The following is a 72,089-nucleotide window of genomic DNA, read 5'->3' as shown; positions in this document are numbered from 1 at the left end:
ACTTCTTTAATTGGAGGTCTTTCTCCCTTCCTATTAGATTCTGAGTCAGCGTACAGACTTATATTTTCTGTTTGTAGAGTTCCTAATACAATATGGCCCATTTTCACTTGCCCCTTTGCCACTGTAGTGGTAATCATGAAAAAATAAACAAATGTCAATTTTAGGCTAATTTTAGACTAACTTTCTTTTCTGTTCTTCCTCTTAAAATGTACAGAAAGACCCTAGATTTCCGCTAGTCATCTGGAAAGAAACTTTAGAGAGAGTACAGTTGCTACCAAAGCACTATCGTTTTGTGAGATTCAATTCATAAGGAAATGTGGGAATGTGCAATCCCTTCCTGGTAATTTAAATGGATGCTTTGATAGGATTATGTAAGTGTATTTATGTTTGCATGTGCATGTGGTTGCGTGCATATATGCCATAATTTGTCAAAAGAGACCACTCCATAAAAATGAATTTAAACTTAATTTTACATTCTTGGTAAAAGTTCAGAGGCTAAGTTCAGTTTAACCTTGGCTGAGCAGAGCTTTTTCTTCTGATTTTTTTCAGTCTGATATGAAAATTGCTTGTGAAATGAAGACAAACATAGGTTCGCCTGAGAAGGCATTAATAATCCGATCCTTACATGTTTGTATAGAAGACAGGTACAATCCAGTGTTGATTGCTTCTTAGCTTCTCTTTGCTTTCACAGAAAATCCTGGGAGATAATATCAGGTCATCATAACCGTACACTGGAGCATTGTGCACCCACAAACAAACACTGGCAACTCTGAAAGGCGTAGCGAGCAATGGTCTGTATGTGTGGGACTGATCTGGCATTTTACAATCCCCATATGACCATTTTCCCAAACAAATTATTTAAAGTGTTTATTACACTGCATTTTTTGAATTTCATTTTAAATATAAGACCTATTACAGGATACTTAAAAGATCATTTTATGAGATTAACTTTGTGGTGAGTTTTCCAGTCTAAGTAAATAAGAATCCCATGGGAACTAAGAATTTGGGATACATTCAAACAAACACTGTAAAGTTTTGAGAAATGCCAAGTTCTTTGGAGATCAGTGTGTGTGTACAATGTGTTTGTATAGTCAACAATCTCAGAGCAATATGGTATGTCAGTTATTAATTCTGCTCATTGCAGATGGCTTCATTATGTGTATTTAATTTCAGTACTTAAGCAAACATACAATAGAAGGGCTTACAAACTGCTTTAGGATACGATGGTTATGTACAGTCAAATGAAAGGGAAACGAAACGGAAACAACTGATACTGCTTGGGCTGGAGGTAAATCTATATTGATGGGATTAAGTCATTCAGAAGTATCCTTCGACATGAATAGCCCTAAAACCACCAATTACTTTGTTTGCTATGCGGAGAAGGTACTGATCACTAGAGCCTTAATTTGCCACAGCAGTTAAGTGCTCCAATTCCTCAGCGCAATAATTGCCACATGTTGAGTGTGCAGATGTCTAAACACGTGGGAGCACTTCCCTTTCCTAAAGACAAATGAAGATTTTCATTTTGTTTTGTAAACGTGTCAGGATTTATCACTTAGTCATGTGTCATGCATTAGGGTGTTTATACAATACGGCTTTCCACACCCTGGTTCTGGACTTCTATGATTTCAACAACAAGGCTGTGGAGGAACAGGGGTTTGCCAAACCTTCCCCTTTTAACCCAAACCTTTGGCTGGACTAAAGAGAAGTGCGAGCTGAGAGTTTATAGTAAATGGTAAATGAGGTTACTCCCAAGAGTAAGACAAGTGGGATTCGCCCGTATCCTCAAAGACTGCTTGATAGAAGAGACATCATCTGCAAGACAGGCAGACATTAAAATAAAGAATTTAAAAGTAAAATTCAAATAATGATGTCCACCAGCAGTAATTATGTGCATCTGTCTGTATTACACTGGCACTGTGATGAATTGCATCTGTAGCCTTTCCTCAGCCTCCATGTCCCATCCAAGAACTAAATACCTGACTTTTCAAGCTTTCCTTTCTGTAGCAATGGCTGCATTTTAAAACAATTTGTTTTGAAGTTTGACTATGCAACATCTTATCAGAAATAGGCTCACTGACTGTAATAATATTTCTGAAATAACTGTTCCATAGTGAAAACAGGAAAGGTCAAACGTTGGGAAGTTTGGAGGTGACTTGGGCACTGAGCCCAAATATAATTCACTTCAATTTGGTTTTTCAGACTGACGTTGATGCTGCAGGTAGGGAGCTGTTCTCATTAAGATTGAGGTCCAGCTATTTAACATTCACATGTAGCAATGAACATACAGATTGGGGTCCCAGTAAATGACCAGTCTCTCAGAAAGACTTTACAAACACAGCCAGAATTAGCCACTGAAATATCAGAATAGCTAACTGGTGTTTCTAATGAGCTCTTGTCTTTTTTTTTTCTGATCTGAAAATAAAGATGATAAAAAGTGTCCAAGAAGGAAAGTATCCTCCTCTGTACTCTGTTACCCTTTGTGGGGCTGATACTCCTTTTTCATTTGCAGAAGGAGGGGCAAAAAACACCAAACCAATAGTTATTTATCTGTTACCAGACAAAGACTGTAAAGAAATCCAAGAAGAGCATTGCAGCACAAAAGCCTGAACTTTCTGACCTCTCCGGCCTCAGGCATGGACAATTGGCCAGGCTGGGCTTTTTCCTGAGAACTGCCCGAGGGCAAAGGCTGAGAAAAGATGCACATTGTTCAACTGCACCATCCATTAAATATGAGGGCTGAAAGGCAAAAGGATTTTACCAGGTTATAGCAATTCTGAGAATGCAGTTTGACACTCATTTTGAAGGTAATGTAATAAAGGAAAAAGTGAGTTGTAGAGATCTTAATTCTTTAAAATTTAAAAGCTAATTTTGTGTCTTTTAGTCAATTTCCTATGCAGGAAGGAAGAATTTATTAACTGACTTCTGATGTTAAATGGAGTGCTAATGGGCAAGTACAACAATTCAACAGGTGCCAAGTAGAGATATAGAGGCATTATATCAATATTAATCTTAGAGCCTTGCAAAAGCTTGGTAAAAAACCCCTTGGTAGGGGTTTTATCAGGCAGGTTTTGATGGGAACACCCCTGCCATCCACAAAATGAAGGAGGACATTTTGAACTCCTGTTAAAATTTTGAATGCTTACATTGCACGGTATTTTCTTGCAAGGTTATGAATTTTGTGCCATTGGAAATTGCAGTTTCTTGACAGAGGTTGTTCTGGGATGGAAACCCCTCCTGGATGAGTTTTTGAGTGTATTTGAGTATCTATGCTCAAAGCCAGGTCAGGGAAGGCTTCGATGCTGGGAAGCAAAAGTATTTTCAGCATTGGACACTCAGCTGGAAACCTGAAGACCCATTATTAGTCTGGATAGAAGTCAAAAGAATAGTTGAACCTGCTAAAAATCTGCACAACCGCTATTTTACAGACTGATCTTCTGCCAGTAAACAAGTGATGACTCTAATGTACTTCTGATTTTGACCCCTAGGTTGAAAATTTTCTGTATAAACAGCAGCTGATGAACATGTCACTTTGTTTTCAAGACAAGACTCTCAGAGTCGCACCCCACACAGCAGGTCCCTGATCCAGATAAAGGACTTCAAAATGTCCAGCAATAATTTTCACTAAGCAATTTTTTCATTGTTCTAAGCCGTCAAATTATTAGTGGAAAGGGATTAGTGGGAAATGGAAAGTGTTTTTGTGTAAACACCTTATTCAGGTGAAAAAAAAATAATCCATTTTGATGTTCTCAGGTAGCAAAGTTCCATATTTTACAGCCAAGAAACCTTGAAAATGTCAAGACATAAGTTAAGTGTAATTTTAAAAATGATTAAGCAAAATTGAAAGAAAGTATTTTGAAGATTTACAGTGCAGGTATTTTGGATTTTTTTTATTCAGCTGCATGTATTTTCTGGTTGAAAGTGTGTTTTTTGAAGACTGACAACTTTTTCATTCCATACCAAAACCAAATAAAAAGGAAGACACAGAAGAATTGAAGAACTATTTCTCTGTGGCTTTGCTTGTCTTCGCTAATTCATCCAAAATAACAAATAATGGGGATATCTGGCAGCACCGAGATAAAAATAATAATTTCTGTGGAAAAAGAGGGTTTCATTTTATTGGAAACCTTCTTCTCAGACTTTTTGCTGTTGTGAGATTTACCACCAACCATCTTATCTGCCTAGCTCTATTTTTTAATATTGCTTTTTAAGTAGCAGAAATGACCCTTGGCAAAAGTGCCGCACAAATTGCATACAGGTAACAAATTCTGCCATCCCTGATATGGCATAAATAGGCAATATGATGCTGCAGCATCAACAACCCTTTTTCTAAGGTATGTTTTTCTGTGTGACAGCTGCTGGGAACTTCTGAGCCTGCTGCTCAGTGTGGCGAGAGAAGAAACTTCCTTGCTCCCAGCCTTTCATACTAGACTTAGTTGAAGCCACTGGGGAGATTTCACCTTCTGAAAGTTCAGAGCCTCCCTGGCCCTGCCTCAGTGCTGTGCTGTGCCAAGCTTTGTGCAGGAAAGTGGTCTGAGCATACCAGCTGGTGAGTCCATCCCTTTCCAGAGAAGCAGTAGCAATCCCAGCACTCTGCTCAGGCCCTTCAGAGAGGATGTTGCACGATGCGGCTGCACCATATTCTTACTCTCTAATGTCCCTTTGTGAGCTGTGTCACAAACAGCATCTTATTCATTTCAGTGTCATGCTGCAGAGAAGAAATATCACACAGTAATCTTGCATAGCTAGGGCCAGAGAAGGAAATAAAAACTGTGCAATGTGAATGACACAGACCCTGGGGCTGCTTGACACTGGGCTTTTTTTTGTGTGTGTGAAAATGGTAACAGGCTTTATCTCACGTGAAGAATTAGTTTCCTGTTCTAATAATAGTAATAGTACTCATAACAATAATCATAATGAAAATCCCCCCAAATCAAATTGATATTTTTTTGGGTTCCAGCATCATCTAAGCAGTCCCCTTCCCCTTAACTCTATAAATCAAAAGCAGCCCCAAACAATTCAACCCGGTTTTATATATGTGAAAATATACTAAATGGGACTGGCAGTGAGATGTGATTTGAAAGACACCAAGACAATTAACCCCCCCAAATCAGGGAATACCAGTACTAGGGAGTAAGGTAGTAACAGGGAGGAGATTTAAACATGTGGTAGTATTGTTTAGCAAAATTTTATGTAAGAAAAATAATGATGTTTAGTTCTGTAGCAGCTAGATGTATTCAATAATTTTTTATTCAAATACAAATATTTATGATACTTAAAAGCTGCTTTCTCTACTCCCTTAAAATTTCCAAACTGTACAACCAGTTCCCATAAATGACTAATCTCATTTTAAATGAACTAATTTTTGGCTAGGTCTTGAGAAGAAAAAAATATTGGATCTGCAACAAAATCCATATTTTCCCCCCACACAGTATCTTAAAAATGCATCCAGACTAACAGCTTGTTTCCAGATGATATTGGATGCTCCTTTTAATTTCCAACATAGAGTTTTTCAGTGTGATTGTGTGACATGGAGATCAGATACAGGTTCCAGAGTTTTACCCCCTCCACTTACAGGCGAGGGGTACCTGCACAAGTTGCTAAGGGGAAAAAAAAAGAAAGGAAATAAAGAGAGTTTGTAAAATCTGGACCTGAGATTTTAAGTGGAAGAGTGCAGTCCTTCCCCCCTATGGCGGGTGGATTTATTGGGTGTCACGATGACACAATGTGTCTATTCGAAGCCAAAGAAAGCCCCCTACTTAACCTTCATCTTTTTGTGTGTGCACGTACCAGAAGGCACCACACTGTTGCTGGAAAGCAAATAATTAGTGACATGTTCTGTAACACCATTGCTATTTAAAGCTAAATCAGTGGGTTAATGCTTCTCGAAATGTGACATCCATGAGGGATTCTTGCTCCAGTACTGTTAGTCACTTGGTGGTCTCTGGAGCGACAGGATCAATGGCGTGAGTTTTAAAAGTCTTGGTCACAAGAGGAAAAAAGTGATTATTGGAGAAATTTGGAGGGGCAGGTTTGGAGGGGGGCATCCTGCAGGGGCTGACTCTTTCTCCCTAAATTGCCCCATGGGGGATGCCAGCCCTCAGGCCTTCACCTCAGCACACGGCTTGATGCGGTCCCTCTCCTTGCAGGCTGGTGGGGTAACAAGTAAACGTGAGATTGACTTCTGAATTGTAAAATCCCTGAAGGCAGAACTCGGGGCTCCCCAGGCATCTGCACAGCACTAAACACTCTGACGGGCTTGAAAGAATGAATCCCAAGAGTTTATAATTACACGCCAAAGATAGAGAGAGAGACTCTGGTGTTGGTTTTGCTCAAAGAACTGAAGCAAAGCCATTTTTCATTAGGGCAAATGGCCTGAACAAAACTCTTTGCACGGGTGAGAATAAAATCCAAAAGCATCGAAGAAAGGAAAGAAAAAAGAAAAAGGAAGAAATAAAAGAGTCAAATCGCATTTTACTTCTTACCCAGGAGATTGACACAGTAGCTTTTTTTTCTCCTTCCCATTTTCCATTAAGCTGGTTCTTTAAAACACATCTGAACTTTTCCCATCCTGACGATTCCCACGGACAATTGGCAGAGAATCTAGGACAACTTGCAATACTGGGATTTTTTCCAGGCATGAGTAACTTGTTAAAAAGCCACTATTTCCCTAATACTAACAGTAAACAGAGTTCACATCCACATGAAATCCTCTGTGACCCATCGGGGAAAGTTTTTTGTATATTTATATAGAGAGATATATGAAATAATTTAATTCCTTTATCCATCAAGCACTTGGAACTCAGCATGTCCGTTTATATTTCACTTATAAAAATAAATATACACATACATGCCAGGCTAGATTTAAAGGTATCCTTTTCCCCCAGCTGACAGCTCCATGCCTGTAGTTTTATAAGGGGAAGCTTTAGAAAGAGTGATATTTAAAAGAAAGTCATTGAGCCATGTTTTATGTCACGTTGATGAAACATAACTCCATCACACCTGCTGCTCCTACCACTTTGGGTGCTGGACAACTCTGTTGAGGTGTTACTTCTCAAATTTTTGATCATTTAGGAACTTGTGCTGTTGGTCAAGTAAAAATGTCAGACATCTGCTATTTAGCTGTATTAAATGTGCAATGATTTCAGAACATCCCCAAGTGATCATTACTTTTTGGACCTATTGATGTTGGTAGATATCTATCTAAATTAAATCATTTTTTGGATTATGAAGGACAAACTGTGTTAAACATTTGAAGTCCTGCCAATACTGCATCCCACAGTAACACCCTCCCCACCTCCAATGGGTTCTGCCTAGGTGGCTCAAAAAAGTTGAAAATAATTAAAAATATATATAGTGTATTTCAGACTATTTAGTAGTCTAAAAATATCAGGAAGCCCTTGTAAAGGGCAAGAAAAATGGCATGAGGGAGGGCTGGCAAACTCAGGTTTGCCTGCAGATGAAGTGTGGGTGCCATATGGGATAGGGAGAATAGATGCTATCAGCCTGGGCACAACTGCCTGGTGGATCTGATTCCCTTTTCAAGTGTGGCTATCAAAAGCAGTGTAGATGTTTCCAGTAGGACTGTGCTCACTGTAGTAACACGCCCTGTATTTTGAGGGTTGGACAGAAATTAGAAGCCCTGTGCTCTATTCACAATCCTGCAACCTCCCTGCTCAAATCTGTTCTGTGGGCTCAATTACTCTACAGAACCATACCCAATGAGCAGAATATTTTGTAAAACTCTGAAATTTGTTTTAACCTAATCATAATCATGTAATCCTAAATTATGTGGCTAGAGTTTGTTGGTGTGCAGACTTATCCATTTTTCTGGCTTTTTCCTATCCAAAAAGAGGATGAAAAGACAAAGCTGCAATTTCTTTCCAGAAGGGATTTCCAGAACACATTGGTTTTTGGAAGAATCAAAAGAAAACACCATGGTTTGGGACTGCTTCCCTCTTGGACGGCTTTGTCAACCTCACACTCCCTGCAAGTGAAATTAAGAACACTTGTCAGTATTTTACATGCGGAGCTGATCTCAGCTTTTGACTCTGTCCGAAAAATGCCATTCTCATTAACAAGAGCCATTAACAGGCCTCTTCCATTAGGCTAGATCTCCCCAGTGTGTAGTGATTTTTGTTTGTTGGCAAAGTGGACACTTCCTTTGGGAAAATACCTCTTAAAAAGGGGGAACTATTTGGTCAGAAGAGCATTTTGACTTAAACGTTCCCAATCATACTTAGTATTTAGTATTGATTTAGGATGAGAAGGACATTGACAAGGCCACAGGCTAGAACAATTCCCAAACAGCTGAAGTCCTCCAGCTTTCTTAGCCACCTCTGAAACCATGGGCTACAAAGCACAAGGTGAAAGTATAGCATTCACAGAGATTGAACAAAAGGGCACATTCTTAAAACCATCTAGGGCCTGAAGATTTCTACCTCCACTCCCAGCAGAGGGAAATCAGGGACTGTGTATTTATTCCACGTGTTCTGTCTTTGCATCTCTAGGCAGCAAAGCATTTTCCCCTGTTTTGCAGAAGAGAAACTCTTTTGGATTTGTTTTCTTTTATTTATTTATTTATTTATTTATTTATTTATTTATTTATCTGTTGGAGTCCTTAATTTAGACTCATAGGATATTCTGGAAAACTTTGAGGGTCTCATAACACGTTTCAGCCAAGTACTTCTGTGGTTTTCTTCAGTGTCTATATGGCAAAGTAAATGTATGATAGTTCAATCTTCACTTCTCTATTTCATGGACACATTTTGGAAACGATTCCAGAAACAAATCAGCAAAAATCCATGTAGGAATGTACCCCCTGAATTATTCCTACTATGTATCTGTTTAGAAGCAGCAAGCTCACCATTACCTTTGCGTCTGAAAAGTACCGCTAAATTCATAGACAGGCTTCTAGAGAGAAGGATTCATAGGGCTCCTTTCGGCATTGTGTGCCTTCTTACTGTCTGGTGAGAACCTTGTAAAACAAGCCAGTTCCTTCCTTGGAGTTACAGTATATGAAATCTCCCATTAGGATGGTGATCTGGCAATAGAACAAACCAAAACCAAACAGAATTGTTTCCATCTTTGAAGGCTTAGTGTGATACATTTGCTAGAGTTTTATTAGTTCTGGCATAAGGAGAAGTATTCTGCATCTAAATAAAATAGGAATATGGTAGTTACAGCAACAGGCTGTTCTTGCTGTTTGGATGAAATATTTCAGCCTTGCTGGGAATAAGCAGATCACTTTACCCAGCTCTTCAGGAAGCCAGTGCCAATCTTCTGAACTCTTTTAGATCTTCTCAAAGTACAGCTGAGGCCAGAATCAGTATTTTCCTATGCCGTCACATTGTTAGCTTTCCTCATCTAATGGATATTCCTTTGACTCAGGCACAGAGAGTAAAAAACATTTTACCTGACACCCTCCTTCTACTCCTCCACCCTGCTTTTGTGACTAAGTTGGTAGAGTAGATTTGAACCCTTCCTTGCAGCATTAATAATGTCCTCAACCTTCCATTAGGTCACGTCTGAGGACTTCTATGAGAAGGAATGGGGAGCTGGTCTGTGGGACCTTCTTGTATTTCATTCTCAGGGAGCTCAAGCAATTTTAAAGGATGAGAAAGTTAGTGTAATGTTTTTCTCTTTATTTGTGGTGTCTCAAATTATTTTTTATGAAGTTATTTGTACACATTGCGGCACTTCCTGTTTGGGAGCAGACGTGGAGGCTGAAATACCATGAGAAAAACTTCTTATCCTGATGGCAATTTAGATCTGGCTAAAAGCAGGATGCATTTAAAATTCTCACAGACCTCCTGGGTTTTGTCCAAGTTCTCCCCTGATTTACAGACAGAAGATGCGTTCTGACTGGTGGACCAGATATTTTCTGATTTTCAGGTCATACAAATATTGAAAGTTTGGTTCCTAACTGGACTTTGAGGTTTGGGGTTTCACTAGATAGTATCTAGCAACTGGAATGTCAGCATGAGATTGACTTCTATATCAGGCAGATTTTAGGCTGGTCTAATCTGAAGGTAAATCTTGCTTCAGTAAAATCTTACTTTTGTAAAAGATGTCCCACCAATTTCTTTATGGTTTGTATTCTATATGCTGCAGATGCAGTCAAAAAAGTTTTTTCTTTCAACAGTTTTTTATGTCACAGACCAGAACCAGGTATTTTTTTTTTTGGTTTTGGCTCGGGGCAAATGAAAGTAGGAAGCATTGCCATCAACAGATGCACCACCAAACAACCCAGTTCTGTCTGACTTAGTTCTTGGCATCTGTGTGCTATTTCTGTCAAACTCAATCAAACTGAGTGTTAATTTTTGAAGAAAAACCCCTATGATCATTTCACTTGTGATGTAAGCCAGATCTAACCTCAAGACTGTCAAAGGCCAGAAGTCAATGACCCAATTTTGCATGCCACGCAGACCCCTATTAGTAGCCAAAGCTTTTCCCATTCCTCATTCCTTTATGCAGATTATTTATTCTTTGTGAAATTTCTTATAGTTGCAACGTATATAAAATACAGCCCAGTCACAGCTTTAAGAAGCTTTGCCAATAGCACAGCGTGACAAAAATCCCGGTGTATTTCATGGAAATGTAAAACCTCATTCAGACAGGAATCTAACTTTCCAAAGGGAAATACTTCCACTAAGCCACAATGCAACTGCAACTGAGTACTGAGAGGTCCAATAAAAAGTTTTAGTGAGAAATTTGCACTTGATTAATGCAATTATGGAACCTGTCTAATTGTTTACTTACTTGGAATATAAAATGGAGTAATCTGATGTTTTTAGGACCTTTCTACTATGATTATACTGTTGAGCTGGGACAAGATTTTGACCTAGATTTCTTCATTCACCTGAGCTGAACTTGGGTTATGATGGTTTGCCAGTGTTGGTCTTTGATTTCTTTTCATTTTTTTCTTTTTTCTTACTTTTCTTTTTTTTCTCCTGAGGCAAAGAATGCAAAATCCTACCAGTACAAATCAGGCACATTGTGTTTTGCAAAAATAGTACATAATGACCCAAGTCAATTAGAGAAATTTGACAGACTGGAAAAGAGCCGTGCTAAATAAAAAAAAAGGGGAGGGGAAAGGACAGAGTGGTTTCATACATTGATAATATCTTTCTACCTTTCTTTTGATCAGCAGGGGCACTGTGTAATGAGGCAGGGGAATCTCTTCTCTCTGGGAATGCATTTATTCAGAGTTGGTGACAGCATGAAACCTCTGCATATTTGGTCTCCTGATCCCACAACATCTTCTGCTTTTGCAGACTTCATCTTCCCCCATGCATAAACTGACTTGGGGAAACCTTCCTTTTTAGGACACCATGAGGTTCATAGCCATCTGTGAACCTTATCTTCAGTGGAAAAATGTAGAGAAGATGCAGTGAAGCAGCAAAAATAATAGACTTAGTTACATACAGAATTATGATAAATAACTGCAGAGAGCTAAAAAAGTATTAACTGAACTGTGAAACAGTCACAGGCTGAATTCAATTCAAGTTGGTTAAAGAACAGCAAATTAACAGAATTTCATACTGAAATTTCTTCTCCGTGCAGGCCCCATTGGAAGTACTGAAAGAACTCAAGTACTTTATTAAAGCATAAAGTATTTAGTAAATCTGGGTGGAAAAAGAAGACTAAGAAATAACTAATTTGTCCATGTTTTGGTTCCTTGCCCAGTCTTATTTTCTGACAAAAATTATTTTAGCAGCGTATTTTTGACAGATTTAACTGCAGTAATGATCCAGACATTGTCTGTCCCCTGCATATTTCCTTTTTGCTATTATTGTGCATCCCAAATCCATGTAAATAGAGGTTGTTTCCTTCAGCTGGCTTGCACATAGAGGTTACAGCTTGTGAAAAGTTAAAAGCAGTCGGGCTGTGACGGTATCGGTGGCTGCTGGTCTCTGGATGCAATTTTAAATGCACAAACCTATTTTTAGAATACTACATTCATAGTTTTCCTTTTTAAACCACAACCTTCATGAAAAGGCTGTGACATAGACTTCAGTGACATAGCAAAGAAAAAGAATAATATCACATTAGCAGTGAAACAATAATGCTACTGCCAAATATACAAATATTCAATAGTAACTGCCATGGTTCTGCATGCCCGGAGGAGTGCTTCATTTTATTCTGCTGGCCTGTTTTTTGTCAGAGGGCTTCCCTAAAATCCATCCTCTACTCAGCTGTTCACGGCTTTTTGATTCATACCATCCCACTTTGCTGGAGCAAGTAGCTCATGCTAGTACAGTGTTGCCCAGAGTCCAACAGACGAGGGGATGCTGCACCACAGGGTGCTCTGGGCTTTGTGCTGCTGCTGGTCTTAGTTGCAGGAGGTCAAGTGGGGTGTCAGGAAGTGAAATGAAAGAAATACAGGCTCCCACATTTGCTTTTCCTGGGGTGGTGCTAGTTATGTTTGCTTGTTATAGTCAAATAAACACTATTTATTTGTGGCTCAGGTGTAAATGCAAATATATGGTGTTCCCCAGGTGAACCTGGCTGTGGCAGGAGACCACCGTAAACCATGCTGCCTAGACCTAAAGGGAACATCTATGAAATTAATTGGTGCTTTCAAATAAAAGGAATTTAATGTAAAACTGATAAATCCATTAAATGCATATTACGACTGCCGTTGCTTTATTCAGGCAAAAGATTTGTTCATGGAACAGTTTCCTATTGCCTGTGCAGTTATCAGTGAATAATGATCTGGAGGTTTCATGCCTGAATTCCAGGTAGATAATAAAACCAAAACAAAAGAATTAATGCATTTTATCTATTTCTCGTCCATTTCCATGTGCACATGACCCCCCCTTGCAAAGCTGTGCAGGCACACAAATAAGAGCAGAGAAATTGTTTTGATACTGCAACTCCTGCGTGGCTGTGTATGCAATGTGCCGATGTTTGTAAAGCTATGTTTGTTTTATCCCTGGGAGCGCTGAGAAACTGTGTGAACACATGAAGTCCACCAGTATGAGCTCAAAGCACACTTTTGCCAAGGTGCAGTCTTCCAAAAGTTGCCCAGGAGCCCTAAAATCAAGCCTCCAATTGAAACTATGCTGTGTGCCCCACAGCTCCCTACAATACTTTCCTTTGCCTTTTGGTTCTGCAGTATTCATCTCCATACAAAACATGTACTATCCATGTGGATAAACCTTCGACACATGCTCTTATTTTATCGACAAGTCAAGGGAGCAGCTGGGAGACATTGTGGTTTTCTTTTTTTTTTTTCACCTTTTTTTTTTCTTTGTTTGCTGCCCCGTCTCTGACTTGGAGGGTCAAATCCATGGCGAGTTCATTTCTGGGCCAACTCTGCCAAATTATATGATGTGAATTAATGTCTACTAGAGCTTAGAACAGCAAACTCTGATTTAAGCTCTTAGGTTGAACTTGTCTACAATTGTTGAGGTGAAAGGCCAGTTCATACCCATTAATTAACCTAATCCATCTCAATCTACTTTATTTTATACCTTTTAGGGTTTGTGACTCTAAGAAATATATTTAGATAAAGCAATGCTGTTAAAATCCAGGAACATTGCTAAAGACACTCACCACCCACCATTGGTTTATTGTAGAGATCACTACAAGCATTTTTTAAATGCTGGGAAATAATTTAATCATGTATTTGTTAGTTAGTCCCAACCAGCTGAGCAGTTTTCTGTCCAATTGATTCAAATAAGCATTCCATTTACGTCAGGGTTATTTTTGATTCTGACTTTTATTCCATTTGTAGTAATTTCATTAATAGGCAAGCATTATTGTCAGACTCCCCCCTGCTTTTTCATTCCACATACTCTTGTTGTGGTTGTAGTGTTAAAATGCATGAAAATGAGGGACTGCAATTACCTTGTGAAATCTGAACCTAAACACGACCCCTAAGTACGGCTTTTAGGGTCTGTTGTGCATGTAGTAGCCGGCAGAGAATATTCAGAAAGATTAGCAAGGTTCAGGCTTTATCTAAAAGCATATGGGAATTTCTTAAGAGGATCTAATCTAAAAATAGGATTAAGACATATTACCAGATGTCTATCCCCTAAATATTCATTTTTAAACTGAAGATATTTAATGACTGAGTAATATTTAATAAGTTATTAGTTGACCGTAGAGGCTTCCGAAATTGAAATTCCTTGGAAATGTCTATCACAATAATAATTAATAAAGATTTTAAAACAGCATCTGCATTGGAATGGCTTCTGCAATATTTTAGAAACCCATTTTTTAAAAGTATGGGCTATTTTAGATTTTTGAGCTTTTAAAATAATATATGAAGAACAGCAAATAATGTATGCTATAACATTGAAATACCTAAAGCCAAGTTTAAATTAGTAGAAATCAGTCATGAATGCTTTGAGATTTTATTTGTAAGAAGGAACATCTACTTATTTATCCATTTTAATCTGAATGTTTTTATGCTGGAAAACAGTCCGGAATAACAGAGCAGCAAAGGATACTTAGGCAAGATGCAGTGAGTGCGTTTTGTGTGACTGTGCCTCATATGTGGCCCCTACGTTATGGGATAGAGTCAGACATTTCATTTAAGGTACAGCAGATCTTATTTATCTCGGCATCTACAAAAACCTGGAGCACATCTGAAAGAAAGCATGCCTCAAAGACTTAAGTTTTTTACAGTCAGATAAATGAAGAGAAGCTGCCATGATGCTAATGCAGGATTTTCAGTACAGTCAGAAATATGAGAGCATGCAGATAAGCCCTGCACCATTTTTACATTTGGATTTCTATCTCAAATTTTCTAATATATATCCACACTTGAACCTTGGGTTGTGTTTTCTTTTTCTGCTAAAAATTGTGGCAAATCTGAGGGCTGGGCCCATATAGAGGTTACCTACTCAAAGTCACAAGGTAAGCTGAAGTCGGAGTTCTCCTGAGATAACTCGTCTTTAAATCTGCTAGAGGTACAATGTCTTAAGCTAAGTCAAGAATATCATCCAGGTGTATTTTTTGTGATATTTGAACATGATGCATGGAAGAGAAGAATATCTGAAGTGTATAATAACAGAGATTTTTTCATTGGATTTTCTCCCCTTTTTTCTGTTGAAATTTTTAAACTGTCCCAGATATAATAATAATGATGATGATAATAATAATAATAACAACAAATTTTAACCACTTTTGTAATTCTTAGTCTTTCTCCTGAAGCTGAAGGCTATATGTACCTTCAGAAATTTTGGTTGCACCAGTTCCCTCACCTGGAGAGTAAAGCAGAGAACATAGAGCTTCCTGAAAGGGTACAGAGACAAAAATGTTGGATTTGTGGAAAACATGAAACTCCTAATCATTTCCAGGGTTCCATCCATTGTTGTAGCTAAGGAGAAGCTCTAGAAGAATGGTGATGTGAAGCTAGAGAAGCTGTAGCAGCCTTGTAGTAACACTTGGAAATAGTGCTCCTCTCCTCCTCCTCTTCAGACCTACTGGAAGCTGGCACATAAAACCTGAAACACAGACTATGTCGGGGGGGAAATTTAGCCGATGTGTTTTACAGTTGTTTTGAGTCACTGATAAAGCCAAACACTAGGGAACACTTTGTTTGAAATGTGTGCGTGCTCCATTCTGTGCAGGATAGGAATTATCAGTTTGTATTCCAATCAGATAATCATGATGGAGAATATCTGGCAAGTGTGATGTTGATATTTTGGCCATTTCTTCTTCCTCTTCATGTACCTAAAATTTTGGCTCCTAACAAACCCGAGAATCCAATACACATTCAGGTTTTTATTGTGTTTTATTTTATTTTTTTTTGCCCAGCCAGAATAATTAGTTATAGGAAAGAAAATACAGTGCAAGCAAACATTCCTGAAGAGATCTTTCCCTTTTTTTTTTTTTTTACCTTCATCAATTGCCAGCTTCAGGCTCTGCATTTGGCTTCTCAAGTAGGAAGAGAAAATAAAAGGCAGAGGGACAAAAAAAAGCTTTCCATGGGAAAGATGCAGCACCTCATGCTTGAAATATTTTTACTTTATTTGATGAGAGGTAGAAGACATCAGCCTACGTCTGGAGTGAATGTGAACACTGCATGAATTCTGGATCTCAGTGCCCTTATATTCAGATTAACTAATAACTAATGTGCTAGACTGAAGTTGAGAAATGTGACTTCAAATCCTTATTCTTGTTCTCATCTTGTTTGTGTATTGCACCATAAAGTCAGCTGTTTGAGAGCAGATGCACAAAGATACTTATGAACCCAAATTTACATTTAGGAAATTACAAATAGGCATTGTTTTAGGGCTGGAACATGTGTGCCTGGTTTTCAGTGTGGACTTAGCCTCTTGGTACTTGTCTGAGTGCAAATATCCCTTTTCCGTACCAAAGCAGTGCTTTAAAGAAAAATAAATTAAAGATTACACAAGTATTACAGAAAAAGAGACACAAGTTCAGCATTTCTGAGTGCCAGGTCACATGTTAGAAAGACTTATTCTCCCACGACACAAAAACTCATACCTATGTATATTTATGCAATATGTAGCAGATTATTTTTCTAGGCTACCCTGGTTCACGGTGAAGGATCTGTAATGTGGCCATTTATATAGCCTTTCAACTAGTCAACTGGAGAGGCAGAGAAGTTTTGCAATGCGTGTAATGCATGCTATGTGACAGAATGTCAGCGGTGATGACTATAATGATACCACACACATGCTGAAAAAGTTTGGTAACGGAGAAATGTGATAAAATTCTCCCATTCACTGGAAACCTAGAATAAGTGAATTTTATGTGGGGGATCTTTCTCAGATAGAAAATGGCTCTTAGAGTTCACAGCAAATCTTCAAACATAGATTCTTGAGCATATGCAGACTTCTTGTGAAGTATGGGGACAACGTAGTAGTAGATATCTATGCCTGTTAGGTGCTTATCAGCTGACTTCTTTCTACCATTTGCAAAGTTTCCTTCATTGTTCTTCGTGAAGCCACTCTACCATCCATTGACCACAGCTCTGTGACAGAGATGGCTTTGCTTGCAATCCTACTGCTTTTGATTTCTGATGAATTAGACTCTTTGCTAGACACAAAACTCAAATGGCATGAAGTGGGAAAGAGCAGTGGCTCATGACTGGGTTATTACTTTATAAAACAATCCCCTCCTCCAGGGCTAGCAGGTCTGTGTGTGTGCATGTGTGTACCCTTGGAGGGTGATTCTGATCAAAGCTACCACTTCTTAGCCTGTATCTTCATGCTGATGCAATTTTGTCACGGTTAGGATGGTGTTATGGTATGGGAAATAAAAGCATAGAATAAAAAGGCTTTATTTTCTCTCCAGATTCCTTGCAATTTTGCCTTACACATTCTTTACTCTGGCCCTCTTTTTTCCATCAGTTGCCAAACTAAAGTTTTGTACCGTGCCATTAAAGAAAAAGTGAAAACAAAACTTTTATTGACATGAACACATTTTTTTTTCTCTCTCTCTGCCACTGGGGCCTCAGCTAAAGTGACCTGAGGCTAAATGGGCTCTCAAAGAAAGCTTTCTTGCCAAAGAAATGTCATTGCTGTTAAACAGTACTAATGAATGCATAGATTTAGAACCTTATTTACATTGAAATTTGTTTAGTAAGCCAAGTTAGGTCTGAAAATTGGGACAAACTGTTTCCTCAATAATTTAATAACTCCAAAGACCTCGACCATTTGGAAAAGGCAGAGCCTCACCATCCACTTACAAATGCAAAGTCACATTTCCCAAAATTGAATAAAATGCTAATAATACAGCAGATCCACAGATCAGCATGTAAAGTGGCTTTTAGCTCTGAGTTCATCTGGAGACAGAGTGAATAACAACAGTCAGCTTACTATGTCCTAAGAAAAATGATTTTATTCCATCAATTGCCTGTGTTTCAAGTGTTTTGAAGGGTTCACATTTATTTTCGTAACCTCGCTGAATTTGGCGCCCTTGCCAGTAGTGTTGGAACTTTGAAATTGGGAGCTTTTCATTGAAACAGGCCAATTAACTCACTCGGGTCACATTCCCTATATGAACTGCTTTTAATGGTGAACCATACCACCCATTTTGTGACAAACAAAAATCCATAAAGAAAAACAAATGGAATCCTTTCAGTGAGTGCTTCCCAGGGGAAAGTATATATCAGCTGGGCAACCAAATATGGGACACGTGGACAAATAAATAACATGTCCCTCCACCACAGACTTCCCCGAAAGTTCTTGTGCCTGATTCGGGAAAACTGTAACAATTATTCCTACATCTTATGGATCAATATTTCTGCAAAATCTGGTTTAGTCTTCTGAGTCAGGTAGCCTTGGTGCAAAGGCTCAAATTTGATCTGCATAGAAGCTCCTCTACAACGTGTGAAGTGTGGAAACTCATTTATAGCCCTGGTCTGGGCAGAATTACAGAGTAGTTTTCTGCTCTGTCCCCTAGAGACAGAACAGAATTCTCTAGAAAAAGACAAGGGTTGCCATCTAAGGCATAGGTTGGAGGAAGCATTGATTCTGGAATTTATTCACGGATGAAAATTGAATACTCCATGTATTATTAAACGTGCAGGGCCCTGTGGCACATAAAGGTACTTATGCACACACTATATTCCATTGTCATAGAGCAGGTTTAAGAAAACCCTACCACAGAGGCAGATAGAATCACAGAACAGAATCACACAATGGTTTTGGTTGGGAAGGACCTTAAAAATCATCTGTTTCCAAAACCCCTGCCAAAGGCAGGGATACTTCCCTCTAGATCAGGTTCCTTAAGGCTCCATCCAACCTGGCCTTCAACAAGTCCAGGGAGGAGGATGCCACAGTGGTTGGACTTTGATGTAAAAGCTTAGACAGTCACCCATCATTTTAGAGCTTGTGCTTTTTCCACTAAACTACAGTTATTATGCTGAATTTCAGTCCCCAAATTTATTCATAGTCTCCCACTACTACAATTTAAAATAGTATTTTAAATGGAAATAAACAAATGCAATCAGACCATCATAACTCTTATCCTGAAACCAGGGCAGCAAAGAAACAAGAGAGACACAAGCAACATCTAAATATTTGAAATGTTTGAAAAATGATATGGTGCTCCCATTCAGTGAACATTTTGTGGAACATGGCAAGGCTCAGTCAAACTAAGACCCCCAAACAAATCTACCCTTCTTCACTACAAACTGTTAGGAAATACATTTTTGAATTTAAGCCTCTATCAGAATATGATATTACATGACACTCTAACCTTTTTCCCTCCAGAAAACCACCCTTTATGAATAAAACATAGGTGACCTTTAAAAACTTAGCAGTTGTACTAGGTGATTGCATATTAACAAGCTTTTTGAGGAACTAGGACAGGCACCGTACGTTTCAGTTAAGGACAGATAATAGAACTATTCAAATAATTTATTATTTTATACAATATAGGGAAATGTAAGAAAGCTACCTCAACAAGAGTCTGCTTAAATTTTTGTAAGTATAATTTTATGTGGCTCCCCCCATTCATCTGAATTATATAGTCACTGCTAAATGAAAGACTTCCTTTTGAAGGACAACTCTTGCTCTCCTTTGCTTGAAGTTTACGAACATCTTTGGTTTGAGACCACTTGATCAGACAATTTGCAGTGACTACTAGGCATTTTTCATACACGGTCAAAGCTGTATAAGGTTTACTGTCCTTCCTTTGTCAAGATAAAGGGTTTGGAGACAAGCCCTGAGCTGATTTGAATCAGTAGAAATGCTGGGACCTCAAGACATGTACTGCAATATATATGGGTAAAGAAGACTCAATCCTTTGTCCAACTTTCTCTCTCTAAGAAAGGTTCTTGACTTTATTTGATCATGTCTGTTGAAGCCAAGTGAGATAAAAAGAGAGTGCATTCGTACCAAAGAGAACATTTCTACCAAAGAGATCACTTTGGAAATTTGTAACACTTATGTATTTGAAAAAATTCACTAAATCTCATCATCTTCCATGTGACTTCATTCCATCTGTTCTCACTGGTTGTAAAGCCTTGTTATCTATGGTAGAAATTTAGGGTGCTATTCTGATGTCCTCAGGTCTTGATTTGTCTTTCATATTGGCATCACTCCTTAATTATGCATTCAGTATATGGAGATCTGATGTGAGAAAAATAAATTGCTCAGCAATTTTTCTCAATGTATTTTTGATACCCGAAGAACAATTCTGTTGCATGTTAGTAGGATTCCTTCTTCTGCTGAAGGACATGATGCTCATAAATCTCAATACTATGCAAACAGTCAGTTCGCAGCTTGACATAATAGTAGGTATGAAGCAGATTGTCCATTACAGAAATCTAAATTATTATTTTAAAACCCAATACCCATTGTGTCTCTCCCTCTGAATTTATTTGCTGGAATCCAGGAAGGCAAAATTCAAATGAAAAGAAAACAATAAGCCATGCCCCATTGTTTATTTTCTTTGCACCATTTCAGGTGACTAGATGTTACTTCAACCTTTTGCTACATAAGCTACTTCCTCTGTGTATTAGAACTATATACAAGTACAGAAGAGGAAAAATCACTGACATTCATCATTTTAGTGTTCAGGCTTCTTAGGTTGGCTGAAAAGTTTCCAAGAGGGACTTTTAGGGGTGTTGAGTGTGTGCAAGTTTCCCTAGTGTAGGCAGAACACACAGTGGTTTATCCTTTGAGCTGGTGGAAGGCAGGAAAGGGAAAAATATTCCACCAGGCCAACCTGATAGGTTTTCTCCAATGTGTCATTATGGTGTTTCAGAGCATCTGTGTTGCTGCCTTATGAACCAGATAGGAACACAAAGTAATCAATTTCAGTTGAGAGCACTAATTTATCACCTTGCCATCTTTTATTGCAAGGTAGAGAATCTCTCTCTGTGTTTCTCTTCTACCTTCTAAATGCAAAATCAGGACAATAAAGAGATACCCCCCCCCCTACTCCCTTCCTTCATCTCTTCCCTCTCTTGGTCTTTGTATAAGCCCTTGTAATTAAAATTAATGTTCTGATAGGCAGAAATGTACATGATCAACCTCCATCATTGCCTGTTAAAGGGCAAGAGCCATGCTGGTTCTCATTGGAAAATATACAGGAAAAGTTCAGATTTTAGGCACTTCTGCATTACTAAGAATCACTTCTTAGTACAAAATTAGCTATTCACCAAACCATGGCAGACAGAGAACACAGGTACCCTTTAATTCTTTCCTCTGAAAATGGAAAAAAGCCTGTCTTGTTGTTGTTGGCATAAATATGCTCTATCAATTCTAGAAAAAATAAATAATTGTATGATGGATCCAGGCTTTAGTGTCAGAAGCAGCCTGTACTCTGCAGTCTCATAATCAAGAAAGAACCTGAAAGAGGGCACGAAAGAAGTTCAGAACATCCCTTAATGGTATGTATGCATAGTTTTTGCAGGCCCATGTGAGCTGTATGACTCCGTATGACCAGGAGTTGCTGAACTGCAGTTTGTTATGTTTAATCTATGGGTTGAGCAAGCCCGTACGTGCATGGAAGAGTCTTCATAGTTCTGTTTTAGGCTTTGTCTTATATATTCTTCCTGATGCCCGTAAGTACAAGAAGAAAGAATTCAAATTCCATGGGTTTACAGGTTTGGTTTTCATTTAATATATCTCTCAAACCTAAACTTCCCAAATCACCACCTATTTTTAATATTGCTTTCAAATCATATTTGCAACCGAATAGTCTTTCTAACCTTCCATGAAGTGAGGCTATCTAGATAAAGCCAGGTTTGGGTGCACACATGTACATGCAGATAGATGTTCTTTCAGGACACTTAGACGTATAGCTACAAACTGCAGATGCTAGAGGCAACTAGAATGTAGTGAAACACCTAATAGTCTTGCCTTTACTTGGTTTTCACATTGTCATTAAATACTATTTATCTGAAACACTATTAGCTAACAAGTTCTATTTGCATTCACACATTTTTTACTGTATTTGCTATTCTTATGGTCTTAGAACCTTTACTGTAGATGCTGAAGTCTTTCATCATAATTTTCCTTTGAAAAAACACCCTAGTTTGTGTACACGCATGGATATGGATATATATTCTTGGAAACTGACAATTTTCTGCTGTTCCCAATGTATCGTTCTAGTCCCTGATTTCCTAACCAAAAGCACGTTACAGATCTGATGTTTTCCACAGCTTAGTAGCACATCAATAAACTAAAGATTATTGTGCTTTGTCAGGTTTTATTTTGTAACATTATGGGAAATTCTCTGCTGCTTTGGATGAGTGCATAAACTCTTATTGCTTGACAATTAAAAGAGCTAGTAATAGAAAATGCAATGTAATTTACCTTAGTACAAGGGATTTTGGTTAACAAAAATTAAACTATTGAACTCTCCTCTCATAGGAGAAGGACATTGTCTCATTATGTGTGCAATTTTTTCGGCGGTTAAATAAATAAAAATCCCCATACACAACAGCAAGTGGTTGCTGGGCCTTGGGTGTATTTATTATGAAGGCTATGTGGAATTCTTCTAATGTGCTTGCTTTGGAACTGGACAAAATGAACCCTTTGCAAAATAAGCATGCCATAGCTTTTTCTGTGATACAGAGAGAGTTCACCCAAATAAATAATGTTGAAGGGGGTGTTCCTTTATGCGCTATGTAATTTCACTGTGCTGGAGATGACTTCTTACATCTGTCACTGAATTAGGAAGGTCAGAATTTAATTCTCTCCCTCAGCAGCTACATACTACAGATGATGAGGGGCCACCACATTACTCTGAGGACCAGTCAATCTTTTGAGGTTGACCCCTAAAGAGGTGACTTGTGTACTTTTGATCTCCCTGGCCTAGCAAGGTCATGTGTTTTTCCTTCTCCCTCTCCCTCTCCCCCTCCCCAAAGCACATCTTAGTTTCCATGTTTCGTAGTGAGAAATTGAACAAATACATGAAGAACTCACTTTGGGAATTCCTATTTGGGGTTAGGGTTGTGTTCACTGTGTTTTCCTGAGCATACCTAAAGCAGAACATCAGGAAGAAAATACACCTCAGCACTGCAAGTTTTATCTCTGTCTCTTGACTAGAAGTTAATTTTTATATTTCAGAAGGCATACCTAGACCATTGCTAATTTCAGACCAAAGAAATGATCTAATAGAATTTAAGGCCATAATAATTAATTCTTTGTGACCTCCTCATTTTGCATAGTTTCTTTATAGTGGGACTAATATCAGTCTTAAATAATGAGGGGAAAGGTTAGTGTTGTCTGTGCCTGCCTGTCCGCCTATCCATCCTTTAATGTTCTCATGTAAATGGTGGATCATGGTGCTTATGATCAATTTTCCTTCATTGGCACCAAATCTAAGTCTTATTTGAATACAAGATAAGGTTTAGTCTTTAAAAAATTGGAGAGGGTTACTTACTTAGTATATTACATGTCTATTTTCTATCACATTTCAGTGGAGTATATGTTCTTGGTCTTGGAGGCAATTTAGATAATTCCACCCTAAGGTAAGCGTATTGGTGTTTCCTGCAACCATAAGTGTGCACATGGGTGAACAAGTCAGAAAGGTTTCAACAATGGAACAGCCAAGTTGAACATGGTCTTTTCTGGGGAATTGGATGTATTTGATCAGTGGGCTCTGTTAGCAGGGCAATAATAGCCTCATATAGACAGATGATGATGGATGTTATGGAATTGTGAATTGGGGTTTAAAATTGTGCCCTCCTGCCCTCAAACCTCCTTGCACTTACAAACAAAACAAAGCAAAGTTTGAGATGGAAGCATGAAACTGGACTGGCTGAAAAGCTTTCCTCTTACTGGAGGGAGTATGCCTGTATCAGATAGCATTGAAATCACCTACTTGACCCTTGTCTAACCTTCAATCCAGAATGTACAAAGTAGGGCAGAGCTTATCCCAGCAAGTAGGTTTGAGCAAACAGACTAACAATTTAGTGCTCCTTAGAGAATGTTGCTTTCTGAAGTTTCTGCTCACAGATTATTTTGGAAACAAGTGGGCATTTAAAGCAGAGAAGCGTTACAGGGAGAATATGGAGCTCGACTTCAAATCCAGTGAAAGTTCCTGACGCTTAACCAGCACTGGAGAAGACATTTACAGGTATGCATGGTGGAAAGCACATGATGTATGACTTCCAGAGTATAATATAATGATTCTGCACTAGATTTTCCTAATCTAATAATCTACTTGAAAGACATCAGGTCTCCCATCAAGCCATTTATCATGAGGTATAGCATTCTCCGAAGCACAAATAAAAGCAATTACATAAATGTGTGGACTTATTGATATTTATGAAGATCTTCTTCTTATACAACTGCATATGGAGGAGTTGTTCTAGGCTGCAAACCTTTAGACTTCTCCTATGTCACCTTGGAGCACAGAGGAAGACTGGGAAAAATGAAATTTGACAATTCTCCAAACTTAGTCTGCCAGTTGGAAGAGTTTGTTTGTTTCCTCAAGGCCAGACTGTTCTGATACTAGCTAGGTTGATCTTTCCCTCAGTTTCCAGTTAGTTCTGACAACTTGCATGGCCTTATGATATGTGAAAGGTACAATGCAAATCAAGTAGGAAAGTACTATTCAAATTGAGAAAAAAAATGGGGGATCACATTCATTATGGCATGGACTCTGACTCTCAAATACATCACACAGGGTCAAATTATGATTACTTTTTTTTTTTTAATTTCAGTGGAACAATTTGTGATATTATCTTTTCTTATTTCTGCACAGAAAGTTTGTGTGGTCCTGAATCTATACTGTAACCTTGTAGCTGAGGTCAACACCTTAGCTTTGTGGCTGCCAACACCAAATTTGTCTCAACTTTTAGCAGAGTTTGGATCTGATTCCATGACAGGACGTTGCGGTTTAGATTAATTTTTTACGTTTCTTATATCCAACAGGACATTGTGATGGCAGAGATTATGTACAATGTGGATTAACAATGACATGGAGAAATTATGATGTTGGGGCTGTTTGAGAGGGTTTTATATATTAATTACCTATATTATTTATCTATGTGAGGCAAATATCACATTCCTTGTATTTTTTCCTTGAGTTTCCTGATTATAAATTTGCCCTTCAAAAATGAACAAGAACTTTGTTAGAAGGTTCATCAAGGCCAGAAAAAAATCTGGCTAAATAATAAACTATATTCAAAGGCAAAGGAAGTGCAAAACTAGCAGATGTAACCATAAATTACTGGCAGAACCCAAACTGTAGTTATGCATTTCTTCATTAGCCTTTTTAAAATAATTTGTTCCAGCATGAGAGTCTCTTTTTAAAGGGAGAGCTCATGTAAAACCACCAGCCTGAAGCAGGAATGAGAAGAATGAATGTTTCCCACTGAAATATACAGTGAGCTCATTAAAAATACAGTCAATTTTTTTAATAGTAAAATCATTTTAAGTTTGCTTATATGGTGCACATAAATCTGAAAGCCTGAATTATTGAGTGTTATTAAGCCTAATGCCTTGAAATCTGCACTATTGTTCCCTCTGCACTTTCAAAGGCAATATTCAGCTGCCCACATTCCCCAGAAAGATACTTTCCCTTTTAAATGTTTGCTATAGCCACCGAGACCCTTCCTGAATCCCTCAGCCTTTACTCAGTCCTTTCCTGAGCTTTCCTGGGTAATGGAGCCAAAAACGCAGTATTTGGATGTGAGGTCGGATTATGAAGACAATCTGAGAGAAAAGCAAGGGAACAAAATCAAACTTGTAAAGAAATGAAGGAAGTGTGGAAAGCCTGAGAGTCTTATTTGACTTTTTCTCCCACTCTACTTCATGCTGAATCTGCTGTCTTATCTGTTTCTCGTTTTTGATATGTGATTTTGTTGGCACTAACAGGATTTTTTTTCTCCTCTCGTTCTGGAAGACATGCCAAAGAGCGCACAGAAAGCTCGTATGACAATCTTTTAATGGTATATGTGAAAGAATGAGGAATTTAAAAGGAAGAAGGAACATACTTGCAATTGAAATCACATGCTACATCCTGTAAATAGACTTTCACTGAAAGACTCATATCTCAGGCACATACTGCAACAGTTCCTGCACATGTCTCTAACTATCATGAAACTACTTGCTGGTAAAATATTTGCCCTTCCTCAAGTTACGTACAGAGGGCACCTTCTTGTGTAGCAGTAGCAGCAGAGAGAACTCGGTGGACACTAATTCCTTTCTATCATTTAGACTCTTTGTAGTAAATGAAAGCCAGACCGCTCCTAACATTTTTTTTTTCAGTTGCCAGATTAGTTTAGTAGCACCATGTTTCTGAATTTGTGATGCAGTCCTTCACACTCACACTTGCCCAGAGATCTGCCCACATGAATGGTTTCACCCTCTGTTTCTTTTCCCAGTCCTGCTGATTCTGGATCAAATCTGTAGCTGAGGACTGGACCTAGCATACAGAGTGTGCTTTTGCAGCACAGCTATTTTTAGCTGAAGTGATAAGTGTAAGGCATCACAATCAGGTAGGGAGAAGCAACACCAGTTCCGTGGCCTTGTATGGATCAGAATATTCCACTCCTTACATCTTCTCCAGGAATGATGAAACCTCATCCAACTGGTTTTCATTGGTTTCCAGTTGATAATTTATTTCCTTAAGAACGTGGGTTCCTCCTTCATGTAGCACTGGCAGACATTTGTTACTCCTCCAGACAGCACAGTAACCATGAGTGTGTTCCTGCAAGGTTGGCTGAACAATGTGGGCTTGCATGTCTACGACTTCCCTTAGTGAATGAAGAGCTTTGCCACATAGGGTTTATTTTACTCGTATCTTCACTGAGTTTTCCTGGCACAAAGACTTCTCCTAGACCTAATGCTGAAGATATCATGATTTTTGTTTGTAAAATTAAGCAATCATATGTAACTTTGCCGTAACTGGGTTGAGTTTGTAAAGACATGGTTTTTAAGTGGTCACCAATATCTGTTATCAAACCACAGAATGATCTGGCTCATGTTTGCCCCAGAATGTGAACTGTTTTAAAGCTTTACATTGTCCATATAAAAGATGGTTAAAATAATATATATAAGTAATGAATAAGTTAATCTCACATGTTGCAGAGAACATCAGAAATAACACATCATACATCTTCCTTCACAATTACTTTTTACCTCCTGTGTCTTAGACATGCTTATTCCAAATTTTCAGGTCTCTGTCCTTCACTGAGGTCTTTATAAATTGCAAAAGTACACCATTCCTGAAGCTTTAATGTTAAGCACATTTCCACAAGGAAGTATTGCTTTAACAAGGGTGGAAAATGCTCTCCTTAGAAGAGCAATTATCATTAAAGATTCATTATCAAAAGAATAGTTACCTAAAGTAGGAAAGTATGAACAGTCCCACTGATTCATTCTCCTGACAAAGTGTGACAGTAATCCCAAGATGAATATATTTCAAAGACTAGTACAAATATGGTCTGTCTGTCTATGCATATAATATGCCTATTACTATATTACCAGATGGAGCACATCTTTAACTGATGCTCACAGGCTGATACTTTTAACGATGATATACTGTTTTATACCACATGGGGACCTGTTTGTATATTTTGAAGCAGAGGCTCTTTGGCTTTTTATTCCAGGTCATCTTCTCATAAAGGTTAACTTCTTCACCAGCATTTTAGAGCTCATAGTGAAACTTCAACTTCATGCCATAGGCTCATGTACATTCAGACCTTTTGAGATTCAATCACTGTAGGCACATGCGGCACTAACTGTGATTTGCTTATGTCTTTATCATGAATCATTTATGTTTCCTTTCACCATATATAGCATACAAGCAAGAGATGACCCATGTTCACTTTGTGTATGATAAGCTTTTATTCACTTGCTGTCTGAGACCTTGGAAAAGGAATTATTCATAATGGATTTACTGCAAAGCAGATCTTGGAGGAACTACACATGAAGATTTATAGGCTTCTTTAATATTTTTAATTGAAGAAAAAAATAGAGATGTTGAGCCTTTAGAGTATATATCTGTATAGACATTAAAATCTAATTATACAGACATAAGTGTATCACCTTTAAATGATAGATTTGGCAGATTTTAGTAGAAATTGAGCATAGTAGATTGAGTATTTATTAATATTATTGTATTAAGTCTAATGTACCTTTAATGTAAGAATAATAACAAAAAGAAATTCCACTTTCCTAAGAAAAACAACATAACAACAGCAACCAACTGTGTTGGCTTTATCTCATGTCAGAGTTGGGCAGGAATGCCAGGCCAAATTATAAAGTTCTTCACCATGCACAAAACTCTCAACAAAATCAATAGGAATTTGTTTAAATAAATATCGTTTTGATTAAATCCACAGAATCTGGCCAGTTATTTGTAACTTTGGTCGGGATGAGAATCTGAAGGAGGCGGTTGAAAGTTTCCCATTTCTACCATTACATAGATGTTTTTTTTGCTAGGATATCTTCCTTCACCCCCACTCTCCAAGCAGTTCAGAGACAATAAAACACCAGGAATCCCTGAAGAGTGGTAAAATGCTGACATGATTTAAGGAGGAAGACTCTGATAAGAAGATAAAAATCTAATAAACAGAGTCTAGAGGACCTTGGCAAGTCTCAGCTGCTTGCCAGTGTAAGCAAAGCCCCTCCCAAGGAAAACAAAGGGAACCTTAATCTCAAGGACATTCCACTCACAAACCATCCGAAGGAGAAAGTCAAGGCCATGACCTCTGCAGTCTGAAGTTATGAGCATACTGACAAGAAAATATTTGACTTGGTTCAAGAAGCAAAATCAGTCACTAGATTTTTTAATATCTTTTTTCTTCAATAAGAGACAAAATAATGCAGTACTGTGTTATGTGTAAATGTATATATGTACCCACCTCTTCTCACTATTAAATGGGAGAGTTATTCACATGGCACAAGTGTATTATAATTATTATGCAAGCGATATATATTGAATCAAATATCAATGCCGCAAGACTTCCCCAACATAAATAAACTGATTGTACATGACTGCTGTATTTTTGACCAGACAAGACACAATGTCAACAAATTAAAATATTGCCTTTGTGTCTTACTGTATGTAACTTCAGGCCACTTAAAAGCTTCTGAAAGTTAGACTGTAATTAGTTAACAGGAGTCCAAATTTGTTCTGATAATTCAAATGGAAACACAATCCAATGTCTAACAGCTAAAGTTTTCTTAGGCTGCAAAGACTCATTGTCTCTTTTGGTCACTATGAACATAACCTTAACACTCACCCTCCTGCCCTTCCACGGACACTTCACTCATTTTTAGAATCGGAAATTAAGATATCAGCAACACTTGGAAAGTGTGGTCCTCAGACTGCCCCACAGCACTTTTCTGAAATTTCTGTTCTGATTTGAAAGGTTGGTAGGGTCCAGGTACTAAAAGTACGCATAAAGATACAGGAACTTCTTAGCTTTCTGGAAGGTGTGGACTGTGTTCTTGGAATTCACCACTTCTTGTCATTTAAGTTCAAATTTAGGAAATACAGGTGATCTCCAAATCAGCACAACACCATAAACCTCTTTCCTTTTCTACTTATTCCAATTTTTTCCTAGGAGTATCCGTAAATAGTCCTTATCTTTGAGGAAATTCTCCCCTGGTGCAGAGGATTAGAACTTGGCCTGCCACATTCCACTAGCTATAAGAAGATCTCCAGCTAAATATTTCATACAGATTTTTAATGCTCCATTTGTTTCCAGATGCTGGTACCTTTATTAAGGTTAATTGTACTGCCCTCAAACATGGCTATGAAGCACATTATTCACACACACTGCTGCAGTTAACTAACCCTTTGTGTTCCCTTACCAATACCTAACATTTTGGCTTCACCACTGGACGCTGTAATCTTCTCAGGCCTCTATTGTCAGTGGGGAACAGCAGAAGTGTCTTGAGGTGCCAAATCATTGAGACATAATGTCAGATAGAAGTAATCCTCTGTGTATCCAGAAAGTGTCCAGACTGACCCCGTCTCTTCTTAGGAAAAAAAAAAAAAAAAGCATTCGCTGGATAAAAATAATCATTGATTTTGCCAGTGCTCCATCAGAAGCTGTGAATTTGAATTTTGAGCTGTGAGGGAGTAAGTTGTACAACATAAAGAGAAGCAAGGATGATCTGCTAGAGAGATAAGCCTGACAAGCAGAATTTGGTTTCAGTCTGGAAGTAGGCTAGCATCCGTCAGAAGTCTGAACTAATCTGAACTGAACCCTGCCCCTCCAATAACCTGCCTTGTTGTTGTGGCACCTGGTGACATTTTCTGCTGTGTTGTGTAATGACTTAAGGGCTGTAATGGGTTGCATGCTGTTAAATGTCATCAAATGCCATGAATCATAAACAATCCTGGCTTCTAAACCAGAGATTAGGGATATTTATGAAGTTTAGTCTCAGTTTGGGCTATCCAGACTCTTGAAGTTCAGAGAGTTCCTTTAATTCTTCTTCTTCTTTTTTTTATTGCACAGACTGTTTCCTGCTGCTGTGATTGACCCTGCTGCTAATAAACTGAAACTGCAGAGCTTGATGTTAATCCAAAGGAGTTGAATGTCTGAACTGATTACCTGCTGACAGCCAATGTAAAACTCAAAAGCATGACTGCAGATACTGAGATTAGATATTGGAAGACAAAAAAAAAAAAAGGAAAAAAAAAAAGGATGCAACTGTTTCTTCTCTGTGGAAGTATCAGGAAATCCCTATTACTCCACTCCTCAAGTGAAATTTCTGGTTTCCAAAACTTTGCTATGTTACAAACCTTTTATTGATCCTATAAGAGTGAAAGCAGATACAACGAAGAAGCCATAAAAAATAAAGATAAAAGAGGAATAAAAGGGACAAAGCACTTACTGTTGTTTGTTATAGTCTTAAAAGGAATTAACTTAAAAAAAAAGAGGAATAAAAAAAAATAAGCACCATAAAATGTAATTAGGGCATGCAAAATCCAGCTCAGGCTATAAATGGCTGTATGTACGCTGAGTCATATTGTCATGCTTGTATAGGAAGATGCTCCATGGGACAGTTCTTTAGATCCTCAATTTTGGTTTACTTTATATGAGTTTCCTGGAGAAAGGACTGAAGATTATATTCAGTGCTATATTTCTGTTCATCTGTGGCTTCACTGAAAGAGATGAGGGAATTACGCAGAGGCACAAATGTTCTCCAGTGTCATTGAGTTACTCTTCTGGTCATGCTGTGTTACAGTGTTCGATACTTGTGCACATACCTTATTGATTGTATTTAGATTTGTTCTTTCTAAACATTATCTGTCCATAAGTGACAAAGATCTCATGTTGTCTGTCAGATCTGATGATGTTCAAGGTAAATGCTTATAAATCTCATTAGAAAGTTCTTCAAAGCCAAATGGAAGCACTTTGGTAAAACCCCTAAGAAAAGAATCTGACTAAACTGGTCTGTAAAAGGTCTGATTCTGACCAAGTCTGTTTTTTCAGTTGGGGAACTAACCTCTTTATACCTCCTTATTATGACAAGCAGCACTGAGACTGAACAAGTCTAAATATTCATTAATAACAAAAAATCATTCTGGATGCTACACACAAGCAATAAAGGAAAGGGCTCCTGCATAAATAAACAAGCAGATGTTTCTGAAGGTTTAAGACATTATTCTGGTATTTCCAAAGCAACTTAATGATGTAGATGTTCCAATCTCAAGTCCTCTGAATTCATTTGGAAATCCTGTATTTGCGCGTTACCAGCACCTGAAAGCATCTGCTTCAAATCTCAGGTTAAAAGCAAACAGTTTGTGTTTATATGCTATTCTACCATTGAGCTGAGCTCACAGAAATGTAGACAACCATCCATCCCTCTTCAACTCTCCCTCCCCAGCACTCCCTAAACTTGTATTAGGAGTTGAGGAAGAAGTCAGAGGTGGTTATTGTGCACAAATCATCTGCTGGCTGAAGTTTTTGGTGGCAGCCAAGAGAGAAGAAGGAAAAAAAATTAGAAAAATTTCAATTTCAGGACCATTATTATTTTCATTAATCATAAGAGGCGCTGTCACCCCTGTCCTTATTCTTTAGAGGGAGATCTATTATACGGTCCATTTAGTCCAAGCCATATTACCTCATATGTTTTCCTGGCTGACCAAATAAGACTTAAGAGATAAAACAATTTACTGTTCATTATGATCCGTGTCACTGGAATCAATCTATTAACCTACATTAACTGGATATGTGACGATAGCTCACATACACGCTTCTCCGATTTAAAAAAAAGAAAGAGAGGATAAGGGAGGGGCTGAAAGGAGGGGGCTGGAAAGGGAGAGGGAGAGAGAGGGGAAAGGAAATCAAGGCCCATAAAGTGCAGCAGACGTATAATTTGCCAAGCGAATACAACTTCATTTTCCAGCGGCCACTGCTGCGCCCTCCACATCTTCACGCAGCCCCTGACCTGTGAAGAATTCTAACAAATTGGCTTCTATTGTGAAGCCAAAAGGTGCCATCAATGAAGGGACGGTTCGCTGGTCCTAAAGTATGATGGGAAATCACGGGCTGGAATAAAGAGCTGCAGTTTTATGAAGTTAACCCGTTGAGGTTAAATCCAAGCGGGGAGGCTCGAGGAGGCTCTTGCCACTTCCAGTGACTTAATAGGGAGAAAAGGATTTATTCAGATGTGTCACCCAAGTGCAGGGAAATGTCCTTTGCTGAGCAAGGGAGAAAGAAGAGTTCCTCCCTGGCATGCAGACGAAGCAACTTCTGCTGTGCCACAGTCTGGATTCATTCTCTTTCTTTTGCTCTCTCTTTTGCTCTCCATGCTTGATAGATTGTAAGTGTCTAGAGGGAAGAAAGCAAATCAATAGGTGGTCTTCCTGATGCTCGTTTGCACAGCAAAATAACTTTTGAGTAAACAGCCAATGAGTTAAGGCAGTGCCACTTCTATACAGCTCCATTAGTCTATTTACTCCGGATTTTCACTTGCTTGTTAAGAGCTCATCTGGGTGCAGGTCCTTTTTTTTGTTATAAAACATAACATACTGGGGTATTAAAACATAAGCATACTGGGGTCCCGCTGGCAGATGATAACTAGGAGATTTTTCCTTTGTGCTGGCTTCCCCAGTGCTTTCTGACCCAGCTATTCTTGCACAGAGAAGACTGTTGAGTGCCCAGGACCTGGCAGGGACTCTACCCTGCTCCTAGTCTATTTTTTTTGTGCTCAGGCTCCAGAATCACATACTGACTGTACTGGAAAGGGTGCAATGGTGTTGGCACCACTTTCAAAGGCATTTTATTCTGCTTTTTGTAAGTATTAGTGTGGTAAGCACTAAACTTTGTATTGTTACTACAACCGCTTTAATTATGTACTGGAAGTACATTGCTTGGAAACCAGCAAGTTTGAACCGGCGCTCCTTTCTTGGACTGCAGATGCCTCATTCTTGTGCAGTTATTAACTTTGAGTTACACCACTTTCTCCTCAACATACAGGTCTCATGGCCATGACACTGTGTTTATCTGGAAGTGATGGAGCTGCATCTGTTCTCTGCTGTTCTTGCTGGTTCTGTCCTTGTGTATGCCAGGAAAGCATGGGCAACCATGAGTATGTAGATTCTCCAAAGACCTGGCCCATCTCCACTGGTTCTTGCAGCAGTTGTATCAAATTGGACTAATTTTCCCCCTCTAGAGATAAGGTGGGCTTTAATAGCAGCAACTAGTGGGGCAACACCCACATCCCAGTAACATCTGCCTTAGCTATTCCTTCTAGTCCAGCAAATTACAAATACATGGCCAAAAACCCTGTGCATAGTCCAGGACTTGTTTTCTCATTCTTCTGTAGAAACAATAATGAAAGGCTGCAAGGGTGCGTATGGTGATTGTAAGGAATAGTAGAATAAAAATAATATTATGGTTGTGCCTCATAGTTTTTGTTCTGTGCAGTGAACTGTGATGATAGGAACTGGACTAACATTTTGCAGAGGCTGTCACTTCCCCCCTGTGCCTTCAGGCAAAATAAAGAGACTATAAATTAGCAGTCTGAGGGAGAAAAAAGACAAAAAGGTTTGCCAGAGGCCATCCCAGAAACTAAGTGGTAGAGCCAAGGATAGAATCAAAGCTACCTGCTTTGCCTGTTTCACCACATTTTCCTTAATCTTTTTAATGATCCCATTCACTGCAAAATATAAAAAATTAGATCATAACTACAACAGGTTGAGCAGAGGTTGGGAACATGGTCCGTAACCAAATTGGGTCTTTTGATTCATCCATGCTGTGCGGGGTCAGAGACCAGGCCATGGATCTGGCTTCTGCTCAGTTGTGTTCCCTCATCGGCCATGTGGCCTCCAGCACTTCAGATCTTCATACCTCAGGTTTCCTACTTGCAGCATGAAACTAAAAATACTTTGTTCAAGTCAATGAAACAGTCTGAGGTGCTCCTGGAAAACTGCAGGGCATGAAGTTCACCAGGGTCAAAAAAATCAGTCACTGATGCCAGCTAGATACAGAGTCTTCTAAAAGAAAAGAAGGATTATAGAGGTTACAGAAACTATTTCCTCATCCTCAAAGATACATTCTTCATAAAAGTGAAAAAAACCCCTGTATTGAAAAACATGATTTATTCTTAAGACACTTGCAAAATCTGTACGAATCCCTATGGCGGAACAAACAAGGGAATAAATTTTCCAAGACTGTTAATCCAGGGCGGCAATTCTTCAATTAAAAAGAACCAAACAAAACAATAGAAAAGTAAAATGATATAACAAACCAACCTTGTGGCTGTCCTGTACTCAAGAATTTGCAAGGGCAGAACTTACCCAATTAAAGGAATTCAACGTTTATCTCACTGTAGGTAAAAATCAGTGATAAGCAAGTTAAGTAGACAATAGGAGTAGGGAAGGCACATATGTCTCTCCTTGAGAGGCTGGAGCCTGAAGAAAAGCAGGGAAATTAATGTACTGGAGGTCTAGTCACAGTTGGCGAAGGAAATAAAAGTTGGAAGTTTATTAATGTCATGGTTCCAGACTTTATTCCCTCTCCAGAGCACACACCATTGCAACCTCAAAATCTGAGAATTAAACTAAAAGGAAATGTTTGTTCTTACAAAATAGCAATTCATTACTGGCAATGGAGATATTTAACCAATAAATGATTGCTTAATGGCCCATAGGGCCTCTTCTGCAGTTACAAAAACAATGCATGTTGTTAAACAGCCAAGGATACCTCTTGAAAATGCCATACTTACCAATAACATGAAGGTTTATTTGCAGTTTGATAAATATCTATAAACAGATACTCCCTGGGTGCCCTGGAATAACAGAGCACTGAGGATCAAGGTGTGGTGGAAGAGAGAAAAGGGAGACTTGAGATGGAAGAAAATGTGCCTGTCTCTGGTTACACACCTCTGCAATGACACACAGCTTGTTCAGTCTGCCTATCTCTCTGGTGCCTTTTATCTTATGATGGGTGTCTCAGTGTTGAGCGAAGGGGAACAGAACCTGTTATTTTGCCCAGAATCCAGAAGAAGCTCTTTTGGAAGAGGAATGTCAGCATGGCACTATATATTCAGGCCACTGCAGAAATGATCTGATTGAATTTTTAATGGCTGTTGTAAAATCTTTCTCTATTTCTCATGAGAAAACCAAGTTTACCAGTAACCACAATAACCTCAGCTTTTCCTTCTGAGTGGTGGAGTAAGTGCTGAACATTAAAAAGGATCATGGATCTGCAAGCACGCCCAAGCAGTGGTTGTGACTGAGAAGATGACAAGGTCTGCTGCTCAGTACAGCATTATAAGATCTAGTACTTCTGCTGGTCTCAACCATCTCTGCCTAACCCTAGGCATTTACAGCATGACAACTGCAGCAGGGATTAAGTTAACCCCTAATGCCATATGAACATGGAGACACAGAGCCTGCAGCAATGACTGCACATGTAACTCATCAGAGTCATTAACAGTGATATAAATTACTTGTGGCATTTGAAAATTAAGAGTGTGTGTGAGTGTGTGTATACAGATGTCTTGTGTGCGTAAACAAAACATCTCATTTCAGAGCTTCCAGTGAGATGATTTTCACTCCTTTTTCATCCTGGGACACAGTTAGAGCTTCCTAATTAGAAACAGTCTTCTTTATTAGCATTCTCTTCTTCAGCCAATGCTGGGATGAACAAATACCTTGAGATATTTTAGTCCGTCATGTAGGCAGCTGATTTTTATACTTCTCCCCATTCAAGAACCTAAGGTCTGTGCAAATGTGCTGAAGAAATTAGAATAGAATAGAATAGAATAGAATAGAATAGAATAGAATAGAATAGAATAGAATAGAATAGAATAGAACAGAACATTTAAATGGGACAGGGCCTACAATGGCCATCTAGTCCAGCTGCCTGAGCACTTCAAATTGAACTGTAGGAACTGAAGATCCTGTTTCCTTCGTTAGCTGATCAGTAATGTGGAGAGATCGTCAAGGGCCATGAGGTTCTTCTGACTGCAGCCAGAGTCATACACTTAAGGATTTCACTACATGGTAAAGGAATGGCAGTTAGAGAATTTAATTTGATTCTTTTGTAAAGATCCAGTCATTCTAGGAAAATCAATAGTTATCCAAAATGAGATTAAGAAAAGATTTCTGTCATAAATATTTGGTAGCTATACGTTAGTACAAGTAGATTTGAACAGTGCAAACAGATTTGACTATTACCAAGTGAATTAGTGATTATTTAGTTATTATTTCATATTAGGCAACTGAAAGTGTTTACTTAGACAATACAATGATGTTTGTGTCCAGTAATGCCATTCCACTGCTCAGAGATCCTCCCTTTGGGGAGGTGATGGAAGAGCAGACAGGTGTAAGTAGGTGATGGTCACATTGCTAACTAGGAAGTGTTCAGATGCAATGATAAGGGCAATATGGGAACACAGACAGAACAGAACAGAAAAAAAAAAGCACCATACCCAACACCAAACCCGAAATAAAATCTGTGGAGACTTTTTTTCCTTAGAAAAATCTGATAACATAGAAAGATACAAGAAGGTGACAGGAAGGCTAAGAAAAAAAGCCGTCAGGTTATTGTGGGGACAGGAACACTATCAATCAGATCCTACATCTGCAAATCAGGTCATGTAGGTGTATGCTAAAGAACAGGGCAAGAAGTTATTCTGCCATAAACCCCCCATACCAACCTTTAGTTCTGTGGACACGGGGAAGATGTTAACCCCATGGTCAGGTAGCTGCACTGCCTCTTTACTGTCTCATTCACACCAACACTGTAGCACACAGAACATGTTTCTTAATGACTCCTATCTGTGACAGCTGATGTGTGGTGATAGTCACTGCTATAATAGATGTGAAGCTTTGTTGCTAGAAATGTCTTCCCTTTTTCCCCCTGCTATGTTGCTGAACTTCTAGCAGAGAAAATGCACGTAAGGGAAAGAAAAAGCTGTCTACTGCAAACCCTTTAGAGCAACCCCACAGGAGACATTTGAAGCTCCGAGGAGGCATCGGATTCTCAATTACTGAGGCGTGCCTTTTAACATGACCAGAAACTGACTCTCTGACATGCTCTGAGGAGTATATGACTTGCCAAGGTCTGCTGGCATCAAGCCTAAATGTTTCACCTTTTTGTGCTCAGGTCTTCCATTTGGCATCAGGAGATGTCATGATGCCAATGTCACTCCACCTGGACTGCAAACAATGCTTCCATTCACTTCCCAGCACTTAATCAGCAAGTAGTATCACTGGTACTTTCATTCAGGACTGTTTCCTTTAGCACTACATCCAGGTGCCCTGAAACAACTACTGATAACAAGGGAGCAGTCGATTTACTTGCTGTAAAGACATACCATACCATATTCTCTGCAGCAGCACAAGGCAGGAGGTTTGTAAGGCAGCTCCGATTTGTTTTACCTGCCAATGGGTTGAGCAGATGATAGAGCAGACTTCACCAATTAGCAGAATCATCCGTCTGCTGGCTTGACTTGCAGTCTGTGCATCTTGCTTCCTGCTGCAGCTGAAACTCTTACCAATCTCCTGGCCTAAATATCTTGGTTATAAGCTAAAGGGAGCACTCTGTCTAGTGGAATTTATTCTGGGGGGAAAATCTATGTTTCTTGTTGTGCTTAGTTATCTTTCAGTATTATCAAGCTTAAACTCTTCTTTTATAATGGCGAAGCTCTGAGGCATCAATACTCAAGAAGGCTGTATGCTGGGCTATAACTTTAAATTGGCATCAAAGATGACTTAACACGTCAAACCTTCTGACGACTCTTCAGGAAGGTCAGAAGGAAACAAAGAGCTAGATTTGTCCTTAGCATACTTTGCTGCTTTTAATAGAGTTATGCCAGGGCCTGAAATGTCCATCAGAAAGGAGGGTTAAGTTGTCTCCAGCTAACAAAGATGAAAAGAATAATTTAATGGAGGTGGGAGCCAGAATGCAGCGCAGGGATGAAAGGACGAGCAGTAACTGAGACTGAATTTAAACAACTCTGGAGAATAAAATGATCCTTTAAAAAAAAAAAGATAATTATGTCTTACAACAATTACCCTGGCTATGAAGCAAAATTAGCATAGTCCTTTCTAATTTAAATGTGTTGAAAGTGCCTGAGCATGACAGCAGAAAATTACAAGGTTTACGACACGGGCTTTGGTTAAAGTGATGGCAATCGGATTATTGTAGCTTTTTGTCTGTTGATAGTAATGATTGCAAAGTTACCTATAAATATTAACTATTTAGTACTAGGAGGATTTTGGTTTAGATGGCTAAAATAAACCTCTTCCAGACATTCCAAGGCATAAAGTTCTTGCACAGAAAACTCTTCCCAGTCTACATAGTATTTGGTTACATCCGATTCATCATTCTCTTTTTCTAATTTAATTCCATGAACAGAAAGACTCTGGATTATGATTTAACTCTATTGTTATAATGGTAAAAATACTAATATCCATTCTAAATTACTTCGTACTTTTTATTCAGTTCCTTATGCAACTCCTCGTCCTAGTCAGAGGATATTTAGAGTCTGAATCAAAAATATTTTTATTTATGGATTGAAAGAACCAAGATTGACCTTGTGGAAATGTTTCTTTTTGGTTTCCAAATATTTTTTCAAGGCATATCTTTAGTTTCCCATATCAAGTCTGCCATGCAATTAAGCAAAAGAGTTATTAAAAGAGGTAAAAATATCAGTAGTAAATAATGACTTGCACTTAGACAGTAGCGTCAGACTGGTGGAGGTGGATTAAAGTGTGCATAAATTCACCTGGCATTTGGCCTGGATTGTTCACAAACACACTAATACTCTCTATTGGCCATATTTTGTTTACATGTGTTTTACCTTAGTTACACTTGAGATCTCAAAGTACTAACAGTATCATAACCAGGTTGCTTAAACAAGAAAACCTTTCTTTCCCCTCAGATATAAAAGGCAAAGCAATGCTGGGCAAGACTCGTATGTACCAAGTCATATCCTGGGCGAGACAAGATGTGCAGTGCAGGGTGTGACAGGCTGCTTACAGTTCAGTTTCATGTTGTACCCCAAAGTTCATCCTATGCTTCCAGAAATATTCTCTGGTGGAGTCCATTCCCCTCCATGTGAATTCAAATGCCACGATTTATATTTGTGCTAAGGAGGTCAGTTGCTCAAATACTTTCATTTATTAAATTAGTTCTGCAGTAAATTAATATGATTTTCTTAAACAACTTTACAACTTGGGAGGTTTGGGAAACAGAATTGAGCTCAGCTGTTTCCTTTGGAATCTTGTTTTCATAACCTCATGAATCTTCTCTGCTTGACTTGAAATATATCTATATGTCTATATATAGGTATATATAAATTTTAGTTTACATGGAGCAAAAAGCATATGTAGATTAGAATTTAGTTTCACGTAGCAGTCTATTTGATTCATGTATAAAATGATTTGCTTTTTGCATTTTTGGGACTGACATTCAGAGATTAACTTAGGTTCTTCTCTTCCCAACTTTAATAAAAGCTTTCTCTCAGTTTTTTGTTTGTTTTTTTTTTTTTCTTGGCAGGGTTCTGCAAAAGAAACTCCATGCTATTGAAATGGTGGCTTATTAAATTAATGCAATTACATAAAGAAGCTGTGTTATATTTTAAGCAGATCTCTGATAAGACATTTTGAGCAGAATACTAAAAAGAATTTGGTCTCCTCGCATGCCTGATTCAAATGATTATCAAAGGCACTTATTTTTTGTATGTGACATGTTGTTAAATATGTTAATTTCCTAGAAGCACAGTGTAAGAAGTGCAAGAGCAGCTGTGTAGGATAGTGAGTTTAAAAATAACAAGGCTGAGCTCTCCTTGGGAATTAGTGTGGTCCAATGGGTAGGCAAGTAGCCTATGATTACAGACACCTGGGTTCTGCTCCAAAATCTGCCACTGACCTACTGTTCTCCACTGGGTAAATAATTTCACCCTTTGCTTTTCTGTTCCTAGCCATAAAATGAGACAGATTAAAATGAGACAGATTAGAATAAGATGTACCTTAGAAACAATTTTGTATCATTATAGTACAAGAAAGTTTGATATGTGAATACGCCTGAGTAGTAAAAACTTAGCATTACTGACAGATTATCAGTGCCTGTTAGAGGCCTTAAGTACAAGGAAGAAGTGGGAACCCTGACTACATCTGGATACAAACTCATGGTAGAGCTCAAAGGCTTGGTAGACAGAGCAATGGTGGGCACGTTGTAAATGAATAAATGGTTTCAACTTACACAGTAGTTCCATTTAATTTGTGATGATGATGGGCAGCGCCATTTAATTAAAACAATGATTGATTTTGATGCTATAACCTGCTTGTTTGAAGTGTATATGCTGCAAAGGGAACCACTATGTTTTGGCTGGTAGAGGACCAGGGACATTCACAGGCCAAAAAAGAAATTATGAAAGAAATCAGGACTTGGTTCTGCTGTTAAACCCCTTTGTAAATTTCAGTTATTAAATTTGTCCTTTCCTATTGATACTGTAATATTAGCCCTTGTCTTTTAACCTAGAAGAAGATAGGATGGGTGGTTGCAACCTCTTGCACATCACAGGGAAAAAAACGAGCCAGTAATGTTGTATTTCTCTATAGCAGCTCCTTTCTGCTCCAGTAGATACACAATGGGGATGAAAGCACAGGCCCTGCTCCATCATCGCATGTGTTCACAGCAGGTATTTCTGTTTGTATCTGGACCCAAAGTCTGCACACCTTATGCGAAAGGGAAGTTTGGATCTTCAGTATCTTTGTGCCCCTAGATGGTTCTGTGTTCAAGGGTGTGATTTAGCCCATAGAGATTACTGAGATTTTATCCATGCATTTCATATCTCTGAAGGATACAGAGTTAGACTGCAATTTGCCTGAGACTTTCCCTGCGTTATTCCTACTATTCCAGACTAGGAGTCTTATTTCATTAATTTCATATTTTAGGTTCTTGTTTCAGCCCAGGTCAGAGGAACTTGGATGCTCCTTGGAATGGCAGAAGCAAAATACTTGAAAAAATGCTGGGATTTTTTTCTATTTCATCCAGTTGTCTTGCTGTGTCTTGCAGATGTCTTCCTTCTCCAATTCCACTATAAATATCCTAAACACGAAGACTTCTCCACCTTCCATTTGCATGCTAAGCTATACTTGCATTCATCTTGTTCTCAAAAATGGTTTTCCAATAATCCATTTTTCTGTTTTACTTTCTCTATGTTTCTCATCCCTTTCCACCAGGCTTTGTTCTGCTAATGTGAATACCCTGAGCAAAAGTTACCAAGTGCTGCTCCTGATCAGCGTCCAGCACTCCTTGTAGTTTCTGCACTGAGCTGTCTTGGTAGTGGAAAGCATTTCTGCCAATGGAGAAATTAAATATTGCTGTTCTTCCAGGGTTGGATGATTTCACTTCAAATATCAATAGCACAACAGTGATCAGGATGTGGCTCTTCCTATGATAATTCATATAAAATCCAATATTTTTTCACCCTGAAGCCTTTGCACAGAGATATAGATAGGGAAGAAAAAAAAATCTTAAAGGGGATGTAAATATGACTGTATGCTTTTTAAAGATCACTTTGTACTATCAGAGTGTTATATAGGTAATTTGGAGTAAGTGGCATATAAGCCAGTAACACATTCAGACAGTTTTGCTGTTGCCATATCTGCCTGAAAGCTGCATCAGAAATCCAAAAACCAAACTAACAAGAGACAAAAAGATCTCCATCTTAATCAAAATAATTAATATGTGAAAGAACTTTCTAGAGATTTGAAGACGAATTATTGGGAAATACACTCTTAGGGCAATTTTTTTTCCCAGTTTCTGTTCATTTTATCACTGAGTTTTACGTCTGCACTTATTTAAGCTGTCTAGGAAAAGAGGCTGTACATAAAAGACAATTAGTTTTTAAAGCACTCCAGGGCTGGTTTCAGGCAGAGTTCTTTGTTTTGGTTTGGTTTAACTTGTTTTTGTTGGGGTTGTTGGTTTTCTCTCCCCTTAGATGGAGGACATAAACTGTAGCTCTTAAATAGATGAATGCTGAGAATAAAATTACCAAAGACTTCTTTTTAGAAAGGAAGACAAAGCAAGAATAGAACAAGGAAAAATAATCTGTGTCCTATAGCAGTCATGCAATGATACAGAAATACTGGGCCAAAATCTCAGTGGGTAGAAATCAATATACCTCTGGTGAAGTCCATGAAGCAACATCACTTTGCACAAGCTGGGGGTCTGATAGCTACGTATATATTTTATCTGTCTGTATGCAGTGAAAGAAAAGAAAAGATAAAAGAGCTCTTGAAAGTGAATGAAGTTGATTCTCAAAAAAAAAGTGGGTTTTAGATGTTGAATATTTAATTTGCTGATAAAAGGACTCTGATTTCCTGCCTATAGCCACCACAAATAAAAAAAAAAAAAAAAGGCACATCTTAAAAGGGAAGCAATGAGCAGAAACTGACCTTTCTGTGAGCAAGCAGATGAGAGAAGGTATTTGGCTAATCCCAGCTGTCGCTGATTGGTCAGACAGAACCGTGTTGAAAATGTCTCCATCTGGGCTAATCTGCTCTCAGTTGGATGAGCTGAGGCCTTCAGAGTTAACCTGACATTTAACAATAATTACCCTTTCGGATGACCCCAGCCCAATCTCCTGCTCTCTTAGAAATCTCTCTTTTTTTGTGTGTGCTCCCAAACCTCTTGACTCTTGTGTTAGAGATAGCTGAAAAGTGATGATACGATAATGAGATATGCTATACAAACATACATACACATGTGCAGGTGCACGCGCACACATGCACTGGGATGCGCGCCACCTCACATTTAAATGTAAAATGTGTCGTGATTCCTCTTGAGCAGTTTATCAGAGTCCTGTGGTATGCAGGTATTTTAAAAATCAAGGGGTGATAATTTCTCAAATTAAAGAGTAGTCATGCTTGCTTGCTAACCTTTGTGTGATAGCTCTAAGTTTCTTTCTGGCACTTGGAAGTCTCTTATCTGTGGTAAGGAGAAATGGTGCATGGAAATAGGTTCAGATAGAAAAGCAGAGTTCAGAGGTCACAAAGGCTAACCGTAGATGAAATGTGGCTATTTCTTTTTACCTGAGGCTGGCTTCATCTTTTCTTTAAAAGGTCATTGCGATAAAACAAAAACACATCTCAGGAGAGGAATCATTTATCTCCGGTCAGATTCTCCTTTCCATTCTGGTACTTTATTTATTATTTTCATCTTTTGACCACACTTCTCCCAGTGTTGCCACCTTCCTGAATGAAGTAAAGTCCAATTCTGACTTTTGGGTGTCAGTAAAAGTTTGGCCTCGTTATACTTATTGTCCCCTTTTTAGTTGGAAATCACGTCCAGAAACTTGGATGATTCCCCAAATCACTTTAATCTGTTGATGATGAGCTGTAAAGTTTGAGAAAATAGTCATGCTAATGGAAAAAGAACAGGAACAAGTCTATATGACAGGAAGCTAATTTCCAGTGCCTGATTTATTTCATATCTCCATTGTGACCATACATAAATCTTTTCTCTACCTCAGTTTCTTTATTTGTCCAACTAAGATTATAATACTTATTTCACAAAAGTGCTATGAGATTAGATTTAAAGCACCTTGAAATCCTTAAATAGAAGACAATTAAGAAGAACTATATATTTATACATGGTATATCCTCTCACATCTTGGGCTGGATCCAGTAACCAGCCTTAATTACAATAATTATGACTCTGGTCACAGCCAGAAGCTGGGAGTGAAGTGAAGGAAACCAGGAAAAATATTTAATCAGCACCCTAAGCAAAACATCCTTATGAAACTTTTTTTTCTCAATTTCTAAATAGTTCTCAGCTAGAATTTCAGGTCTCAGTTTATATCTTGACTTTGGACTAACACGCAGAATTTGCATTTGGAATTGTGGCTATGGGCAAAGAGTTTTCACTTATTTGCTGCACAGTTCTTTGTTTTAAGTTAATTTCTTAAGTTCTTTTGACTGTGAAACTACTGGGAATTATTTGACCTGCAAGTGCTGAATATTTTCGTGATCCAAGTGAACAGTCCATTTCACTGAACAATGTTCAAATAGGCATCACTTGGCAAATTCTCTGCTTATGCTTTTGCCAGCTAGGCGAAGTATGGCTGTTTACTTGCCCTACACCCTACACTCTGCAATGGCAAATGGACACGCTCGAGTTCAGAGACCATCAGTGTGAGATTTTAGCAGATTAAACGTGATAGTTCCAGTAATTTTCTGGAGTCTCCAGATAAATTCAAGTGCTGATAATCTTTTTTTTTAAAAGTTCATTGTAGCCTGTTGTCTTTCCACCCTATTCAGAAGGGTATGTACTATAGAATTCTTCCCTTGTAACACATTAAGAATAGTAATCTGTATTTTATTTTCCTCTGTGTTTCAAAATATAGCAATCACAATCAGCTACAGCTTTTCCCCTCATATGTGATAAAAAGCCTCCTTTATTGGAGCCCTGATCACACTCTTCCATGTATTTTCTTAGATCAAGATGCGTTTCACCTCTGGGAGAAAAGATAACTTCGCCATATCCAAAAGAAGAGTCTCTAAAAAATTGCTGCATTTCTTCTGGATGAAGATACTGTGTCCTACAGCAGCCCATGCTAGAAACTTTCTAGAAAAATCCAGGTCTCCTTTAGAAAGATCAAAAGAATTTTTTAATCATTTTATGTTTCTACCTGGCTGCAGCTGCTGATAATGTTATGCCATTTGACATGTTGAGGTAAAGACATTGTCTGAAACCTTGGTCCTTACAAAGTCATATCAAAGGTGAACTTTCTATGGAAGAGATTGGTTTGGTTCGGGAGGCATGAAACAAGCTAACATACGAGCGTCCTCTCACCTGTATATCTGATGATTTGCTCTACAAATTAGTTTAGCATAATGCTCAGCCAATGTTTCCTGCCCTTATCCTCAGGACCAAGATCACCATTTCTGTGGTGGATAGTGAGAAAGGTAAAACGCTGAGCTCTCAGTTAACAACTTTACTTCAGTGATGAGAAAGTGTGCAGTTTTATTTTGTTAGGTACTATTCAGCTGTCAAAAAGATAAGTCCACAGTGGGTTTAAGCCTTAGTAAATTGTTGTTAAACAGACTCACCCCTATCTGATCAACCAGCTCTTGTACTTATAAGCAAGAGCAAATATTCTTCAATAATTACAGTTCAATGAGACTAGTTAAGCACCATAGGTTCTTATTTAAGCTATGTCCATCTGGATTTTTACAGTTTATGTACCTGTCTTTTAGGCTATCTTTGGAATATGTCGTCAATTATTACACAGTAAAACCACACACTCAGAGATGTATGGACACTGAATACACAAGAAGATTCTCTTCCTTATTCATATTAGGAAATGTTTTATGCCCTGAATAAACCAATGAAGGGAATGAGATGAAAAGTTTTGTTCAACCGAAGTAAGGAGAATACAATTTAGTCCTTTGATTTAACATCAAGGACAAAATTGTCATTTCTAGAGAATGACAAGGTTTGAATGGTACCCTCAGCTGAAGTTCTGAATAATAGTAGTTTCTGACCCTAGTGAGCTAGGGTACTTGGGTTGTTACTCGGACCAAATTTCTAACACTCATTTCTTATAGCAATAGAAGCTCATCTTGGTTTATTTTATTTAGATCATGTCAGTGCTGGCTTTTTTTAATTCACATTATTCTCACATCTGAAATAGAATGATAGTATCAGTGACATGTAGTAGTGGATTGGCTCCTTTAAATGTTTACTTCTCTGTCGTGCAGGAGCTATATCCCTTGACAGTGTAATTGAACCAATGTCTTGCTTCAGCTGATTTCCATCCACAAACTGTTTTGGAGTTCAGAGAAGAGATCACCTTAAACCATTGAATTCTCCAGTTTCACAGTCAATTAGTGATGGCTGCCAATATGGAGGAGGGCAAGGGATATGGGCTGCCCTTGAGAAAATGTTATACTATGCTGATGTCATAAAATAATAATACTACATACTAGGCGTCATTACTTTTGATAGTACATAAAGGCAACCAAGCACCAGAGCTACTTGGCTGCACTGTTTACACAGGCTGGGTCAGGTAAAACGGTGCCGCTAGAAATGCAAGTTGAACAGCCTGTGCCATTTGGACAAACTGAAATCTAATACCACAAGGTTAGAGTTTATAGCATTAGTCTTTCTATTATCCAGTCCTGATTCTCAGCCTGTTTAAATTGGCCCAACTGCTTTGAAATCAATAGAGCTAAATGAACGCATGGTGTTTTCTTATTTTATACCCTGTGAGAGTCTGGCCAACCATTCCTGTGTACGTCATTCAAATGTGTATATATATATGTAGATATGCCTATTTATAGCCCATTGAGCTACTCCAAACCTTGTAACAGCCTTTGTATTCCCAAGTCCTTAGGAAAACCTCTCTGATCATCATGCAGGCAGTAATTAAGCAAAGTAAAACTCAGGCAGACAGAATAATAAACACAAAATTCTCCATACAGAATTTTCTAAGTATTCTTTGTGTAGGATAAAACACTTGAACTACTGCATGGCCCTTACTTCCATACTACTTTTTTTCTGTAACATGATCAAACTAATTAGCTAGATCACACTCTGACGCCTATCAAGCTGCAAAGAGGAATACATATTTTTATAATGGCAAAGAACTGTATGTACCCAGACAGAAGGTAAAGGTATATCAGTTTCCTCCCTCTCCTCTTCAGTCTTTTTTTTTTTTTTTCCCATTTGGTTTAAGTCACCCAGACCTTGTCTTTTTGGTAATGTCATAATCAGCAAGCTGAAGGCAAGGCTGCTGATAATTGTTCTTTATGTTGCTCTTTGTTTAGTATCTGATTCAATACATCTGCGTGGACACCATTCCATCACCTTCTTAGTAACAGAGGTGAAAAAAATCAATGGCAATCAGATTACCTTGTTAACAGAAAGGCTAAAGGGCCAGTGTGTTAAGTTCACAGTGCATCACCTTTCATTTAAAACATCTCACTTCTGGGGTTTCTGTTTTATTTTTTTATTATTTACCCTTTATTATTATTTATAGCACTGAGGGTTCCTCAGTATACCTAGGCATAATTGCATTAGTCTTCTCCTAGGTTAGCTTGGACAGCTGTGACAGCTTTTCTGAGGGAAGCAATGTTATTTTTGATAAGGCAGCTCTGTCTGCAGCTCCTTGTTACTCACGCGGTTCATAACAAAATCCAGGAAAGTCTGAAAATCTTGTATAATTTTATGTTTGCTCTTTTTTTCTCTTCACCTTCTCTTTCTCCCCTTATTCACTGGGATAGACTCGAAGGCATAGGGTGACTTTATAAGATGTGCTGGGTAGAATGGGCATAGCACAGCACTAACTCTTTGTTGAAGACAAATAGAGACTTTTAGCAAACAGGAAAAAAAAACAAAACAAAACTAACAACAAATCACTGCAGGATGCTGTGCTAGCTCCCTGTGATTCCCTGAGTGCCATAATTTTATGATATAAGGGTATGACTGCAATCTGGACTAAAGAATCACTCTGAGGATTGTTTGTAGTTCATAAACTAACTGTGTTCCTTTTAAATGACTAAAAAGATTTATTAGAACCATTCTTCTGATCAGACATTGTTTGCATGATTTCCCTATGGTTTCCTTTATAACTCAGTTGTGTTACTTCCAGCAGTTCCAAGTCCTTGATTTCAGTTGATGTCGCTACATATGGGTGAGTTCTGTATGGATAAAATGATTCCTGTGTATTTGCTGGAGACTCTGGCTGGTTAAATTTTTTGGAATCCCTTCTGAGAGATATGTAGCAACCTAAACTTTATAAATCAGGCTGGGATACCATAATTTGCCATCATAAATATGAATGAGCAGGGGGAGTGTCTCTTGCAAAGAGCTTGTTGTATTTATAACTATTACATGAGTCGTTTTCATGAGCTAAGGAAAATTTTAGAGTACTTTGGAGTTAAGCTTTTTAACAACACTGACTTTTTAACAGTTTGAATAACAAAAAACCTAGTCTTGTACCTGTTGTTTTGTCTTTCTTCTGAAGTTAAAGTTGTACTTGGGCAGGTACTGGCAAAGAATTATGTCCAGCAAGTCCCTGAGGGAAAACAAGAGGCAGGATAAAAAAAGTGGACGTCTGATTAAATTCAACAAGGTCTTTATTTTTCATCCCTTGAAAAATGTTTTCCAGGTATCTTATAGCTCTAACTGAATTCCAGGCAGAATTGCATGTATCTATTAGAGACCTCTTCATCACAGATTCCCACAGCTAGAGTAATTTCAATTAATTAAGTGTTGCAGAGGTTAGTAACGATTTTAAGTTGTGGAATGAAATTACTTTAAGAGGTGGAAAATTCCTTGTGTGTTTTCTCCTCCTTTATTTGTGTTTTAGCTATCAGAAATATAATTTTGACAACGGATTAAAACCAACCACGTCTAACAGGCTGCAGTCAAGATCTAGTCCTGTGTTTTTAGGGAAGATAAAAAAGGAAACTAATTCAGAACTAGCTGGGATAAAATGTTCATTTCTGCAAGTTACGTAAGTGGTGTAAGTCTGCAAATCATGTAGAAAACTATTCTGCAGATTACCTAAATCAAAAATAGTAGAAGAAATGGGGACTTATCAGATATTCAGAAGTGATGAGTGATTTCTGATACCCAGTGCAGGCAAATATCTTCTCCCTGGGATTCCAAGCCAGAGAAATTTATTGGGCCCAGCTCCAGTTTCCCTAGTATTTTTCCGGTTGTAATTTTTGAAGACCTGAGATACGTTCCCTTCCAGAGGCAAAGATGCACACGAAGGTCAAAGGGAGGAACATATACCCAAGCAGCTTCAGTGCTCAACTCCTCGAGCAGACAGCAGAGAATTTACAGTCTCAGCCTGCTCCAACATCTCCATAAGTACACTTGCAACCCCTAAACTCCTGATTATTACCAGCCAGGCAACAAGTTATACTCTGGTCCCAAATAAGGAGGTCCATTTTCTGTCTGGATTTTTTTAAGTTAAAAACCCCATCTCGGGTGGGATTTCAGATTACGCTGCTGTACTGGTGTGACCCGTATGTGATTTGAATGCAGCACAGGGGGACAAGGAGGGGGGATACAGAAAAAGGAAATACAGCTAAAAGCAAGAAAAGCTCTGATCCTGAAAAAGGGGAATCCTTGTGGCTAGAAGGAGCTATGTAGGGTCAGGATATCATCTCTGGTGAATGGGAGGGATGGTGATCATCTGCTGTGTAAGCCAGAATAGCTCCTCAAAAAAATTCTTAGCACATTGCATGGTACTTTTGCAACTGACATAGAATTTCACACCTGTGGTACAGGTGTGAACATCCAGCCACCAAAACAAGAGTGAGGTGTTTAAGACAGATCTATAGAGGTTGCAATATCTAAGCTTTACACATTTGCTTTACTTGTTTCATAGAAGTTGCTGCATTGTGAAACACTGGGCTTTTATGGGAGCCCATGGAGAACTGTAGGGCGAATAAGGAATGCCCTTGCCTTTCCACAACGCAGTCTTACGAACAGAGTTGGTTTCTCTTTCAAGCTTTGAAAGGAATTTAGGATTTATAAAGGGCACTGATCACAACAGCAGCACTGTTCACTGGAACCTGATTTTCTGGCTTAGGGAACCAGGCCTTCCACAGGCCCTAAATGCCTCATGCCAAAAGCCTAGAACAAAAGGATATATTTCTGTGTGAAATCTGTCTCTTCCCACACTTCATGCTTGCTAAGACGTAGCCTTACAATGGAGAAGTGAGAAATGCATATATTTTACTAATTAACATTAACCACATCAACCTGGGAGGGTTTGTAGTTGTGAGAAAAGCAGCCTATAGGTGACTCATGTTTCTGATTATACCAGTGGTTTCTCTAGGAAATCAGAGGCAAACCGCTCTTGTAGAGGGAGAATTTTGCTGTGGGACCTGGATCTCCAAGCAGGGTAGCAGCCTGAGCTGCCTTAAATAAGGCTATTCAGCGGGGCAATCATAGAATCATAGAATAACCAGGTTGGAAGAGACCCACCGGATCATCGAGTCCAACCATTCCTATCAAACACTAAACCATGCCCCTTAGCACCTCGTCCACCCATGCCTTAAACACCTCCAGGGAAGGTGACTCAACCACCTCCCTGGGCAGCCTGTTCCAGTGCCCAATGACCCTTTCTGTGGAAAATTTTTTCCTAATGTCCAGCCTAAACCTCCCCTGGTGGAGCTTGAGGCCATTCCCTCTTGTCCTGTCCCCTGTCACTTGGGAGAAGAGGCCAGCAGCCTCCTCTCTACAACCTCCTTTCAGGTAGTTGTAGAGAGCAATGAGGTCTCCCCTCAGCCTCCTCTTCTCCAGGCTAAACAACCCCAGCTCTCTCAGCCGCTCCTTGGAAGACCTGTTCTCCAGCCCCTTCACCAGCTTGGTTGCTCTTCTCTGGACTCGCTCCAGAGCCTCAACATCCTTCTTGTGGTGAGGGCCCAGAACTGAACACAGGATTCGAGGAGCGGTCTCACCAGTGCCGAGTACAGAGGGAGCTCCTAATGGAAGTGCATGAGCCAATAGAGTATGAAAATTACATTTATGGTTCTTGCTGTCTGGGCCTGAGTTCTGTGCTCAAAAGATTGTTCTTGCTGCTTCTGGGCTGGTGATGGCTGTTGGAGACAAGGTCTATAGCATATTCTTGTATACATCTAGTGCCCTGCATGCTGGAGCACTGGGGCTGGGCAGTCACTGCAATATCTGCTTCCAGCCTTGGTGCCCAGCTGAGTTCTGTCCTCACTTACACAACAGCAATTTAGAATCTGACTAGATATTTAATTTATTATTAAGGCCATGTGTTTCTCATAACTATGACTTTTGGTCAGAACCCGTGAGCATTAGGGACTTTTTGTCAAGAATAATGGAAAATTCCCATTGGCTAAGATTCTACTATGTGCTGGCAGTGACTTAGCTCCATATAGCTTTGAGGGTGTGAAGAGGGAGGGTTTTAAATGTTTTTAAACAATTCATTTGAAAAGCTCATTCTTCTCTTAATTTTTCTCATTACAACTTGATATTAAACTAAATAGTTTCACAAAACATTCTTCTTCAAATTAAAATTAATGTGTTTCCATTGGTATTTTTGGAGCTGAGAGAGTGTCAAAATATATTTACTTAAAAAAATACAAACCAATGTTAAAACCCGAGAAGAGTTGGGGTAGTCTATATTTGAACTACAACACAAATTCAAAGGTCTTGCAGGCTGAAGTTTAATGATGACTGTGTCTGATTTAATGAGAGCACTGTGCAGGGAGAATAGAGGAAGAACAATTAAGAGATACTTTCCCTCCAGTAAAGGAGGACTTTTCCTTCTCTTGCTGTTGCACTTCCATAGTTGGTGATCGTATGCAAGGCAGAAAAAACTTAGTTTCTTTTTTCAGCTTTGTTGCAGTAGTGGGTTGACTAGAAAAAACCTTGATACCATCAAGAAGAAGATGGAAGCTGCTCAGTCACCTTTCTGATCACAAGGGTACTTCAACAAGCGTTTAAAAGCTTGCTTCATAGTGTAACCTAGGTATTATGTACTTCAAACTGGGGTAGTAAGTCACTCAAGGTAATGAGACCTCCATAGAGGCAGTGTGAACAAGGGTCCCACAAAAGCCTAATGACACTAGATTTAATTGGAAGACTTAGTTGGTGAACCAATAAAATCCCTTAACCATAAGTAGCTATATGGGGGCTAGGGTTCTGCCCACAAGTAATTGCTTAATGGTGTAAAACATTGCAGAGAAAAGCCAAAGTCATATTTTTGCTATTAGAGCCGACAGAAATCAGTTCACTTGCTTTCTTGTTTGAATATTTATGCATTTAAGAGATTAGATTAATAACAGTCTAAACTGACTGTGTTGTGGCTGACCTAATCTTTATATATGTTATGGCAGAATAGGCCTGCGTCTTAATGTGGCTTTCAGCTTTGTCTTGCATAATGGAAATATTCACAAAGTCTGGAAAGCCACAAAACCAGCACTGGGATCTTTTCAGCCTCAATAACACAATGATTTTCTCCTTCCTCTTAAGGACTACAGTACACTTGTATTTCAATTATGCTACTTCTCAACAGGTGTTGTAGCTGCTAATAAAATGACTCCATATTACATAGTTTCACAAAAACTTAGTCCTCGAATGTTGTGCCTGAGCCACATTTGATTTGGCAGTCTTTCAGACACTAGGTGCCCTTGGAGGATAAGCGCTATCTTCATCAAAGAGGATACTTTCTTTGGGGTGGGGGTTTATCTGCACACACACCTTCTGTCTGTTCTGAAGAGCTAAGCACACATACTTGTCTGGCCTGTGACCCAAAAGCAACTTTAGGGTAGACCCACAGCAAGATCTGCAGCGTATTCCTTATGTTTTCCAAGCATTTCTGCTTATAAATTGTTTACATAAAACACTCTCCTCCATACTTGTGCCACATCTTGTGGCTGCATGCTGCCTTTTGTCTTTTGTCTCTTCCTTCAGCTATTTTTGGAAGGGAAAAATACAAACCACTCTCTAAAATCACATTAAAAAGTTATTCTAGCAAAGTGTTTCATGGAAAAGGCTTTGAGATCATTTAGCTAAAGACCTCATGAAGTGTACATACTTTGAGGAGGTGATTAGGTTGCTATACATTAGCTTGTTGCTGTGATGTTTTTCTGTGGGAATTTTTTTCCCATGGTGGGGAGTGACACATTTGTTCTCAGAGTAGATGCAGAAAAAAAATTATAAAAAATGCTGTATATCAAAAAATGAAAGATACCAATGCTAAATGATCCTTTCCCCTCCCTCTAATCAGTGTATATGGGCACACTGCTACCTCTTCTGAGGAGTAAAAAATGTGTTTTTTAGAACACCTAAGGTGTCACCTCCTTCATGCTTTGGCAACCCTGAGACGAGACAGATGGTAATGATTAAAAAACCCATGTAAGTTATGAAATTGATCATTTAAAGCTTACACAAGTATGTTTCTATTGTGGCTTGCCTAATAGCAGCCAGCGAAGCTCACATGAACACCGCAACAACCCCTACTCCTTTGACTTTGGCGCTCTCTCAAAGGTTTACCACTATGCTAAAGAACTCAGCATGTGTGAAGAAGGATATTTCAACTGTCAATATCCAACAGAGGGATTTTTGTTTATATTTTTGACTTCTTTTGTCATGTAAGATCCCTAACTACCCCTGCGTGTCTCTGAAGCTGCCATATTGCTCAATGTATTGTCATGGTAGGTCAGATTAGAGTTGCATTGCCAATGCTGTTCCAGTAAGAGATCTGGCATGAAGAAAAGATGACTGAATTAGCAGCCAACTGGGACATTTTCTGATCTACTCTTTAGGAACCAAGTCCTCTGAACTTTCCCATTATCCTTTGGCTTCATCCTTTTAATAGGGACCAAATCTCCATTAACAATTGAACACCGACAATAAGTGCCATCAGGAAAAGGAAATTCAATTTTAGTGGGGGATGACAGCCTTACCTTTTCGCGCTTAATTGGCCGTATTGTCTCCAAAAGTTAATTGGTTACTTAGTCCAGGTAGTTAGTAAAATGTTTAGCTGCATCAAAAAGCCCAGGCTCCTACTGTTAATGGGGCATGAAATGGAATGTTTGATACTGCAAATAAAATCAGTGATATTCAAGGATGTTATGGTAGGTAATGCGTTGAAACTGCCATTTAATGGGTCCTGGAAGATTAGGGTAGTGTCAGCTGGAACCGCCCGGTCTCTTTTCTGACATTGTTAGTTGCCTCTTCATTTACTTAACGGCTGTCTGCACTGATTACATAGGCATAAAACTCCCTACAAAAAAACAACAGAGACACGCTCTATTAGCAGTCCAATTAGAACTATTTGCATATTACAGTTCATTTCTGCTTAAGTGAATCCCTAATACAACTTTAGGAAGAAAAAAATCCTATTGTCATTAAAAAAAAAAGAAGACAAGAAAAGCAAGTATATGCCTTAAAGGTGATCCCTGCCTCTTCTTTCTCTCTGGACAAATTCAGTAAAGGTCCATAAAAAATAAGATGTGGTGAGGCAGTCTAAAGGCAGGAGCTTTCTGTTCCAGCCTTCCATGATAACGACTTTTTTAATACACCAGTAAATTCATGCCAACTTTTTTACATGGCCATTTTGGAATATTTTCCCCTAGATTGTTTCCCCTTTTTTTTTTTGTTTTTAAGTTTTTTTAAAATATCCTAAGGTAGATGCTAGTTCAACCTTAATCCTGGGTTTCTTGAGCTACATAGTTAATGTGTCTGGGAACAGGCCCTGGGAGGAAGCACACTTGATGCCTTGCAGTTCACCTACCGTATTAGCAAATGGTGGTAAATGGTCCTCGCTTTTTCTCCCAACCCTCTCCCACACCCTTAGAGGCTGTAGCTAATAGGGAGGTAATACAGCCTTTCTGCTCCTCTTGAAAATACTTCTGGGTAAATTTTAACCTGTTGTCAATAGAAAAGACAATTTGGTAATGAACTGGGACAGGTGAGGACAAAAGCCTCCAAACCATCAGTAATTCAGAGAAGTCTTCTATAGAGAACTAGAGGATTGAGCTAGAAGTGGTGATGGGTGTTTTCTGGAGCCCTCTTTTTACCCATCTGTGGAATAGGAAGAACAACAGCCATATGGCCAGGTCACTGTGGGACTTTTGCCTAAATGACAGCCGTGCTTTGAGATCTTCAGGCACAGCTGCAATGGCAGTGATTGTGCTCATACAGACAGCAAGTGAGCTTATAGTTTTTGACGCAGTGTCCTTCAGGACTCTAAGGTTATTGCTTCTTTTTTTAAAAAAAATAACAGTATTATTAGTAATAATAGACAAAAATAATTTCTAGTTTTCCTTTTAATTTCAACTATCACGGAGTCTGCTGAGCTTGGTGAATTTCAAGGCTTCTTTTTAAGATGATAATTACAGTTTCAGCCTATGCTTGTCCACAAAGTGGATAGGCTGTTTCTCCTGTGAAATAAAAATGCCATTTCTCCCCCTATTCTGTTAGCATGTTTCCTGAGGCACCCCTCTCACAAAAATCTGGGAACTAACAACTGGTGAGCAGCTTTTCACCTGCCCTTTGGTTGGCTGGGATATATCTCTGAGGGTCTCCAAGCTGGGCTGGCTGGGTGGAAAAGCTGAGTTGCTTGATTGGTACTTGGATTAGAGGCACCTAGAGGAGCCCAGGGGAGATCTTTGATGTTCAAATGCTAATGTAAATACCGACAGAGTTATTTCCAAAGCTCGCACAGCTCAATTCCTTTTTACATGCAGACCTAATTTCACAGGTCAGCCAACCCACCTCCGCTATTATCTGGATTTAGCGATTAATAGAGGATTTCAGTAGTTGACTGTGACAAATAGTGACTAGGGAAGGGAGGGAGTGAAAAACTGTTCTAAAACAAGGAAGATTTTTAACTGGTCCTTCTCCCCAAATCCATTATTTTTACACTGACATGTAAACAATTGCAAACAAACCAAGAAAATCTCTCAACGCAAAGAGTGAAATTCTCTGATTATCTCTCCTTCAATTTCTCCCTTGCCCATAAGAGGAGTCAGTGTGCAATATGTATTGGTTTTATGCCCTGTTGGGTCCTTTGTATCCAGCCTCCCGCTTTCTACCTAACACTCATTCACACTTATCAGAGATGAATATTGTCAGACAAAACTCTGGCACTGAAACTCCTGCTGTCTTCCCAGGCTGACCAGCCACAGCAGGCACAGCCGGGGTTGGGGGGCACCGACAGCAGGACGTGGCCCTCTGCCCCTGCAAATACGCTGTGCTCCCTGCCAAGAAAATGGCTTTCTGGAAAAGGACTGCCTGCTAATAAAACGGTCCTAAATCAGTAAGCAGTGATTAAGGATTGGGCAGTGCTTTCTGCTGCTGTTCTCAAATACACGCTTTTCTCTCGGGCATTAAAAAAAAAACGCTCTAAGTTATTTTAAGGAGTAGTTTCTTGCAGATGAGATGAACGAATGAGAATAGCAATACTTGGAAAATATTCATTTTCTTGCTTGTAAAAGAAGGAATGGCAACCAGAATTGCCTTTTTAAATAAAACATCAGCCCAGGAATGCAGACTCTACTTCGTTTAATTCAACCTCTACTCGGTCTTTTTTTTCTTCTGGTTCAATGTCTAGTGGAATAGCAATTCACAGGAAACATGGGATAAATCATTAGTTCTAGTTTATTCTACGTTTTATTTACAGCAAGAATTTCTTTACTGCTGAACTGAATTGATTGCTAGTGTGGGACTATTTGATTATTAGTGTGGGACTGCTTTGGCCCTGCAGTAGTTTGTGAGGGACAATGGCTTTTTTGGGTGCAGAGTGATTGTGCAAAGTCCTCTTCAGTGGTATTGGAACATGTGGCTCCTTGTAAGGATTATTCTGCAGATAACTGCAGATTTAGTAAATCCTTTTACTTCTTTTTGCTATTTTTAATGTGAATTAGCAGAGACATTGTCCATTAAAAAAAAAGTGCTGGATTATTAGATACTTGCAAAAAATATCAACTTGGTTATTTGTTAACCATAATAATTTTACTTTGTTTCTCTGTCAGTGAAAGAGGGAGTCAGGTTGCCAGTTGCACTTTGCATTTATGATTAGTTTCCCTTACTGGGATCCCCTCTAGCAATTTCCAATACTGAAACAGGAGGGATTTCTTGTACTTTTGGTTTTGTGTTTGTTTTTTTTTATCAATGCTATTTTAAAAAAAATCCAGAATTTTGCACTCACAATACTTCCCAGAGACTTAAAAAAAAAAGTTTCTTTTTGCCACCAGCTAGAAATTTGCATCACAAACTCTTGTGAACTTTAGCTGCACACTGATGGCCAGTGTGCCTGTGAGCCAAGAAACTTGCCTAGTAAAGAGAATATGTGGGCTGAGGAGCTCCAGGGTCAGCTGGAGCTGGGAAAAGCAATGTCATAAGACAAACAATTTGCACAAATCCTGCAAGTGTAAATGGTCATATTGACATCCCTGGGCTTGAATTGAAATCTGAGTGTGGGACATTCTGTTCTGGTTTTGTGCCTTTCTTTTAGGGAAAATCAGAGCTGTTTCATTATTTTTTTAGTGTAACCAAGAGCCATCTTTCTTCAGTCTTTGCCTGGGTGGGACTGGAGTTTGCCTCTGAAGCCCTGGCTCTAAGGGACCATTGTCCTGACCTGGCGTTTAAGAGCAGGATTACATTACTAATGAGTGCATGTTTAAGCACAAATAAAATAAATACATTTTACAAAACTCAAGCCAGTTTCAAATATTCAGGCAGCTGTCTCTGCCAGTCACCTGCCAGTTTATTGCTTCAAGTTCTTTCTCTAACTTAAAATCCTCTTAGCCCCTTCTCAAGAATAAATTACTTTTGTTGTTCCTTTTTGTTTACTGCTTTGGCTGTACACAGAAGCCTTCTTGGAAATCTCTTCTTTCCCAAGTATGGTACTTTGGCACATGAAATAATTTGGCCTTTATTTTTTTTTTTTTAAAAAAAAGAAAGAAACAACACTGTGCAAGATTTCCAGTATTTCTGTCCCACTGGAAGATAAAAAAAAGGGAAGACAAGATTCCTCACTTGTTGAAGAGCTGGCAGAATAAATTTGTTCATTAAAGGAAACACAGAGTTGAGAAAAATGTGATATTTCAGACTCATTTTCATATTTTGGTATGTGCTTCAGGACCTTTCCCAGTACTGTTTGGGTGTTTGGGAGAAGAGGGCAAAAAATGGAAAATAATTAAACAATTTTTTTTTAATTATTGTTCTTTTTAACTTTGCTGCTTTTTCTGTCTGGTGATCAAAGTTCCCAGATTGAGAACACTGCCTAACATCCAGGCTCCTGAGCACAGCATGTTCCTTACTTCCACTGCTATTCTCTCCTGTAGTAACTTCAGTTCCATTTCTACCTTACAAGCTGTTCTAATATATGTATGTGTGCTTATGTAAAGAAATACATTCCTTGCCCTTCATAATTGCAATAGGAGTTTCCAAACTAGTTGAAACACAGGCTTATTGTTATCTCCCTGAACTGACTGTGAACAACTGTGTTTTCATGAGCCATCCTAAATCTTTATAATCAAACTGGTGATGGAGACAATGCTGCCATTGACCATGCTGTGTACTCTCTGAACTTTACAGACCAGTTGAGTATGTTTTCCAGCCACACTTGTCTGCTTTTGCCTTTTTAAGTCACAGTGAATGCCTGTGTTATCCTCAGTTTTATTGCAGCTCCCCAGTGTTCTATGAGCTTCTTTTTTGCTCTTTTCTGGGCTCCATCAGGTGTCACTGGTAATGCAATGTCCAGTATATGTCATGGAATTGCAGGTACACTTATAACAGAGTTTTAGCAGACAAAGCTCTTTGAAGCCAACGGCAATTTCATGCACACACATCCAAGAGCATAATTTGACCCCAAGGAAGCCTGCAGTTAGACATGGATAGCAAGCATTTGATTACCTGTGTGCACCTTTAATTATATCAAGGTGCATGTAATTAAAAACGAAGTGCCTGATTCACTGCTATGTTACACCATTTCATACTGGAATAATTGAAATGAGCAGGATTGTGCCCTGGTGGAAGTGGTGTCAAACTGCAGTGAGAGGAGCATTAAGGTTTTCTCCAGTAAGTTTTGGTAGAGTTAGTGAGTCAGTCACACCTCACAGGGAGGTTATCTTTCTGTATATCTAACAGAAATCCATAGAATAAGCACACACACAAACACATGCTATATTTTCATCGATTAACCAGGCTCATGACATTTTCAGTGAGAGAAATAATTGACAGTTTTAACTAACAATAAATTGATCCTATTATTCAGTATAGAATGTTCCACTGATTTCAAAAGAAATGCTTATTAAAGAGGTCAGCTACTTTCTATCAGTGTCATGCATATATAAGTAAGCAGGGCTATTATCTGCCATCTATGACAATGGCAGGACAAGTCATAAACACAAACATTCACACACAGCCAGGTCTCCAAAGCTCCTGTTTGCCAATTACAGTAATGCTGATGACATATCTAGTTTAACGCACAAAGCATTAAAATAGTCCCCCCTTTTCTAGGAAAATCTAATTACACCAAGCCCAAACACTCAATCAAACCTGTTATTCTGTGGCTAAACAGCCCAGTGTTAATGCAATTTGAGGAGATCCAGGCCGTGACTGGGAACGTCATGTATTAACAATATCTAATGGGAGCTCCCGTAGGTAAATGAATATGCTAACAAGCAAGGTCGCTGCTAAATCTAATATCTTTAAGCTGTTTAATTCCAAACAGTCCCTTAATAAATCAATTGACCGGGAGAGCTGATGCCCCTATCAATTATTCAAGAGGGCAAATAAATATTTCAGATGATTTGATAGGAAGTCTAGTGCTGGTCTTATAGAAAGCTTTGCATTTCATTAGCCTCTTGCTAAAAGTTTTATAATGTGAGGAACAGTGGTGGTTTTCCCTAATCTAGAAACCCCAAGTGTGGGGAAGAAGAGACTGAGGTATCCTGCTTCAGCCATGTAGTTTGGTAGGGACACAATGACAGCTGGCACAGGAAGAGGTGGGAAGAGTGTCAGGTTTTCTAGTGACAACTCCTCTGCCTCAATGAATGATGAGAGGAAAACCAGAGCACATTTTCATTTCTGGGGAATCCAAAGGAAAAGTAATCAAAAGAAGCTGGGATTAGTGGTTAATACCATGTGCCATGCTGCCTTCTGTAAATGGAGGTAGTAATTTGTGTTTGCATTGGATTATTTGTGTGTTTACGTTAACACTGAGCCATGATTCAGGTTTGCCAAATGCAATTCCCTTGAAGGAAAAGCAGAGTTGTTAAAAGAGGTGCTGCCTGTAATTGATCTGCATTAAGTAAGTGAAGCCTGCAAAGTGCTTGAGAAACTTGGATGGAAGAAGCCAGGAGTGCAAAATATTATTCTATAAGAGCGAAGTGTTATCACTGTATCTGAAAAATTGCTGATCATTGAAACGTGTGGTTTATTACAAAATCAATAAAGGTAAAGTTACAAGAGAAAGGGGGAGAAAATGTACCTGACGATGGAGAACAAAGAGGAAGAGGAAAGTCCCTTAGGAAGCTTCTTGTTTAAGCATGTATAAATTTGCTTGCCTCAGCCAAATCCATTTATACCACTAATACAGATTAAAAGTCAATGATTACTTACATAAGCATTTCAGTTTATGAAATGAAACCTGTGTTATAAAGCATATGCATATGAATCAGCATATGAATCTGTGTCTCCTTGTAATGACAAGTCAGGGTCTACGTTCCTGCCATAGCTCTCCCACCTAAAGTATCTCTTCCATAGAGTCCCCTGTAAGAAAAGAGTGAAGATATAAGATTAGGATGTAAGTGTGTTGGTTCCAAATGAGACTGAAGCCTCCCACTGAGTCTTATCAACATGGAGAACGTGAAAAATTAGATTCTCGGAACAACCATGATCAAGGAGGTCTCTGACTAGCATGGTGCTCACAAGGCTGTACAGTCTCCTGCAGTCCCCTCCATGTGGCCTGAGTTAGTGTGCTAATGAGGAGAGGAACTCAAATCCTACTCCCTCCAGAATTCTAGACTACATGAAATTCTCTGAGGGCAGGTTTGCAAATATTTCCTCCACTCACTGAGCCTTGCATAAGGGGTTTTCTACCGCATGCGGTAGAGGAGTTCTTGCTACAAAAGTCCTGCTGGTAGGAAGGTGGTTTAAAAATTAGATGTAAGGGAAGCTTTTAAATAATTTTGGACATGTAAGAAAACACTACACTTTCAGAATCTTGACTTGAAAAGCATCTGACACTCCAGACTGGGTCCTCAGCAGAAATAGCCTGACTTACGCCTCCTCTAGAACAGGTTCTTGGTTTCTTCTGCTTTTAAACCCTAAATAGCAAGATCCATATAAAAATCACTGAATGAGGATCTTCTACGACAGCAGTTTTACGGTGCAAATTATTCAACGAGGTATGAAAGAGATATCTCAGCTGCACAAAGTCATAATGTAAATTTTAGGTTTGGTTTATTTTCAGATTCATGTCTCAATGGAGTAGATTCTCTCTATGGCATTGAAGATAAAATCTGGTCAAGTTTAAAATCAGATTCAGGAATTTAAGTCATCACTAAGTAACCTTTTCTTAATCTCAAAATATCATGCTATCATGTGTATGCTGAAGCTCTGTCTATGTGCCACAGAAATTTGCATGGCAAAGTGAGAAGAGGAATTACTATGCATATAGAAAATATAAAAATAGTATAGGATATTAAGATACAGTAGAATTATTAACTAAACATATAATTTGTATCCTAAATGCTTCTTTTTTTTTTTTTAAGTCCAGCTTCTACTTATTTCAAAAAAACCACAAACCCTTCAGGAACAGAATCTTTGCTTGCTTGAGGATATATGGTTCACATAAACACACATAAGATTGGGTCTGTATTTCTGTTTTCAAGAGGAAACATTTTTTCAACCTCTTGCAAAAGCTATTTCTACTTTAGGGGAAAACATCCTTAGTAATATTTGGGAAAAATGGATAAAGCCATATGGGAAATTGGCAGAAGATATCTTCTTCCCCTCGCCTCCCCCCACCTAATTCTGTTTTCCATCAAAATAAGAATTCTCAGAATATTTTCCTTAATTTCAATTCATGACAAGTCTTTGAGATTCAGTGATTCTTGGGGATCTCAAAGACAACATCAGTGAGGATTTTATGAAAATGTCAGTGCAGAAAATTATATGAAGTTGTTTATTTATTGTATTGAATCTTTTGTGTCTGGATAAGAGATGCAAGTACATGACAGTCAGGTCTAGTGGGTTTTGAATACTTCATGTTTCTTTTACATTGATAATTTTAGACTTCTGTGAAGTACAGGGTCTGTGCTAGTGGGATTGTCCACTTATGCTCTCTTCTAGTTATGAACTAAATATATCCAATTATGCTTATCTTTCTGCAAAGCTTCCACTGTTACTGGGAGTTGTTTTGTAAATGGCCCCACATAGAAGTGCATGGAGATGCTGTTGATGTCACTTTTGTCCTTTTGTTCCTTTTTCTTTTTTTAAGAGGAAATATATAGAGAATAATAATGAGAAAGTGTTCATCTAACTCATTCACAAGGTTCTACCTGCCATCCCTTATGCTCAATGAGTATGTGAGGGCACTGTTAGGCATATGTGCATGTAAATTACCTCTAACTGCACATCTCTATTATAGGCAATTACACTAATGTGCTGGAATGATACATTTAGTGTCTTCAGAAGCTAGAAGCTGGGTGGAGGGCAGACTGATTTGAAGATCAATCTGGATGAAACAATGAATGGTATTTATTTGGCAGACCACTGGGGAGAGCTGGCTAAAACTGCAGAATGAGATAACATTAGCCATTTGATAAGTGAGGCTTGCAATTTAGGAGTCTTATTTGCTTTTAATTTAAAAAAAATAAAAAAAGTCTGTGTGTTTCTCGGCTAAGATTGGGAACTACTGTCTATATAGTAGCTGTCTCAAGCAGTATGAATTGGCAACCAGGAAATGTGCCAGATATTTGGAGTTGACCTATCAGTTTATGCCTCTATTCAGGTATCAAAATTTGGGTTCCTTTGCCCATACGTGCAAGGCAGAGCCCCTGCAGCAATTGTCTGTGAGCAAGAAAAATTGATGCTGGAATTGTCTACATGGTTGCCAGCAATCCTATGAAGTGTCTTATTTTTCGACAAAGAGAATTCAATGCATTTTCTTGCCTGTGCCTTCACCACTGTGAGTTCTAACTCCCGAAATGCTCTGCTGGACAACATCTGTTGGCTAAAAATAAAAAAACCCTGAACTCATAATAGCAATATTTTGTGTGGTGTTTGTTCCGCTCTGGCTGCTTTTCAGCATTCAGATATTCAGGAGATTTTATGTTGGTGCTTGAGTCTCAAATGCTTTACTTATAACTTATGAGAGGAAGGTTCTCTCTGCTACAGCTGCTGTCAACACAGGGCACTGAGGTATGGAGAGAGTAATTTCTGTGTTAAAAACACTAGCCATCCCCACGACTTTCCCTTCCACCGTGACTGTGGGCTGTTTCTGCTACTTGCTCATGTTCAAGCCTTGCTCTTATTTTCCATTGGGAAGAAACAGAAGAAAGTTGCATGAAGTTACTCATGAGGGTTGAGTGGCAGGTCAGGTGGCATCAATACACAATATTGATAACATCACATGAGTTTTCTCTTTTTATAATTGTTTTACACGTGGTAAGTCCTACAAGAAGCATGAGACAGAGACTTTTTGTATTGTTTTCTATTTTAAATATATAAGCTTAGTATGACAGTGATAGGTTAAAGATTATGATCTGATAACGTAAAATATCTTGATCAGAAAAACCCGTGCAGGTAATTTGTCCTACTGAAAGTAGTAGAAGGGTGCAAGTGCAGAAAATAAGCACGTATAAATGCTTAGTGAAGTGAGGAAAAAGTAAATAGGAAAAAGTAAGCAATTTGGTTGTCTTCTAGCTCTATATTACAAGAAAACATTGTCACTAGTTTCCATGGCAGCTTAAAGAAATCCTGCACATTGCAACTTAACATAGAATGCCCTGGGAATACTGTGATGGTCAGAAGTGATGATCATCATGACGACCTGTTTTGATAACACAAATGTTTGATAATCCTGACTGCTTGGGAGTGACACAATGAGCACACTTCAGAAGGGCACTGGCCAGTGTGACATTATAGGGCCATAGTGCACAAAACACAAGATCAAATGGTGAAACAACGTTGTGTGTATTTGGGGGTTGCAGGGAGAAAAGGAAAGGGTGGATGGAGGGAAAAGAAAGACAACTCTGCTCCCAGCGTGAATAAAAGACTAAATATCTCTCTGAAGAACTTCATACCAAGGACCTGCGTTTTACAGGGATTTATTTTGCATCCTACAGGCTGCTTTAAAGATTTTTCATATTTTGTATTTGACTACACCATGAGAGGATTACTTCCTGATGCTTAATAAATGCAAAAAAGGGATTGGAAGGGCCATGCATTTGCACACACACACATGCATGCAACTTAGATGTCCAGCAGATATATGCAGTATTTTGTTTACAAGGAGATATTGCACTGGAAATCCTATTAGCAATCAGACGGTCTGCTGGCTGGATTTAATAAACTTCATCCAAAAGAGTTATCCAAGCTGGCATTTTAACCCCCTAATGGCTTGGTTTTACATGGTAGATGCACCCCTACATTCCACCTGCACTGTGTAGTGGATGCACTATGTGCACAAGTGGGGTTTTGCTGGTCACAGTGTTTAAAATCAAGACAGAGATTCATGGAGACACCAGATAGGATGATTTTATTGCACTTATATCTTTCATGCAGGGATGCCAGTGAATCTTAAATAATGCCTTATCATCATGAAATCTTCCCTAGACCTAGTTCTCAGTCCCACGGAGTTTGTCACTGTGAAAAGGATGGAGGAACAAATACCCTTTCTGGGGAGCAAGGCTCTAATTTGGGAAGAGGATACAGGCAGGCAGACTCCATCCCCTCAGTCTTCATCTGTGTAAGACTCCCTGCACCATTGTAGCTTAAAAAGACAACAAGCAGATGGAGAGCAGGGAAGTAGGATAAAACACACACAAATTAAAAAGTCGCAGATGTGGTAGACGCATATCCTATTAGTTCTGTCTAGAGATGGTTGAAAAATGCGAGAGATAAAAATTCAAATGGTTGCTGAAAAAAACAGTGTTGAGATATGTAATCTTTTTAACCTCCTTCTAGCTTTACCTTGTGCCATTTAATTCCCCACAAGTCTAAGGATGTACACTGTGGAAAGTGAGAGGCTGAGGGAAGAAGTGCTGTTAAAAGAACTACAGGGTTTGAATGTATGAATCTTCAATATGTTAGACTGTTTAAGAATTTCCTGTGAATCTTACATCCTAAAACCTCTTGTGTATTTATGCTTTTAGGTAGTGTCTTTGAAGATCCTGGGGTCAGAGATATTAATCTTTATTATCTTCAGGGATTCATTGGGCTAACTGATATTTTAGGTTCTGGTTCCAAACAAGAAAATTCAGGTCTGAATTTTGCTTTGGTCGAGTGTTATTGCAGGTTCACAAAATCCTGAAATGATGCCATGCCTTAGATTTTTTTTTATCCTTTACATTTTAAACTTTTTTCAGCTTTTATCTGTCGTGTATTTTGAGCTATTATCAGTGATTATGCTCTCAGTTTATGATTCTCAGCTTATTTAAACTGAGCCCTCTCCCAGTCTGCATTTCTGTATGCCTTTTCCTGAGGGTGAATCATTTAGCACCACCACTCTGATTTTCACTCTCCTTCACTCTCTGTCAATGGAGTTTGTTTGACGAATTCTGATCCTTTCTGAAAATACCTGGCTTAGTTTTATAATATTATTTATTTTTATAGCCCAGAGCCCAGCAGGTGAAGAAAAAAATGAAGACAATTTGGTAAATAATGAACACAGGGATGACATATTGTTTTCCTGCAATGAGGAATAAATGCACTTTATTAAGTGACCTTTCCTCTAGTGGCTGCCAAGAAATTGGAGATAATAAAGGTCTTACTTCCAGAGGATTTTAGTTGAGAGAGGGTATTGCTTAAAAAAAAAGGTCCATTGCTTTATTAAAACCTTGTTGCAGCAACATCAGTGTCAGCCAAAGCATGTTATTGAGACTCTTTCTGTTGTGGTTTTGCATTTCTTTTAATTTATTTATTCTTGTAAATCCTCTGATTCAATTACTGTTGCAAATGAGAGTTTAATTCCCCACTCTGATACTTTTCTGATTTACAAATGTTTATTCTGGGTCTTGCTTTACTCTTCCATGTCTTTTCAGGAGACGTAGCGTGCTTGTTATGAACTGCACCAGGGCTGTTGTGTGCGTGTGAGTGCCAGCTGCCTGTGTTTAGCCATTGATTCCGTGTGTGATCATAAGCAACTTAATCAGCTTTGCATCTAAAGGGGTTACTGTGACTGATGACCAACAGGAATCTTTCCACTGGTTTCAGTGTATTAACAGTCTAATCCAAAGTGTCAGGGATGGATGGGAGAGGATGAGGGGCTGTGTACATGTGTAATGTGCAGTGCATGATAACGTGGATGATAATGTGCATGATAACGTCTGCAATGGATGAGGGCAAGGGAGATGCTGAAGCTTTGGGGTGCGTGACTTCTAGGAAGGAATCATCCCTCTTGTAGGATGTGCCCAGAGTGACCACATCATTCATGCACACCTGTAGCCACCATATGTTTTTGAGTTTTAAAAGTTTTATATGGCAGGCAGGAGGTATAGCTCAACACAAGCTTCCTTCAGGTACAATCATTATTTTGTCCAAGAGGATAGAATGTATTAGGCCTAGTAACTCTAGAGGTACTCTTGGCCTTGACAGAATGGATTCTCCCTGTGGGCTGTATTTATCTCCACAGCTTAAAATTTAAGGATATCTTCCAAAGGTATCTTCTGCCCATGAAACCTACACTTAGGGTTCACAGATGTGAGTCAACATGACTTAGTCACTTCTTCTCACAGCACAAAACATGTTCCTTAGCCCTCAGTTATGGATAGACTAGGCCACATACCAGACTAATTGTCCAGTAACCAGTTCCTGGGCAAAGCCAAACCCCAAGCAGAAGTTCTAGTCCATAAACCCTGTAGCCAATGCCACCATGCTCTACGTGAGTGTGGATTAGGGACAAAACCTGCACTAGAACCTGTGGTTTGAACTCAAACACTAACTGCAGGGATACATATATATTTTAAATGATGTCATATCTCTCCTTAAATATGTATGAATGAAAATGAAGTTGGCTACTGGTGAGGGATACTGATACAGGAATCAGAATATGGACCCACAAATCCTTTTTGAAGGTGTCTCTTCCCTCCTCCCCCCACCCACCCCAAGTTACTAAAAGCATCAAGGAAGAGAAAAAGAAGTAGAGATATAAAATGCAAGTAGCACTTTTTAATAGATTTTTCTTCCTTTTCCCCAAAGGGTTCAGCTGCAGAGAGAGTGGAACATAATAATCCTTAGCATTTATATAGCACTTTACATTTCCAAAGCTCAGTACAAACATTAACTGATCAATCTTCACAACACCCCTGTGAGTTAGGGATGTATGATTAACCCCATTTTACATTGGGGGAAACCATAACATTTCAGAGACTGACTTCCCCCACTGTATGGTGCACATTTCTTGCAGATACCACTGATTTAAATAGGAGTTATCCCTGACACTTCTGAACATCGGGTGCTTTGCAACAGCCTCAGGGCTACATTGCCAGTCTGTAGCTGATGCTCCAAAGGGTCTGTCTTCCCTTCCCCTGCGCTAACTGTTGGATGGCCCAGGCTTTTGCACACTTTTGTCTGTCCATTTCAGTGGTGGAGTGGGATCAGAATTTCAAGAAATGGAACTATATCAGGTTGATGCGTGTTCTTGAATATACTAAAATTGTCTTCATTTGGAACCCCTAGGGAAAAGCCTATTATCCCAATGTCTTTTCCTTTTTCTTTCTCTCTCTCTCTCTCTCTTCCTTTCCTTTCTTTTCTTTTCTTTTCCCTACCCTGGAATGATTTAAAATGAAATATAATCCTGTATTGAGTGAAAGCACACAAATACAACGATATACTTGTTACTTGATGCTTCGCCCCCCCTCTTTCTTTTCAATCTTTTCTTGATAATTTTCTGTGTTTTAGAGAAAATGGCAGGTAGAGTAGGGGATTAATGCAAAAATTCATCTTTCTTTTCTTTTTTTTTTCCTAGTGAAGAAAGAAATAGATGTCTTTAACATGAAATCTTGGTGTAAATTGTTGAATTGTATTAACTTTTTAATGCTTTCTGAGCTTCTATCCCCTGAGCATGGATTGCCTCTTAAAGCAGAGCTGTGCTTTTGCGGGAGATGGAACTGTGTGGCAGTGCTGTCATTTTACTTTGCTCCCTATTTTGCTCCTAGCCTTTCATCTCATGAGCCATAAGTGCTTTCATATTAATTCATCCTGGGTTTCCACCAAGAAAAAAACCAATGCATTCACTCAGAGAGGATTCCCAGTTATAGACAAAGGAAATTTTTCTCCAAAGTCATCTCCTATAGGCAGTGATCGTCCCATGTAATGTGCAGAAGAAACATCACTTGAAGAGAGGACCTCAGGTTTCTGGACCAGCTGATGTGGGTTGACCTTGGCGTGGGTCATAGAGAGAATGCAAATAAAGATAAAAACCTCTGTGAAGACAGCTGCTGGCTGCTCCAATGCGCATAGCCTTCCTCCCACCAAGGGCACATTTCTCCTTCAGGGTATGGTGTCAGATACTGCAGAGGTCATAGGATTCCCTTTCACTTGCTCTTCACCATCAATATTCACCTCTTTGGGCCTCCTAATTAGCTAAAAGAAGACTGAATCTAGTTAGGAAAATGATTTCTTGGTCTCCTCCATCTAAAATACATTTTCAGTAAAAAAAGGTGTTCTAAGTAAGACTGATGGAGTGGAGGGATTAGATAATTTTAAGAATTTCCTCAAATGTCATTGCTTTTCGTATTTTGTATTTTTATTCATTAGTTATTTACCCAGAAAATGTAGTATTACTTCAGTAACAGGAAGCTCAAGTTTGGATTGATACTCTATTTCTGGAAGAAAATTGCTTCTTCTGCACTGGGATGCGACCTTTAGCCTGTTGCTTTTTATCTGTATTACTGAATCTTCTGATTTGGGAGCTGCGCAAAACAGCTTTTCATTCTGAATGCTAATCAAAAGAGTGTGTTAATTAAATATATGCCTAATGAAAGTAGTTTGAAATGAGACATGCAGGCCAGAGTCTGCCCCTTATGAAGTTAATGAGAGATACTGAGGGGATTGGATTTTTTTGGTGGGAGAGCTGGCTATTGATACAGAGATGAGCATTATTGTAATGAATGCTTGTAAAATAAGATTATCCTCTGATCTCTGTTGTACCTGAAATTAGTGGAGTCCCTCCAGATTTGCACCGGTGGAAGACGAGCTCTGAATTTGGCCCTCTACTACTTAAAAATATGTAGTTGCCCTTTAAGATGTAAATCTATTGAAATCCAACCTTAGACATTGCCAGGGTCACTCTGCTTATTACTTTATGACATTTCCAGATTAAAGGTGCAGTGGGGGCTCACATTAATTTGCTTTATGTTTGACTAGAAATGCTTCCCATCACTATTAGAGCACACTTCCAGCTCTCTTCATTTTAGAACGCTTGTCAGTCATTCGAGAATGATATGCCCTATGTCTGGGATGAATAAGCACATCATATATTAGGCAGAGGCTTTTCTTCTGGAGAGGCTCAAGACAACTGGCAACTACTTCCAAGGAAGGTGAACAACATACCTAAACCTAGCAGGTGAATGAGGAAGGAGCAGGGAAATAGTCTAAGTCGTTATCCGCGGAGTTGATTGAAAGCATCCAGGCAATTGTCTTGTGGTGGCAGTTTTAAAGACTCATTTCTGTGGGGATGAGAGGAAATGGGGACCGGTTCATCCACATGAACCTCTGGTCTGCACAGCATAGGAAAGAAATCTTCCATAAGGAGCGTATATACAAGTCTACACAGTCCCCTGGGTCCCAGACTACAGAGTGCCCTATGGATTTAAAGGAGATGGAGCAACCTATCCTCAGCAGAGCTGTATTTATTTTCTGTTTCATTTTTCTGGGGTAAAAAAAAAATCTGTCACTAATTTCCGTTTCGAATTTTTTTTGTAGTTTTTAATGCAAATTTTGAAGCTGCCTGCATGTTAAGTCTTTAGAGAGAAAAAGCGATGGTTGTATCACGAGGTTAAGAGTGATAAAGTGCCCTGTTGTTTATCAGGTGCTAATGTGTTTCTGGGTAATATGACATGGGAAGTATTGTACTTTCTCTACCTATGGGCAAAATAGCAATCTGGAGTTTTGCGGTTGCTGCTTCACTGGGAGAGGACTTTTGCTGAGGACCACAGCAAAGTCTCCTTTATGGCTCTTTAACCAAATGACCTCTGAGTGAAGATCTGTGCGGCACAAATTCTGCAAAAATTGGTGGAGAAAAAGCAAAATAGAAGACATTCTGGCATTTTGATTTTGAACTTTTGGGGTTTTTTGAACCTGAAGCTCAAAGCCAGTTGTGACTTTGGGCCCTCCTCTAGAAACACAAGACCTGATGCTGAGAGAAATGAATGAAAATCACTTTCCTCAAAGCCTCTGAAATTTAGGTACAAAGCAGGCATGTCTGGCTTCTCTTCCAAAGGATTTTTGAAGGATCAGGCCCTTCAGTGCAAAGTGATGAATTTCAGGCACTTTTTTTAAGTCTCCCTTTTTACACTTTCATACAGCATTTTTAAAAAATATCGATTGGTCTATGCATTTATTTTTCTATAATCAGTATTCACTCTCTGAATGTAATTTCTGGGAGGAATATAATGACAACATGGCTAAAATACCATAAAAAATATGACACTCCTGCAGAGGGAAATTAGAACTGTAATGAACAACATAGAGACTCTCAAATTTTTTATGCACAATTAACTGTGTGTTAGTATGGCTCCTTACAAAGTATATCATAAAGACAGTGAGTTCCTGACTGATCTGTGTGTCTGTCCATCACTAGACATGACCAATCCACATCTCCACCTGTTCCTGTTTAGACCCTCTGAAAGGTATATCAGCCCCCTACAGCTGCACTCTGTCCATCCAGGAGCTTTATCTGCTCACTCTGCTATATTCTCTGGAAAGCCTGTCTCTATTTCCTGTTCTGTATAGTGTACTGAAACACTTCACAGAGCAGTGTAACCTGAATAAAACTCATTTTTTCGCAAATGGAGTACGAAACCCACAGCAACCTATTGACTTTTGCATACCCACTTTTAGCTCTCAAGTGCTCCATCCTCTCTTACTCCATCTTCAGTGTCCTAACCTCAGTTATCCACAGAATTTTATAGCTTAAGATATAGTTTAATCCATTCCTGGGAGTTTGTGTTTCCTTATATTAACACATCTATATATGATCTTGCAGGGTTGGCATATGTTGGAGATAGTAATTTTTAAAACCATCTGCAGCTGGTTCTTGTGTGAATGCAGCACCCTGCAACTCATGATTCCTCTTCACTACTAATTATTTCCTATGGCTTTTAATACTGCTCTGAGTCTTAGGATAGCTCTGAATGATGATAGACATATATTATTATTACAGGTTGTATTAAGCAGTCGTAGCTCAAGTTCTAATTACATTACCCTTCAGCCACGGCAGCAGTAACACTTGGTTTGGTTCTTGAGCTTCTAGGAATAATCTCGCCAGCAGTTCTCAGTCAGACTGTAAGGTCAGGGAGAAAGGAAATTCTCCTGCCCTTCTTTTCATGTAGAATCTGAGAGGATATGTTATGAAAAAGGACAAAACTCATCACTAAGAGAGAGGATTAAAATGAGGGGCTCCATGCATTGCATGCTAACAGGGACAGTAGCAGCAGTGTGATTCAGCTCCAGGCAGTGTAGGCACCCTGTGGAAAGGGAGCGCTGGAACTCACACATTGTCTACGAGCATTTTAGGGTGCTTGAGTTTTGGGGCTTATCTGCAGAGCCTCAGGTAACACATCAGTGAAGATTTCTAAATCCATCCAACAGAAACCAGAAGTAGAGAACACCAGGTTCTCTGCAGCATTCCAAACTCCAGTGACTCTTTAAACCTATGATTTTTAGGTTTTGTAAAGTCGTATTGAGTGTGATCAATGTTGTATGTATACCTTATTATAATACTTTCGACTGTGAAAAAAAATTCCAGTCACAATCATCAGTGAGGAAAGAATGACATTTGTATGGAAAGATCTGTAAACCAGGAGTCGGTTAA

The sequence above is a fragment of the Phaenicophaeus curvirostris genome, chromosome 12, assembly GCF_032191515.1.
Source record: "Phaenicophaeus curvirostris isolate KB17595 chromosome 12, BPBGC_Pcur_1.0, whole genome shotgun sequence".
NCBI classification, from domain to species: domain Eukaryota; kingdom Metazoa; phylum Chordata; class Aves; order Cuculiformes; family Cuculidae; genus Phaenicophaeus; species Phaenicophaeus curvirostris.
The sequence above is the reverse complement of the archived record's forward strand: the minus strand, read 5'-3'. Positions refer to the sequence as shown.